The sequence below is a fragment of the Vicugna pacos genome, chromosome 25 (genome assembly GCF_048564905.1).
Source record: "Vicugna pacos chromosome 25, VicPac4, whole genome shotgun sequence".
NCBI classification, from domain to species: Eukaryota; Metazoa; Chordata; class Mammalia; order Artiodactyla; family Camelidae; genus Vicugna; species Vicugna pacos.
In genome coordinates this window covers 30,030,733-30,102,821 of record NC_133011.1, presented here as the reverse complement: position 1 = coordinate 30,102,821, position 72,089 = coordinate 30,030,733, and the positions used below count along the sequence as shown (strand labels likewise).

The 72,089-nt window shown below is 41.6% G+C and overlaps 3 long non-coding RNA genes across 4 annotated transcripts; 2 read left to right on the top strand and 1 right to left on the bottom strand.

Annotated features, from left to right (window-relative positions):
- Nucleotides 1–36,467: 36,467 nt before the first annotated feature.
- Nucleotides 36,468–50,820, top strand: LOC140689151 (uncharacterized). 2 transcript variants are annotated; one of them, XR_012064026.1, is made up of 4 exons: nucleotides 36,468–36,805; nucleotides 39,445–39,545; nucleotides 39,673–39,821; nucleotides 50,465–50,820. It is a non-coding gene; the product is annotated as an uncharacterized lncRNA (long non-coding RNA). The 2 variants fall into 2 exon arrangements; XR_012064025.1 differs by lacking the exon at nucleotides 39,445–39,545.
- Nucleotides 38,418–52,387, bottom strand: LOC116285395 (uncharacterized). The gene is made up of 3 exons (XR_012064027.1): nucleotides 52,264–52,387; nucleotides 49,565–49,628; nucleotides 38,418–38,498 (listed from the first exon to the last, which is right to left on the bottom strand). It is a non-coding gene; the product is annotated as an uncharacterized lncRNA (long non-coding RNA).
- LOC140689152 (uncharacterized) lies at nucleotides 52,238–60,944 on the top strand. Its single transcript, XR_012064028.1, has 2 exons — nucleotides 52,238–52,529; nucleotides 60,700–60,944. It is a non-coding gene; the product is annotated as an uncharacterized lncRNA (long non-coding RNA).
- Nucleotides 60,945–72,089: the final 11,145 nt, after the last annotated feature.

Sequence of the window (72,089 nt, the reverse complement as noted above, 5' to 3'; positions counted from 1 at the left end):
ATGAGATGAAATCACTGGGTGCTGTGACTCTGCCATGAATGATAAAGGCCAAAGGGAAGGTAAAGAGGCTCAGCTGGGTCCAACAAAGACCACCTGAGCAGCAATGTGAAGAGTGAGCTGGAGCCGAGAGACGTAGGAGCAGAGGAGGCAGTCAAGAAGGGACGGCAAGGGTTTAAGAAGAAAGGATGTGTGCCAGCAAAGAGCTGAGGCATGAAGCTGCTTCTGTACAAAAACCTGAGGATTCCACGACTCTCCCCAGATAAATGCCTTGGGCACCTAGGTTGAATTTTGTAAACAATATTCATAGCTCCTTCCCTCCCTGCCTATTCTGCAGCAAATACAAAGAGGCATGGACAGAGCAGACAAGGCTGAAGTAAGATGACTTTGGATTCTGAGCTGAAAGGATTTGGAAGGTGAAGACCTGAAGATAACAAAGCCTTCCAGGTTTGCAAAGGCTGTGCGTCCTGGGGTTGGCTTCTGGCAAGGGAATTGACTTCCTGTGGCTGATTCTAATTCAGCTGGGTAGCTGTCAGAACCAGTGCGTAATTTCTGCTCTGAGAGAAAAGTTTCTGGTGGGATGACTTTCTTGTGAAGCCACTGGCATCAGTGATTGAGCAGCCATCAAAGCTGGGGCATCAGCACCAGGCAGCTAGGGATCTGACTCTTGCTTCTGTCCTCACTCACTGTGTCATCTCAGGCATGCCATCTAAACTGTTTACATCAATCCATTGTTGTGACTGAAAGGACAAATGTGTAAGAATTGTAAAGCCCTTAATCCAACACCTGGCGTGTAGCACACAATAAATATTGGTAGATTAATTGACCAACAAATACAGTTCCTGATATTTTATAAGATGTTGTCTACATCTTTTAGTAGCTCCAATACTCATAGTTGATCCTCTGATCCACTGGATCCACAATAATACTGAGTGAAATCAGGCAAGGATCATCATCCCCACCTGTACAAATATGAAGGCAGGCTCAGAGAGCCTTCACATAGCTCCCAAAGGTTGCACAGAAAATACAAAGTAAAACCTTTGGACTAGGTTAAAAGTGCTTTATAATGTATTACCTATCCTTCATTCCTTCTTTTCTTCCACAAATATTTATTGCATTTCCATGATGAGCTAGTTCCTGTGGTGAATATAGTATCCCAGGTCCTAAGGATGGAGGCTTAAATGGTCCAAAACCTTGCCCTCTGTGCTTACCTTCCCCTACTTTTAGGACAAGGAAATTTATTTATTTAGCTCTCCCAGTGGAAACTCTCAGAGACCCTGGCACAAAGTAAGTTCTCATTAAGTGGCCATCGAATGGGATCAGTTTTGAATGGATAAACCTCATACAGTATACCTCTTGACACTTGTCCTAAGAGTCATGGAAATAGAGCAGAAAGAAAGACCTCTACTCTGCTGAGCCAGAGATGTGCAGTAATGCACGAGCTTTCAAGTCCAATGGCCCAGTTGTGAATCTCAGCTCTGTATGGCTTTGGGCAGCTCCTTTCGCCTCTCGGAACTTATGTCTTTATCTGGAAAATGCAGCCAATAATACTCGCCTTCAGGACTCATGTAAGGACTAAAGAAGATGGCCTATTGAAAGCACCTGGCAGAACGAGCTGGTACATAGGACATTCTCAGTCAGTGGTGGCAATTTTTTCTGATGCAAAGCTTCAGGGAGAGGTAGCATTGACTGGAGTTTTCCAAGCATGGTAGGTATGTAGCAAGCCCATCACTAACCAGAATTACGGCTAGAAAATCCCACTAGGTTTGGCCACACTCCGCTTGGACACAGGGCTCTTTCTCAGTTAGAGAGACCCTCTGCGGCTCTTCCCTTCCCCACGGCCATGGGAGGCAGGACCAAGCCTTGACTTGGCAGGACTAGTGAGTTTCACTCTGGGGCTGAGTCATGCTGACTCAAACCCAGGGTGACTTGTGCCAGGTCACTAAGGTGCAGAGTCTGGCTCTTTATCCCCTTCGCTTCAAAGGCCTCTGGATGCAAAATTGCACCTATAGGACAGAAACATAAACACACTCCCTAAGCCTCTGTTTGCTCTCAAAGTGACCGATGGGTCCAGCCCCACCACCTCCATGCTCCCACCTTCCACACCATGGCTCAAAGACCGGACGTGCATGTGACTGAACTCTTTCTTCAGTGTTTGTTAATTTGAAGAGGGGCTTTGAGCTTGCGACCAACCCAGGATTCTTTTAGAATTTTTGTGGCATTTTTAGCAGGAACTTGGACAAAGTATTCTCTGCACAGTTTTGACAAGCATGGAAATACTAATGCAACAACTGAACCTAGAGAAACCCAATGAATAAAATCTAATGAATAAAAAATGAAAGTAACTTCCATGATCCAATAGGAAGAAAAAGACTGAGTAAAATCATGACACACTGAGATATTGGAACATACGCATTCCCTAAACCAATGTTAGATTTTGTGACATCAGAACACATCTAAGACATAAGATGTGAAAACACAGATTAGAAAACTTTGCATACAGCATGATTTCAGTTATTAAACACACATGATGTATACCTAACAGTCTACTTCCATATGGAATTACAATACTTATTTTTACTTAAACTTTATGTATATCCACATTTATATGATAAATGCTTATAATAATGTCTATTAAAAATGTTTTTAAAATGTAACAGGCAGCTTAAGCAACTTTCAATCAACTCTGCCTTTGAAAGAGTTATTAAGACAAATAAATTCAATAAGCACTTATCCCTCATAAAGTTCTAGTTATCTCTGCAGACATGAAATGGTTAAAGATTGGCAAACAAATGGTGAGTCCAGGACGTCTTAGTTGCCAAATATTTGGAGAACTGTGTTAAACGGAAGGGAAAAAAAAGCAGGATTGTGAGTTAAGACATCAAAGCGCTAATACTAACTCTGCCGCTAAGTGACTGTTGAGTTTGACTAGATTATTCCCTCTCTCTATTTTTAGTTTTCCCGCTTGTAAACTGATGGGAAATAGTTCCTTCACTCTTTCATTTACTCAAGAAGTATTTTTTTTGACAGTCTACTATGTATCAGGTATTCCTGTAGGCACTGGGGGCAGAGCAGTGGACAAAGGACAAGTAACTTCTGCAGAAGACAAAACACAGACTACTAATGAAATAAACATGTGAAATAAAATCGGGTACTTTGAAGAAATATAAGGCAAGGGGAAGAGAAAGAGAGCAACTGGAAGGTCTTTAAGGAGGTGCTTTGTAAGAAGATAACTGAGTGAAACATAGGAGCAAGCCATGCTGGTATCCAGAGGGGAAGGGTGTCTATGCAGAGGGAACAGCATGTGCAAGAGCCCTGAGGCAGGAGTGTGGCTGAATCCAGGTGAAGGGTGACAGAAATGAAGCCCGTTCTTTTCCACTTTAGTTAAACCAAATAGAGTGCACCAGAGTGCCTGTCGGCAAGCTCAAAATGCTTCCAGTGTACTTGAGATTCAAAGTCCAAGGCCTTCACACAGAGAGTGCATTTACAGAAACTTCAACAGCCCCATCGTGGGGCTTTGAAGGCCCGCTGTGCAACTATTAGCTGATCCCACTTAACAAACAGTGACGCAGTCACCAGGCATGTTTGTGCTCAAGCAGGTGATGATTTTCTCTCCGCTGACTCCAGTCAAGGACTTTCCGCTTCCAGATTTCAGGCTCCAGGTGACGTTGGGCACAGGGGGTCAGGTGGTGAGTGGAACAGGTCACGCGCCAGGCAGGTGACATGATCTGTACTCAGCTCGAATTTCAAAGAGCCCACTTTTCCACCCATGTGTCAAACGCAGTTCGTCTGAATGCTGCAAGCAGAATGAGCTGATTCATCAATTCCCAAACCCTTGGGAAAGGAACCTATTGTTTAGACTTTTTAATATGTTTTGCTAACCCCTACAGAGGTAGCTATAACTCAGGAAGATAAACTGGGATGAAGGTAAGGGCAAAACACAGAAAAAAAGCCATTACTGTCATCCGTAATTAGAAGCCCTGTCGTTTACTGTGCGCTAATAGTTGCATTTCCAAGCAGACGTTATTAATTAGTGAAATAACAAGACAATGTGCATTCATCCTGATTTAGAAGAGTTCAGGCTACAACAGACCAAACACGAGTAACCCCACCTTACTATTTTTTGTCTTTTTACTGGATGGGAAAACTGAGGCAGAGAAAATGAACAGATCATGAAAAGAAGTGAGTTTATCCAAAGCTCCGTAGAAATCAGATTGTCATGAAATGTAACAACAGTGCATTGGGACAACTTGTAGAGATGGGTTAGAGCAGAAGGATGTGGAGGCAGGGAGAGTCAGTTAACCTGTCAGGAGTACCATCAGCTGTGACATGGGATCAAATCACTCTGAGTCTACTTCCCTGTCTGTGAAATGGGACTGTCATTCCTTGCATGACATGATTGTCCTGCAGAATAAATGAGAAACATTATGTCCCGACAAAGTAGGTATGGTTTGTAACATGAATGGATGCTGTCCAGATTCCAGAAGAAGTGTCATTTAAGGAGGAGGAAGAAGTTCTGCATTGACCTTGAGTGTTTGGGGCTAAATGTTTTCGGAAAAAAGGGAAGCTGGAGCCACACAGTCGGAAAGAAATCCAGCTCATCTTAAGGAGCAATGTCAGAAGTCTCGTTGGATGTCTAGTCTGAGGCATGAAGAATGATCCCAGCAGGTCCACTTTCCAGAAAAAAATGATGCAGCCAGGAGAGTTTGGAACAGAGTGAGATGTGCATCCAGTTATCCAATGACTTGGTTCAGGAATGAGTTTGATGTTTGATTTGTGAGAGCTTTTGTTGGCCGACTTTTATGCGATGCTGGCTCTGTGACCCAGAGAAGTCCTTATGACTAAGATGTTCGTTTCTGTACAATTAGAACTTGCAGCATATATATGAAAAGCGACACTCACAAGCACTTTGTTTATGCACATTAAGAAAACATCTATACAGGACAAGCATGAAAAGCGCAGGTGAGCCAGAGCGGTTTTCCCGTGAGGTTTTTTTTTTTTTTAACAGAGGTCGATTAGTATGAAACAAAACAGAAAATAATTATTACACCATAATATAAATCTGAGACACAATGTAGACTTTTTGCTTTTAAAACTAAAGAAACAGAAGCTGAGAATTGCTTTTCCCAGATCACAAAGCATTTACGGTATTTAGTCAACACTCTGAGCCAGATCTTCCAAGACCTTACACAACATGGCACTTCATGGATGCACCATCCTATGTCTTGGAGGGTAAGAGGACTGTCATTTCTGAATCTTAAGTCCTGGCCACCCCAGAGTCTCATCCTTGAGAGAAGGAAGTGAAAGGCAATGTGGTTAAGCAAAAGCAACATGGTGTTCGGGATTCAGGGACCTGATTTTTTAAGCCGTTCATCTGTACTTTTTGGTTGTGACCCCCGATACATCAGTCAGATCCACAGAGCATCAGTTTCCTCATCTGTTAAATATGGACAATGGAGGCCACTTGCCAGGTCTGTCTGAGCATCAAATGTAAACAGAAGATTACATACGGAAGGTGCGGATAAAGAGGACACCAGCCAAAAAAGTTCCTATTCTTTTATTCCCTCTTCTTCATGATGCCATTATTATTATTATTATTACTATTATTGTTGTCATTGTTGTTGTTTTCACCCGTATTGTCATTCAGAGGCAAAAAATAGCCTCGCATTTCATCTAGTTCTTCAACACACACACCTGATTTGATTCCCTTTACCGGTTCTAGGAGGATGAAGACAGTCTTTGTACCGACATTATCTTTCCTAAAGCAGCGTTCGTCTTTCTGAACGTCCCAGATGAAGGCAGGAAGCAGGAAAGTGAGAAGCTCTGCATCCTGCCTATTTACCAGTCACTAGAAGTAATGTAAGGACTCCACGCTTCCCCCACCTGCTGCTGGCTAGGGACAGTAATGTCCTATGCTATTGCCTTGAATTACTCGTGATAAGGAGGGAGTGTTTGTTAAATATTATCCAGCTAGTAAGACCCATATTTGTATAGGACACCTGTTATCCAAAGGTCTCACTTTACCCTACAAATATTTCATCGTCTGAGAGACACATCCCAGTGCCATCAATCACCAAATCTCCACCACACCCTCAGTGGCCAGATCACAGCCAGACTCTGGTTGCCTTTCTCGGGCCATTATCCCACCCCTTGGAGCACCTTGTGTTACGGTCTGAAAGGAGATTTTATTTTTCTGTTGAAATCCAGGGGGAAATGAGGGAGGAAGCACTGGGCTGGGATCGGGAGACAGGTGGCTCCATGATGATGGTGTCAGCGGTTATTACAAGGTAACATTCTTGATCACCCACTACCTGGCCTGCAGTCCTGATGTCTTCACTAATTTAGTCCTAACCAAAATACTGGTTACGCAGTGTTTGACGTAGCTAGCAAAAGAACCAACCAAGAATGGTATAAATAAAAGAAGATAGCATTATCTCACCCAAAGCACTTCTGGCAGTCCGATACACCCAGGATTGGCCCCACGACCTTGAGACTCTGCCATCTTCAGCCTTCAGCCTTTGATTTCATATTTTTCTCTCAATGAGCATGGGGTGACTGTTGTATTTCCAAGCATCACATCTTCACACAACAATGAGCAAAATTAGAAAAATGGTGTAAAAGTCACGTTTTCAGGGTTTTTTTAAGAATGAGAAAAGTTTCCCAGAGGCTCCCCAGAAGACTTTCTCCAGGTCTCACTGATCTGTGCCCATTACTGAGTCACTCACAGGTAAGAGTGACCTGGCTTATATCTGCCAGCACACACGCATGTGTACACACACACACACATACACTCACACCACACCCCATGGCCAGGGCTGAGTAGCAAAAGAATGACAATGAGCTCATCATAATTAGGGTCCCACTAGCAAGAAAAAAGGAAAGACTGTCAGGTAAGTAGCTATAAGTAGCTCTATTTTATAAATGAAGTAGAGGCTCAGAGTAGTTATTTTAACTGCAGGGTATATTAACCACTGTGACAAAGGGCTTTAAAATATCAGTGGCCTAATTTAATAATATTTTATTTCTCACTCACATCAGAGTCCAATGACAGCTGTCAGGAGAGGACAGGATGCTGCTCCCTGTAGTCATTCAGGGACAGAGGCAACCTTCCTCCAGTGAGACCACCTTCCTCTGTGTCCTTGGAATCCTCTCATCCTGTTGGGGATCGATGATGAGCAGGAGGATTGTCCAAGGAAAGTTATTATGGGCCAGGTCTGAAAGTGACGCTTATCACTCAGCTCACATCCCACCAGTGATAGCTCGGTCACCTGGCCACACCTAACTGCAAGGTGGCTAGCGGTGTACTTCGGAAGGAAAGGTCGCTCTCTCCTGTGGTCACAGGGCAGGTGGCTCAGCTACAGGACCAGTCGAGTAGGCCTGAATGCAGGGGTGGAACCACACTGCCTCTTACCCTGCTGATGCTCTTAGCTGTGTGGCCTTTTTTTTGGTTTATTTTTTAATTTGAAGTATAGTCAGTTTACAGTGTTGTGTCAATTTCTGGTGTACAGCATAATGTTTCAGTCATACATACACATACATATATTTCTTTTCGTATTCTTTTTCATTATGGGTTTCTACAAGATATTGAATAAAGTTCCCTGGTCTGTACAGTAGATACTTGTTGTTTATCTATTTTATATATAGTAGTCAGTATCTGGAATAGTTACCAACTCATTTAACTTTCCCCTGAGAGTGTGACTAACCATCTATAGTTGGATCCCTGCCCCCCGTAATGGTACCTAAACCACCTTTGTGAAACTTACCCCAGATCTTGGCTCAAGCCTCAATTTCTTGGACCTCTCAGTGACACCAGATTCCACTGGCTCCGTCTTGTAGAAACACCGTCTTCCCTCAGTTCACAGACATTGTTCTTTCTTTGTTTCTTTTCCATTGGCTCATTTGCTGTCAATACTGGCACCTACTTCTATTCCTCTCACATCCCAGTCCACGTGCCTCTGCTTTCCTCATCGTGGGGAAACTATTCGCAACAAGAGCTCCAGTTCTGACCTCTGTGTTATCTTCTACAAAATTTACGCCGTTGCTCGAGTGGAGAAGAGATAATAACCTAGAAGTCTAACGCTACCATCCGTATTCTTATCCGTTAAGTTCTAGTGCCTGTGGCAATGCCACTAACTCTGGCATATTCCTTCCATAGTCTCTTACAGCTGTATTTGTTCCTTGCTCATTCCTTCCACAGAACAGGTTCTCAAGAATCTGATGATGGAAACAACCTCCTTCCCTGGCTATAACTAGTCAGCCCCCTTTAAATTAAACGTATTAACTACTCTTAGCTAAACAGTTTATATTCCAATTGGTTCCATTATCTGTCCTCACCTTGTCCGTTATTATCATCTTGCAAAAACGTTACTCTTTGTATTAACCACGGCTGACGTCTCCTTGTGTCCACAAGGGTTGGATTTGTCATTCTCTCCATGATTTAAACTTTGTTAGGAGTAAACTTTGTTTGGTGGGACTTTTAAAGCATCCTGCATGTCAAGATCTGATAAAAGGTGTTCCAGATCAATGGAGCACCATCTGCCAAGATTATTCTCATTGCTTCAGCAATTGCTTTCTGCTTTGCTGTCTCACGAGAGGCACCCAATCAATCTTCATGGGAAATAACATGATAGGTAAAAAGAATGCAGGTTTTAGATTTATTCATTTATCCAACTACTATTCCTCAATAAATTAAGCACTTAGTAGGTGATAGTTTTCATCACACTACCTTCCTGGAGGGATGTCATGCGGATTAAATGAGGTAAAAGTCAAGTCTTTCGCGTTGTTTCTGGCACATAGTGAATCATACATATATACATCCCAATCTCCATTTCCTCTTGAATAAACGAATGCGTGAATGCATCTGCAAACTCATTTCTTCTATGGCATTCTTAAGCTGTGTCTCTCCTCCTGGTACTTTGCACTGGCCATTTCCCACAATCTTGCCTCTTGGCCCATGGGTTGAAAATGATGCCCAGTGAGTTTTGCTTTGTGTGGATTACACCAATTCTTGGTTTTCATCCTGGCTACCAGTTCTGCTTCATGCTTTTCATTCAACATCGATTAAACACATTTTTGTGAAGTCCCTGCCATGTGCTTGGCGCTGGACTAGGCTCTGTGCATAAAGTAGTGGCCAAGATAGATATGGCACCTATACTTTAAGTAGGAAAGAAGCAATAACAATTTAGTGGGGAAATGGATAAGCTTAGGAAGTACAGGGTGGTATGGGAGAACACCGTGAGAGCAAAGCACAACATATGCAGAGCACAGTATTCCTCTTGTCCCGTTGGTCTGGGCTAGTAACCTCTTCCTCGTGTCTTGTTAAATCCTACTCATTTTAGGGTGCTGTTGGTTGCGGTTATAAGGAAAAATAAAAACTAAAAATGACTTAAGTAGCAAAGGGCAGGTTTTTCGTTTTTGTTTATGCTTTTTTCTTGGTTCATACGGCTGACAAGTTCAGAGACAACTAATTTGAGGAGACTCTACATGTAGTGACTCAAGATAAGACCAAGAGTTGCTTTCTCTCCATTTCTCAGCCCCAGATGGTCAGCACTGGTTCCCTATTGGCAAGCTCCTCCCCTCGTGGTACCAAAGTGATTGCCGTTTTCTGCCCAGGATTCATGCTTCCTAGTTCACAAAAAGCAAGGAGGAATGCCGTGAATGAAAATCCTAATAGGACCCCCTGAAGTCCCATAGCTGTTCTGCGGGCAGCTAGAAGAGTCCCCACTTACGTATTTCCATACGTAGAATTCAGCATTGGTCCGCATGTCCCAGCCCTAGACCTAGGAGTGAGGTCAATTCTCCTAAAATACATGATCTGCTCGAGGGAGGAGAAACATGATAGGCATTCTGTGCACTCTTCAGATTGATGGTTATTGCCAAACTACTACGCAAATTGGATTCCAATCTAAACTCCAGCCAGCAGCAAAGAAGTTTTGCCAGTTCGCCACATCTTCACCAAATTCAAGGTTTTCTTAAAATTACTTAGGTTAATTCTTCAAAAAATGTAAAATGGAATCTAATCGTTGATGGGCCATTCTTGCCTCCTTTTTCATAAGTTCACAGGTTAAAAAAAATGCCTTCTCTATAAAGAGGTCATTTTTCTTCCCTGTATTTATTTTTTATACCAACTTTTTATCAACAACATGTTCTGCTAATAATTTTTACAAGCCTGTGTCGTTCCATTTTGATGTTGGTCCATTTGTTATGCAGATGCTTTGAATTTCAAGATACCCAAAGTTAATCAATCTTTTCTTTTGGCTTTTTTGTGCCTTGTTTAAAAAAAAAAACAAATAACCCTTCTCTAGCCAAGTACTGTAAAAATAATCTTCAGCATTTTCTTTTACAAATTTTAAAGTTTTGTTGTTCATCTTTATGTACTTAATTCACCCAGAATTTTTTTTTGTGGGTAACATGAGGTAAGCACCTTACTTATTTATGTACTTACTTATTGCAGTTTGAATGATCAGTTTTTCTAGTACTATATATTGGCTGGTCCATTCATTCCTGTAAGTACTAGTCTGTATTTACAAATGAGTCTAATCTTGGCCTCTGGATTCTCTCCATTAATATTATGTCATGCTTTCTAACTTCCTTTCTTCTCCCTTTTTCTTCTTCCCTGACTCCTTTCAGATTGATAGGGTTGTCTTAACTCCTACTCCTTTTCATGCTCCATCGATTTAGAAGTTCTTACTTCTATGCTGTTCTTTAGCAATCATCCTCACCATCATCACACTCAACTTTGATTTAGCAATGTAGAAGTTTGCAATACATTTTCCTGTCCCACCTAAACTACAAGCATTTTAGCCCACTTAAAATTTGCCACCCTTTTCCCTTATCCATGGTATTGATAACTAGTATTTTAATTCTATCCTGCTTGCAACACCTCGATCAGTAATCATCTTGCTTTCCACAGTCGAGCCTATTTAGATTCATCTACATGATTCTCAACTCATTCGCCCAGGACACAATCATGTCCCTGGTTTCCAGCACCCATTGCTACTGCCAGACTAGTTGCTGGATCTTCATAGATCACAGACATCTGTTTTTCCTCCCTGCATGCTTTTAAAATCATTTCTCTATGTTTGGTGTTCTGCATTTCTGTTCTGTATACCTAATTGAGGTTTGTGTTTTTGTTAGCCTCAAAATTTAGTGTGCTTCTTTATTCATGTTTTTCTTTTAGTTAGGATACCTTTAAGCCATGATTTTTTTAAAATATCACTTTCCCCCTCTTCTCTCTATTTTCTTCATTTGTTTGTTTATTTTTGGACAACTTTCTAGATACATGTTGGACAAACTTATTCTATACTCCATATCTCTTAACTCTTATTTTGTCTTTATTTCTGTTGAACCACATTTCGTGTAGTTTCTTCTGATCTCTACTCACTAATTCTTTCATCCTCTGTGTCTAATTTGCTGTTTAACTCTTCCATTGAGTTCCCTCCTCACCGCTACACATCGTTCATCTTGGAAAATTCTCTTTGCATGTGAATGTATGTGTGTGTGCTCTTCATAAACTGTATCTGCCCTTTTGTTCACAGTGCAATTTTTCTTTCATTTTTGTCATAATTCATCGTTACGTATCTTTAATATATTCAATTTTTAAAAACTTTTTATAGCCCCTCTTAGATTACGTTATTATATTGAATTCTTGGTGGGCTATCCCCCCAGTGGCTGTATTTGCTGTCTTGCCCTTCTGGTACGTCTTTCCCCCAGTGGTTTGTAACTGGTGTTTGTTTGCTTATCTTCCATGGACATTGATTCTTCCTCTGCTGGAGTCACACAGGCCAAGCGGTGAACTTTATGTCATCTTCCAGAGTGACATCAGCTTACTCGCGGATCGATAACTAATTTTTATATCAGTAACTCTGGGATTCCTGTGCCACGTGGAAACTATAAACTCAGACCCCATAACCTCAAGGGGTCTAGACTTCAGTTTTGATTTCTCATCAGAGACCTTTCTTATCCACCCAGAGCCCTGTTAACAGATGCCAAAACCCTTACAGGACCCCATAGCTGCAAGATGTGAGTCTCACCTCAGGGCACTGTACTCAGGCCCTAACTTTGAGCTTCCTAATCACATAGAGGGCACTCAAACCTTACTCATCAGCAAGAGCCCATACTGCATCCATCACCCATTCACAAGGGTCCACAGCGCCAGCTTGCTCTTGCCCACCAGGACAAATTTGAGTTTCTTCTTAATTCGTAGTATGTAAAGATTTCTCTTTCTTTTGAGGTTTTGCCTATGTACCTTTAAAACATGCTTATTTTAAACATATTTATATGTATTTGGTATGAGGCTGTACTGCTTCACTTTGTTTTTCATGCTATTAAAAGTTAAACCTCAAAATCCATCTCTTATTTAATCTAGCTAGCTATGTCACCCAGGAGACCGAGTTCCTTACGGGTTTGGATTTTAGCTCTTTTACTAATTTGGTAAGTAAGTTCTAACAATCCCACGGTTAAGATTACTCGTAAATTATAAATGTTCTGAGCTCCAGTTTCCCTCATCTAAAAATAGTGATACCAATCTCCCCTCTTAGAAGTGTTATGCAGATGGAATAAAATAGCTCATAAGAAAACGACCCAGCACAATGTCTGATGTGTAACAGAAACAAACAACAAACAAAAGCAGAGGGAAAGTGTCCTCAATAAATGCTAATTAGTAACCCCAGGAAATTTGATAAATGGGTATATGAATAGATGAAAGAACCTTAGCAATTCACAGATGAGGGGCGATGCATCCCACATTCCAGAAAGCAGGGTTCTCTCAGTAAGGAAACAACAGGATTTTATTCAATAATCAAAGGCACATGGGCCTGCCCAGGTATCCAGCCCTAGAGAATGTCCAAGTCAAGCTGCCTGTCCTTGGGACTCAAGTAGCATTTCCTAGCTTCCCTGCGCACCTTTGTGGAGTGACAGCTCTCTGACACCCTCCTGCGTGTCAGGTGAGCTGTAATTACAAAGGTGCTAACTCCCCACCTCCTTCGGGAAGTTTGTTACTCCCATGTAATTTACCTCCCTACTTGCACATAATCACAAAGTCACATTTTCTAATATTGGAAGAGAGAGAGCAATTTGGGTTAACAGGTAGGGTAGTTGAGGTGCAAAAGCAGGTTAATACCATATTAAGAACAAAGATGTGAATGAGGCAGCTCTTCTGGGGAGATCTAAAAAACCACTTCCCATCGCAAATGCGTGGTGCTCAGGCTCTAATCGAAGTGTTACCAGCTCATCAAATATTTCCACTCCGTGGGCCTCACCCAGGTGAAATTCCTCAACCATGCTTTAAAGTTGTCTCTTCTTGAGAGTGGAGGGGAAAGTCAGCGTCGTGTCTCGTAAAGCGTGTCTTGTTTGGGAAACGGAAATGAGGCTCGGTGACCAGGGGGTGGGGGGAGTCAAGCCTGTGACTCTGTCCTTTTGGCTTTTCCCACAGTGACCCAGCCTCCGTTCTATGGGACCTCTGTCCAAAGACATGAGAAATGGCTGCAAGCGAGGTGAGGGAACTGGCAACAGGTAGCCTTGAGAAGAGATTGGAAAAAGACGTGATAAATACCCTCTCCGATCCGTACGGCGTTTGAGAGGAGGTAGCCTTTATCTGTGATGCTCCCCAAACTCAAGGTGTGTGCCCTCCGTTATTAAGTCATCACTTATTGGACCTGCTCTGTACCTGGCTCTGTGCTGGTCATGGAAACACTAGCGGAAATTTAGTCCAAGTGAGTGTTATATGCCAGTATGCAAGGTATGGAAGGTCTTTTATTTTTATTATCTCACCTAACTTTTGCTGTACTGCAAGTAATTTTCAAAGTATTATCTCATGCCCTTGAGAACTATGTTCTTGTTGCTTCCCAGTTGCTGAACAGCAGGGTTTCACTCAACATAGAAAGCACTGTGATTTAATTGAAATAAACAGGCTTTGTAGCTACATAAGCCCAGGTTTGCTTCCTACCTCTGTCGATTATTAGCTGTGTTACCGTGATCAATTTAATTCGAATTCCCTTAGATCCAATCTGTTTACACATAAAACGGGCTACTAATAACCACATAGTCTACTCAAAGGATTAAAATGAGATGTATTTACATCAAGCATATGAACAGCTAACATTTATTGAACACTGTTCTTGTGGCAGGCATGTGATAAACAATTTATAAACATCTTATTTAGTCCTCACAACCACCCTTCAGAAATACAAAGAGTTTCAATTTTTTAAATAAAGAAACTGAGGTTCATAAAGATTAATACTTTTTTTTCTCCCAGGGTCATGGGCAAAAAGGGTCGTTTCCCAAGTCCATCTGTCTTTCTCTACGACCCAAGTTCTTAACCACTCTCCTTCAGAGGGTTAGGGAAACACTTGTCTGAGGGTTTCACCCTTAATTCCCCACTTACTTTGTTTGCCACCTTCTCTGCCCTACACAGATACACACACACATACATACACACACAGAGTCACTGAAATTATTCCATCTAAAAATTCATGGGGATAAGTAAGCCTCAGGTCTTAAAAATGTGACTATTTTATGGAGGATTAAACGGTACACCAGACTTTTTTTTTTTTTCTAATTAGATGGGTTTTCTCATGAGAGCACAGCACAGTGGAGAGAAGAGACTTCAGAGTCTGCCTGGCTTTGGCTTGAAATGACTCTGTCTTATTCATTCACTACGTGACCTTGAGTGACTTATTTAATGTCTCTGGGTCTCCTTTTCCCCTTCTCAAGGGGGAGGTGGATTTCCTCCTCACAGGACTGTGGAGAGGATGAAACAAGCTTCTACAGCTGGGGGTGCCTGTCCTCTGGGTGGCAGACACATAGTAGGGTCTTCAACAAATATGAGTAGCTTTCCCAGAAGAAAGTGAGGTACAGGAACTGAAGCGAAGAGGGTTTGGTAAGTGCTGCGGTGAAGAGAACTGAAGTAAACAGGCAAGAGACCAACAAACCCTCAATCACAGACCCATGTTTGGGCTAACCACACCCAAATTCACAGCAGCACACACACACGAGTGAAACACACGAAAGGAATGAAAACATCACTTGACCTTCAGGGGATGGAGATATTTCTAGAAATTCAGAGTAGCGGGCTTTCTAGGCTCCACAACGCGGACGGGTCTTCTTCACGGGGCTCTGGACACACCTGCCAGGGCCCCTCCCGGCTCTGTGGGATGAGGACGCCCCAGGACGCCCATTTCCTCTTGTGGAGCCTGGGAATCCCAGCCATTGCCCCGGGGGAGGGGGCTGGCTGCCTCAGCCAGAGTGATCTGATTCGGGATGAGCCGTGATATCGAGTTCCAGTAAAACCCACAGAATGTTCTGAGCTTGTGACTAAGCCTGAGCTAAATAAACAGCCCTCAGCATCCACCTCAAAGAGGATGGCTGTGTGCGGTATGGCCTAGTAAGCTCTTGACTCAAAAAAAAATCAAAGAGCTGAGAGGCTAGACTTGGCCATTTTCAACATGATTTGAACAATTACGTGGTCAGCCCCTACTTCATGCTGGTCATTGTGTTGGGAGCTCTGTCCGAGGGGAATGTTACTGACTGTTCTCTGAAGCCCAGAGCCGTCTTGGGACCACCATGGGGTGGGTTATGTAAGGGTGGGGCTGAGCAGATGGTGTCTGCCTGCTGATCCCTGGAGTCACCCAGAACAGCTTCTCTTTTATCTATTTTATTTTATTGGCCTTCCTCATAAAATTTTATTGAAGTGATAAAAATGTAAAAAAAAAAAGTCCCCCTTTTTTTTTTTTTAAAAAAGTGTGGAAATGGAATCTAGGGCCAGGATATTAAGCTAAAGGGCTGATGGGCATATCAGAGAGAGCTGATATTTATTGTGTCTCAGATATTGTTTTCAATTAATTTTCACGTCACCCTAGAAGTGTGCACTATTATTAGCCCCGTTTTAGAGGGGATGGAACTGAGGTTCAGAGAATTTGAGTGAACTTACTCAAGTCATGTAGCCAATAAGTAGTTCAGTAGATATTTCATCCCAGGAGCACTGACATAAGAGTGTGTGCTCTTAACTGTCACCTTATGTTGACATTGCCCCCTCCCCCCTCCCAAAATCTCCCTTTGTGACCCCTTGGTCCTCTGCCCGGCTTTGCACCTCCATCCCTACACTGCCACATTTAGCCTCTGCGCAGACATTCCCTCCTCAGGGGCATCCTCCCTGACCAACCCATCTAAAACAGCGCCCCCTCTGGTCAGTCTGGTTCTTCTTTTCACTGCTCCATTTTCTTTCTTAGCCTTTATCCCAAACTGATTAACATTGCATGTGTATTTATGCATGGTCTTTGGTCTCCGGCCTCTAAGAATGTCAGCAACTTGAGGTGAGGGGCTTTGGAAGCTTCCAGATCCTTGGATTAGAAAAAGTCCTGTGGAAATACATATGGAAATGGGTACAGGAATTGAAGAAGAAAACATCTGGATTGTGAGGGCAAAATGATATAGGGTGATAAACCTAGAATATAGGTAGGCTCAAACAGCTTCAATGTGAACCACAGATTTGCTATGAACTAGCTGTGTGACCATAAGCAAGTTTCAGTTTCCTCACTTGTAATCAGGACTCACAATGCCATTGTGAGGATTAAATGAGACAGTGTACATGAATAAATGGCTCTTTATTGTCTACCGAATTCATTTTTTTTCTTAGAGTGGGTCCTGGAAACATAGCTAAGCATATAGTAAGCACTCAATACACACATGATGGAATGCCGGATCACAGGTAATAATTAGAGAGGCCATGGTGTGTTATGGAAAAAGCAAGGAAAAAAAAGTAAGGAGCACCTAGACCCAGTTCTGTCATGTAACTAGTTGCGTGCCCTTCGACAAGTTGCCTTGCCTCTTGGGTGCATATTTTCTCCTGAGTGAAACAAGGAGGTTGGACAAGATGATGTATAAGTTACCTTTCATCTCTGAAATCTATGAAATTGAAAACATCCCACAGTTGATCTGGTTTCCCTTGGATTTCTGGTAGCAAATCATGCCACCCTGATTGCTGTCAGGAAGCTAAAATGAACTATTATGTTTTCTATTTGTTTCCTGGGTTCCAGTCCAAATAAAAATTCTTCGTCCTACTCACATCAGAGAATAACGGTTGGTGGCTTGGCCAAAGGACACTGATATTTTTACAATGGGCAATTAATTCACTCTCTTATCTGGGTCCCCGAGGGTCGTTCTGGGTTGGTGAGCCTCTTGATTAGCTTGAAGGAAATCCATCACCCCTTGTACTTGCCCTCAATGAGTGGGAAAGGAATGAGATGTATCAGGGCTGTCTTGGAGACTTCTGTTCCAAGTCCACCTTGGAGAGTTCAGTGGTTTTGTTCCTGTTCCATGGGAGGGGTCATTGTTCCTTCTGACACGTTGATTTATTGGAAGAGACTGCTGCCAAGAATCTTGCTGGCTTCAAAAATCATATTGGTGACCTGATGTGAATGTTCTGTGTTCTTAACCATCGCTTCCTTGGCCATTATTTCAAAGTAACTGACATTTTACCTTTGTCCTGTATTCAAAAAACTACACACAAGTAATGATTTCTAAAAATTCCACAGCGTAATCACTATTTTGTGAATTTGTGTCCTATGGCCAATGGACCAGCAAACACTTCTCACTCATAAAATATGGATTACCTGAAAACTCATTTTAAGTCTCACCTTTTTGACACTAAAAGCAACAACAGCAACAACTCTATATAGCACTTCTCGGTTTTCCCACAAGGACACAGAAAATCTAGGAAAACAGAAAAGGCAGTAGTAACCAGCAACCTACTTGCATAACTACCAATAAATTAAGACCTGAGCTGCTCCCTGGCCCCATGGAAATTCAGCAGGTGTACAGAGGTGGGAAGGTAGGAGGGGAGGTAGGGACTCTGAAGACACCTGCCAAGGAGTCAGCTGGACCTAGGTTAAAAACCCATGGTGCCACCTGACAGCTGTGTGACTTTAGGCAAATGATTTCCTCTTTCTGGGCCTCACTTTCTTCAGGGATAAAGAAGAACATGTCCCTCATAAACTCGTTCTAAGAATCAAATGTAGTAATACATGTAAAGTGCTGGGCAGGATCCTTGGAACAAAATAGTAGCTACAATTTTGTGTGATTATGAACAAGTCATTTCACCTCGTTGTGCCTCAGTTTCTTTATGTATTAAATAAAGTGGTTCAACTAGATGAATTCCAGTTCCTTTTCCTTCAAGTGCCCTAAATGATTTATGACTGTATTCCATGGAATAGGGAGATGGGATTGTTAAGGATTTATAGAGTGACAGTCACTGAGATACACTAAGGTGTCTGGCAGGACCTTATGCGTGAGTAGAAGGTTGTAGTTATCCCATCTCATTGGTAATAAGGATAATATTTTTAAAATCTATCTTTTATTGAACCCCTACTAAAATATATATTATCTCATTAATTCCCCATGAAAACCCTATCAAGCAGGTAATGTTAGCTCATTTTACATATGTAAGGAGATTAAAGCTCAAATGGGGTAACTGACTTGTTTAACGCCACCCAGATCGTCCATGGTCAATCAAACTGTGTTCCATCTGACCTGCTCTCTCATGCCCCTTGCAGCATCCTGTGTTGGCCCCATTCATTAAAGTGGCTATTTAATCTCTATACGACCTTTGTTTTCCTTAGCCCATGTCGACTTCTCCTTCTACATTCATATGTCTACCTAATAACGATAGAATGTGTATTTAAATAAGTATCCCCTCTGCCGCGTTGTGTGCTCTTGCAAGTATGTGATCTGCTATTATCTGCTTAAATCTATGTCTTTATGGCATAATTCAGCATTTTAATATTCTCTTCGAAAAGTGTTTTGAGTCACTTCCCTACGAAGGTGCTGTATTAAATTACATTCATTATTCTTGCTAAATGCAGACAAGTCATGGTTCAGGTGAACAAGAACGTAAGTCCATTACCCTCAGCACATTCCATCACATTCATTATTCTCGGTGACATTTATCAAACATAGCATTTAGACATTTTAAAGAAAGGCGGAAAAATCACTTTAAATTCCAAAGCATTTAACTAACATGAAGCCAAATTCTGCAGGTGAAAAAGTCACTTCCTTGCTGCGAGTTACACATGTTGCCTGGACTCTTTGGGAACACCGTGCGAAGATGCAGAGCAGCATGCTAAGAATCAGAGTGTGGAAACTATTAAATCTACCTGCTGTGTCTTATGCTGCATCATGATTACAAGCATGCTTATGTTTTTCTTAATAATATATGACTTCCTGTGCACCAAGGATGTAGAGGTCATGCTGACATTCTCCTAGGTCCCTTTGTCACCACCATGTGGTGTTATTTTTTCATCCTTGTGCAGACACTCTGTCTTCTAAGAGACATGCTCTCTGTCTATGCTGCCTTTCAATGTCATCTTGGCCGGCATTTACCAACCTCATTTCCTTTATTCATGGAGACACCACAGCTTTACTGCCTATTTCAACTGTAGTCACTTTAGGTGCTGGGGTGCGGGGGGGAGTCGACATTGTCTGAGGCTGGGGTCCTCAGAAGCAGATCCCAAGATGATGATTCAGATGCAGGTGATTTATGAAAGTAGTACTTCCAGGAGAATCTGGTTTAAAAAAGAATGGAGGCAGCAGACCAAGAGGGAGCCCTCAGGTGAAGTCGTGTGGAAGGGAGCTTCGTCCATCCCGTGGGGGGGGTCTCTGGAATGGGGGGGTCCACCTCAGGGCCCAGAAAGCTGGCTATTTCTACACCCTCACCCCTCAGCCATTGGCCAAGGACCACTGGGTAAAGGGAGGGAGGTTATACACTCCCACTGTCTGCACGTGAGGGCAAGGCTGCTCCTGTAGCCTGAGGGCTGCCCTCCAGAAGGAAGGTCAAGCCCAGTGAAGAGGGGTGCAGGTGGAGTGCAGGTGGGGCAGAGTCTGAGCAAGCAGTTAAAGGCAGCAGCTAAGGGAATGAGGGCAAAGTACCAACAGTGTCCACTAGAGGCAGTCACACAGACCATCCAAACCCTAACACAATTCCATGACATTTGATTGGTTTCCCAGGACTGCCTCAATGAAGTGCCACAAACTCAGTGGCTTAAACAACAGAAATGTCTTGTCTCACAGTTCTGGAGGCCAGAATCTTAAAATCCAGCGTTGGTTTCTTCCTAGGGCTCCGCCCCAGGGTTCCCTCCCTGGCTTGCTTGTGGCTGTCTTCTCGCGTCTCCTTGTCTTCCCTCTGAATGTCTCTATGTCCAAATTTCCCCTTTTTATAAGGACATCAGTCATGCTTGATTAGGGGCCCACCCTCCTCCGCTGTGACCTCGTCTTAGCTTATTATATCTGCAATGACCCTTGCACACACAGATCACGTTTTGAGATGCTAGGTGTTCAGATTTCAACATATGGATTTTGAGAGGACCTCAATCAACCTTGCACCTGCTCTCTCTTCCTGGGATGTCCTTCCCCCGTGTACACACCTGACAAAAGCCCAGACCAAGGCGGAAAGAGGGAAGCAGGACTGGACTCTCCCAATGAGACTCAGCCTCCCGGGCTTCTGTGCCACCTTTGCACCTTCCATTATCATTCTTCTCACAATGGCCAGCAGTCACTTCTTATCACCCCCCTCATTAAATTGTAAAATGAAAGATGATCATACGTTACATTCATCTTTTTATCCACAGTTCTGAGCGCAATGGCTTGTCCTTGAGTAGAGTCAAGGAATATTTGTGAAGTGAATAAAAGAATGTAGACACAGATTAAATCATATGCTAGGTACTGCTTTCCACCCCATGCAAGGGACGTTACTGACACGGAGAAGTAGAAATTAAGAATCCTTTGGAGGCTCTATTCTTGAGGGTTTTTTTTTTTTAGAATCTGAGAAAAATGCATATTTCACAAATTTGCTTTCTTCCAGTGCTCCCAATCCTATCGTCCTGATGTGTTGGACCCTTGATTTAATTACCAGAAACCCCCACACATTAGCTGGGCTTCCAGAACTCCCACATGGGAAGCTCACAGTGTCTTCTGGCGGCCACTGTGGATGCCTAAGGGCATCTCCATCGTGTGTTCACACCAGCTGTGATGGTCGAGGCTCCTGATGCAGGAGACCCTGGTTGCTAGTGAGACAAGCTCCCTCTGAGCTAATGAACAGCTTCTACATGGCTGAAGCTGCTGAACTTCAACAACTACCCTGTAAATTAACTCTCCTTTTCACCCAATTAGGATATTCCCCTTCAAATTGTGATAAGAAGACATTGACTCGTCCCCAGTTTTTCATTTTTCTGAAGGACTCAAACACCAACATCTGAATGACTGTAATCAAGAAAGTAGAGTGTAGCCAAAACAAAGCAAACAAAACAAAACAAAAACATTCATTTTAGACAGAAACTTGTGACTTCAAAACCAGGCAATGCTAATTAATAGCTCTTTGACCTTGAGTGAGTTATTGAAAATCTTGTTACTTCATCTGTGAATTAGGGGTAATAACAACTGACCTTACAGTATTTGGTAATGATTAAAAATTACGCAACCCACATTATGGGTCTAGCTCTGTGTTTCCCTAAAGAGTACCACTGACGTTCGGGGTGGGGAAAATCCCCTTTTGTGCAAGTCTGTTGCATACATTGTAAAACAGTAACAGTAAACATCTCTGGAAACTGAGTTCTAAACAGCAAATGACAGCCCGGGTCACTGGGTCACTGAGGCAACCGAAAACACCCCCAGTTACCCCTTCGACACACACACACAGATTGCAAAAAGTCCCATCACGATAAGAGGTAAAACTTATCAAGTGCTACCACATGCCAGGGAGTGTTCTAAGAACTTTATTTGATTGATCAGATTTAATCCTCATAAAAACTTTATAACGCACTGGAAGACTAAATAGAATGCTAGGTTATATAACTGGTGAGTTGAGGGTCTGGGTTTGCAGGTCTGTGAGTTTAAGCCTCTGCACCATCCTGACTGGGAGCACGGTAGGTACCCAATAAACATTCTCTTCCTTTTTTCCTCCCAATTTGGTTTCATTTCTAGGGTCTTCGGCTAACTCCTCAGTTAGCTGCAATGAAATTTTGTCCACACATCTCTCTCAGGAACCCCAGATACACAGACATCATTGGCTCAAGCTCAGTTTTGACAAGACTGAAGATGCCTTTTCTTTTTGTCTAGTGACAGATATCTCAGGGCCAAACCTGTCTTGTTGTAACATGGCACAGTCCACTGAAGGTTTTCACTGGTGATAAATGAATAAAATATTCGCTCACACATTTTTTCCTCTTACTGATTCTTCTTCTGCCTTTCCCCCGGGGCCTTCCTGTGCTTTGGGTAGCACTCTCACTTGACTGATTTTTGTTATTGCTGCATTGGGCTATGGAGATAAGGGTTCTGCACCCAGTTTCAGTGGGGCAGGGCCTCCAAACATCCAAGCAATTCTCCAACACCAAGTGGGTACCCTACAATTCAGCTCAATTCTGACACTATGTGCCTAAAGATAGTGGCAAGTTCCACAGGTGAAGGGCTCAGTTCTGCAAGGCTGCCTCCACACCCCAGCTACAGATGCCAATCTCAAGCCCAGGTTGGTAACTGTGCGTCTGACCCACAGGCTATAACGCCGAGGTTCGCACATCCCCCTCTTAGGGTTCCACTGAGTTGCTAGAGCAGCTCACAGAACTCAAGAGCAACGTTTTTCTTATTGTATCACTGGTTTATTATAAAGAGATATAACTGAAGAATAGCCAGGTGGAAGAGATGCATAGAGCAAGGTATAGGAGAAGGACAAATCTTCCACGCCTTCTCCAGGTGTGCCATTCTCCCCAGATCTCCAGGTGTTCAACAACCTGGAAGCTTCCTGAGCCACATCCTTTGATGTTTCTATGGAGGCTTCATTACATATGCATGGTTGATCAAATCATTGACCACTGGTGATTGATTCAACCTCCAGTCTCTCTCCTTCCTGGAAGTAGGGGGACACAGAGAGTCAGACTGGGGATGTGAACAAGGACTGGAACTTCCATCCCTCTAATCTTATGGTTGGTTCTCCTGGCAACCAGCTCCCATCCTTAGATTATTTAGGGGCATTCCAAAAGCCACCTCAGTAACATAGAAAACATCTTTAGTACTTTCATCACTTAGGACATTCCAAAGGTTTCAGGAGCTCTGAACTGGAATGAGTTTGAAGACTAAATAAATATTTCTTATTATAAGTCACAATATCACAGTAGGCTTTCCAAACATAGTCAGTCATGTATACTTGTAAACAGCAGCCAGGAGTTCCTGGCCCACCTGATGTAATGTGGAAACAGCCCCATCAACTCTAACATTGTGAGGCCAACATGCTTTTTGCCACTTAGTGCAATTGTAGGGAGTGGGAGCTGCAGAGGGGTTCAAGGCAGTGGGTGTGAGGGATAGACAGCCTCACTGAGGCAAGGTGCTGGGGTAGGAAGACTCCTGCACTTGAGAAAGAACTTGTTCTGCCATCAGTTCACCTCACGAACTCAGGCTCCTTCCTAAAACAAGAAAGCATATTAAAATAAATGCTCCTATAGCTACTCTAATTTAAGATTCTGATAAATTCCAAAAAGCAGACTCAAAGTCAATGAAAAGGCTGCAAGGAAAGAGCAGGAAACAGAAGTGGGCAAACTCAAGGAAAGCTCCATTCTGGGTGGCATGCTTTGAGCCCCCACCATGTGCCCAGTGGGTGCTGGGAGCACAGAGGTAAGTGACATCACCCACCCCAGAGGGGCTCATAGTTAACCTGTTGGTTATTGGTTTAAATTAATAATAAGATGGAAAAGATTATGGATTATTTAAGTTTTGTCTAATTTTGTCCAGGAGACTTGACCTAAGGAGACAGTGTTGGAATCATTGCAAGGTTGGCGAGGGACTCAAGGTGCCTTAGGGTTGCCCGCAACATTCCTTCAGACTCCAGTGCGATGCTGTCTCTAAGATGACAGCGTCGTAGCGCAGATCTGTGGGGGTACTGATAGTCTTCCCGATCTGATTCACATCCAGGAGCTCCACTTTTCAGTGTTGTGACCTTGGATGTCTGTTTGCTCCTCTCTCAACCTTACCTCCTTCCTCTTTGAAGTGATGATATTATTTACCTCCAGGTGATCACGGGAAATGGGGCGTGAGAGGATGGCCATGTCCCAGGTTCCAGGCGAGTCCCTGGAACACACCCCAACAAGTGAGGGTCCTTGGGTTCGCACAGGAGAGAATTCACAAGCATGCCATAGTTGGGTAAAAGTAGATTTATTCAAAGAGATGCACACGCCATAGACCTGGTGTAGACCATCTCAGAAGGCCAGTGAGGCCATGAGGCGTGGAAGTAGCTGTTTAGTTCAAAGTAAAAGTAGATGCACACTCCATAGACAGACTCTGGGCCATCTCAAAAGACAAGAGAAAGGCCACGAGGTGTGGGGTTTTTAGTTTTTATAGTAACTTCATATGCTAACAAATGGGAGGATTATGCCAACTACTTTGGGGAATGGGCTGAGGTTCCCAGGAAGTGGGCCACTGCCCACTTTGTGACCTTTTATAGTCAGCCTTGAAACACTCATGGCACCTGTGGCTATGCCATTTAGTATGTTAATATATTATAGTAAGTGTATAATGAAGCTCGAAGTCTACTGGAAATTGACTCTTCCTCCATCTTGGTGCTAATTGCTGTGTCATTCTTTTAATGGTTGTGCCCTGCCCCCTTCCCTCTTGTCTCATAGGGTGTGTGTGTTTATATACATACATCATATATATATATATATTACATAAAAATATATTACATATGTACATATATGTTACACATGTATATACATACACAGATATATATAAAGTGTTTTTCATATAATATAATTTGCATATAATTACTGCTATTTGAAGAGTTCTCAGAAATCGACTCATCTACACCCAGAACACAGGTGCAGAAACTGAGGTCCAGAGGTGCAGTCACTTGTCCAATGTCATATTTGCCCACAGTTCACGTTGAAGTCTAGTTTCCAAAATTTTCACACCCAAGTAGAAATCAAACCATGGACCAACAAGATACCTCAGACCATGCTAGTTCTTTTCACATTAAACTTTGAGGATATGCATTATTATCTCCATTTTACAAATGAGAACACTGAGTCTTAGGAAGGCTGTAAGGGACCTGCCTACCCAAGGTCGCACAAGTAAGAAATGATGGTGACAGAGCAGACCCCACACTGCCAGCCTCCAAGCTGGTGCCCTGTTCCACTGTGCTATGTGGACACAAACAACCAATTATTTATAAAAGTTGGATTGTTTGATTTCCAGAGAAGGCACATCCTCAGTTTGAAAGGACATATAGACTAATTTCACCTGTTCAAGTAAGTTTCTCAAAAGCCTTCAGAGAAGGGAGTCTCTGGCTTGAGCTGAACCCATATTTCTGTTAATTGCCCTTGTTACAGTTTCAGAATTACAGAACTAAAGTTTACCCCTGCAGGATTAAAATATCCATAAAAAAAAATCAGGAAAAGTGACAGGGGGAATCCTTATTTACTTAGCCTTACAGAGAGATAACTTTGTTCCTGATAAATCCCTCAGAAACATGAAAGGCCACTGTGATTGCATTTATCTGTGAGAAAGCAGATAATTTTCTGAGAGGAGAAGCTGGATTGTCAAGAATTTTGCAGGGACCAAAAAGCAGAAGAGGACAAGAGAGCCAACTTCAATTTCTGTGAATAAAGAGACAAGAGATTTTTAACATCTTGCTGAATGGGGTGGCTCTGGAAAGGTAGGGGGGACTTGAACCTGTCAGCCAGGATTTACTGGACACAGAAGTAAATGAGTCCTTAAAAGTTGGAAATGAATGGGCTCAGACACCATCTCTTTCTGGAGTGGACACCCAGACACATCTTGCCTTTCCTGGCAGTAAGGATAGGACAGCTCACAATCAGTAAGGCATGCATTTTGAATCATTTGCCAGGAGTGAAAATGGATTTATTCATTTATTCAATCATTCCATGTATTATTAGGGCAAATGCATTTTTCAGCACCAAGCATAGTTTCCCCGTCCGAGCTGGCCAACCTCATGACCGTTTGCAAATTTGTGCTCAGTTACAAAGTGATCAGCAGCAGCTGCAGAGCTGAGCCAAGCTGTATGGCCTTAGGCAAGACAGTTCTCCAATGTAGCTTCGTTTTCCTTGTCTGCAATATCAAGGTTGGACTAGATGACCTCAGACCTCTTTCAGCTCTGACATTTAAGGATTTGAAAAATGGTCCCCAAGGGAGAATAAAAGGCATGTCCATAGCCCATTAGGTACTGTGGTCTGAGTCAGTGACACATCCATGGCTTCTATCCATTAATCCATCAGTCAGTTCCTCACTCTCACAGATCCATGGCAACTATGTATCGAGCATCTCCTCTGTGCACGTGTCGGACATCAGGGAACGCCCAGGATACTCAGCGAGACAGACTGTGTGTGATGTTGCCAAACTGGTGTGCTGCCTTATCCTCTAGCAATGAAAATGGCTGGGGGCCAAAAAGGATAGAGACCTCCTTCCATCTGGATAAAATACAAACACGCTTTTCAGTTGAGAACGAAAGAAGCCAAGAAGAGACTGGACCTCACATAGAGCTAGGAATGCGGCACGTCTCAGCTCTGTCACTTACGGAGTGAATATCAACATGTTTTTCATCTCACTAAGCCTGCTTCCCCATCTTCTCTATGAGGGTGGTGAGAGCACTGCTTAAAAAGTAACAATGATACTTCCAAAAGTGTTTGGGAGGACTCGGTGAGATAGTCCATGAGAAGATACTTGTTAGACTGTAAGAAAGTCTGGAAGTCCTTCTGGTTTATGCCCACTCCCTTTTTACCCCAATCCTTAGCACAGAATGCAGGAATGAGTATATACTTAGAAACCCTTACTTGATATTCCTTCCTTATAATTCGAATGCTCATTTCCAACCCAAAATAGTGAAATCACTGGATCCATTCTCTCACCTTAGAGATTTCAGAATCTCCCTACCACTAAATTTAGGCCTTCCTTTTACAGCTTCCCAGAGTCTAAGGGAGGATCAGCTTACATTTATGACTATGAATACTTCCTGCCCGTTTGGGAGAGGGCAGAAGCTGATAGAGCAAGTCCGCAGCAGTTGATTTCCTTCCCAACTTTAAGTTCATGGTGCTCTATCCTCCCTCCTCTTCTGTGTTATCTTGAAAAGTAATATTTCATTGTGCTCATTTAATAGCTGCCACAGAGGGAGGCAATCGAGGTGAAACTGGCATGATGGGTGTTAAGGAACTCTGAACCAGAAGTTGGACTTGGGGAACCAGGTTTAAGACTCAGCTCCAGCCACTAATAAACTGTGAGAACTTAGCTAAGCCATTCAGTGTCTCTGAACCTCAGTTTCTTCATCCAGTTTCATAAGACGGTTGTAAGATCAGAAAAAAAAGAGATGGTAGGTATAAAAATATTCTTAAAATGCTCAAGTCCTGTATAAACACTAGCTGTCTGGGTAATTGATATCAACACGGATAGTAAAAGGGTTAATATTTACTGAGCTGTAGCCAGCAAAAGCACCAAAATGAATTTTCTTTATTCCTTCCTCATGACAAATTATGGAATAATATGGCAGAGTGTGGCCATTTTTGATGATGCCACAGAAACAGAGTCCATGAAAATCTGAATGGCATGGCCATCTCCCCCAGTCTGGTGGTTTTAAAGGCAGCAGAGCCTCAGTTTCTTTGCTTTTCCTATCGGGGGAGGCAAGTGCTCTCTGCAGAAGGTATTGAAAGTTGAGCATTTCAACACTTCCATGGGAGCCATGGAAGCACTGACTTTGTCTACTTGCTGATTTAAGAATCAGCTTCAACAGGAAGCAACTCAAGCTAAGTCTGAGTCATCATCATTCTCTGCAGTTTTTGAGGGTGGCTCAGCCCTGGAGGGCATACCTCACAGATATCATGGGTTCAGTCTCAGAACACTGAAACAAAGTGAATACTGTGATGGAGTCACATGAAGTTTTTGGCTTCCTAGTGCATACAAAAGTTATTTTTATACCATACTATAGTCTATTAAATGTGCGATAGCATGATGTCTAAAAAACAATGTACATATCTTAATTTTAAAATTTTTTTTGCTGCTAAAATTTCTAATCATCATCTGAGCCTTCAGTGAGTCATAATCTTTTTGCAATAGTAACATCAAAGATCGGTGATCACAGATCATCATAACAAATATAATAACAATGAAGTTTTGAAATATTGAGATAAATTCCAAAATGTGACACAGAAGCATAAAGTGAACAGATGCTGCTGGGAAAATGGCACCAATAGATGTGCTGGGTGCCGGGTTGCCACAAACCTTCCATTTATAAAAAATTCAGTATCTGTAAAGCTCAATAAAACAAGGTATGCCTGTATTCTGACTGCAGACACGCACTCCCTCATTTGTCTGTGCCTCTTTTGTGAACCTTACATTAAATCAAGATGTTACTGCATTGGTTAGTCACATATCAGTCTCATGCCATTAGATTCTAAGCTTCTCAAGGGTAGAGACCCATCCAGCAAGTCTTTGACACATAGTAAATAATTAACATGATTAGTGTGAACGCATGAATTAATGTCAGTGAGTAGGTACATGTGTGGTTGGATAGATAGGCAAATACATCCTGGCTGCTTGGAACACAGAGCAAAGTAAGTGCATGACTTCTGTCCTTACATTGGTCCCTAAATCCCACCGCCACTACCACCACCACCGTGTTCAGCCGTTTATTTTATCTTCTCTTCAGTGTCTCTACAAGTTTTCAAGTTCAACCCCGATTCTAGCCCTGAGCATTGAGGTCTATCAGTTGACGTCTTTGTATTTGGCCTCACAAGGGCAGTCATTCTTGAGACTGGCTGTTGTGGTCACCAGTGATCACGTCCTTCACCTCATCTCACAAACTCTGGGGACGCTGGAGTTCTCTGGAGGCACTAATGCTGATCAGATGTTTCCCCAGACAGTCTCCTCGTTTGCACCCTGTCTATCTGCCGTAGATTGCAGAGAAATCTCAGCCCCGCTACTTAGAGCTGAGGGCACTCTAGTACACAGATCAGCAAGTCGTGGCCTGTGGGCCACATCTGGCCTGCTGCTTGTATTTGTAAATAAGATTTTATTGGACCATAACCCTGCTCGTTTGTTTACAGATTGTCCATAGTTTCTTTGGCACTTCAACTGCAGAGCTGTCACAGAGACCAAATGACCACCAAGTCCAATGTATTTACTATCTGGCCCTTGCAGAAAAAGTTAACCTCTCTCTTTTGTAAATTAACCCAGATGTAAAAGTGAATTGAGCAATTCTGATGGAGTTGGCTTGACACTGGATTTAGGAGCGAGTGGGCCACCATGCTTCTATTTACAAGCACTCCAAGTTCTGACACCACCAAGAGACAATGACTTTGTTGGTATGGGCTGATTGTCTGGTAGAACTCAGATAATTCTAAGTTCTAAAAAGGAAGGAGGGAAGGAAGGAAGGAAGGAAAGAAGGAGTGAAAGAAGAAAGGAAAGAAAACAGGCAGGAAAGGAGGAAGGGAATAGGAAGAGAAAGCAGCAGTAGACGATCCTGACACTGAAAGATCGACCTAGGGCTGGTAAGAACAGCCCTTTAGAGCAAAAAGAATATGGACAAACTAACCTGTATTCCCTACCTAGTTAATACTTGCTACCTGAGTGACTCTGCATAAGTCATTCACCTCAGCCTCAGTTTACTCATCTGTAAAATGGTCAGAATATTTACCTATGCATAGTATTTGAGATAAATGTATGTGAAGCAAAAGAAGAGAGAACATTTTTGCCTTGGAACCTGGGCAGAGGTCTTCCTAAGATTCTTTCCATGGGCATCCTAACTTTTCCATGCCCCACACTCATAAGCAACGTTATCCCATGAGTGCTTCCTATTTGATGACATTTTGATATCAGAACGACACCAGTCACTGCAAATTGGGTGCCAGTTTGTGTTGTCACCAGCCCTGGAAATGTGTAGATTAAAAGTGGCAGAGACTAAGTCATTGACATGGCAGGCACAAATCACGGCGGGAGCACATCACAGGCTGGGAACCTAATTGAACCGAATGCCATTCACACAAAGGGAAATCTGGGAATCCTGCCAGCCTCTTCCCAGAATAGTAATTTTTCATTTAAATTCACCCCATTTTCCCCCACTCCAGGCGGACCTCCTTCTCCATCATCATCTTAACTGCCTAACTCTTCCTCCCCCCTCATCCCTGTTGTAGAAGCAACTGGATTCTTCCTAGGCCTCCCCAGAGATGTTATTTGTAGATGCCTACAAATCAATGAGCATTGTGTATCTGCTCCAGGGCCTGAAGACTCATGGGGTAGGAACACCAAGAGTCTCACCGAAGCTGCCAGGGTGTTATCAGGGCCCTACACTGAAAGAAGAATGGAGAAGATTTGTATCCAACGTGGCTCCAGTAGTGCCGAGACAGGCTGGCTGTTCCAGGTCCAGGTATGAAATGATTCCTGCAGAAGGTGAAGGAGGCTCAGTCTTGCCCCTGCTGATCCGATGGAGCGAGTACAATGGCATTTCATGACTTTCATCATTTTACACTCAGAACATCGTCTGCAGGGATCTGAAAGTGTCTACATTGGAGGTTCATCTTAAACTTAAAAGCCTAAAATACCATTTGAGTTAAAAAGAAAATACAACTTAAACTTTGGGCAAAGATGAATTTAACTTAGGTTTGACTGTTAAAATAACATATACTGCGATGCACAATGTTAGAAATTTGCCAACAACCTTACGATGTACTTCAATTCATGAATTAGTTCAATTCACTCAGCAAAAATATTTCTAATGCCTGTTCGGAGCCATAACTATATAAAAATAGCATTTGTATAAGGCATTAAAGTTTATAGAGTACTTTATCTCATTGACTCTTAACAAAAATTCTCTGATGGAGAAAAGAAAGCCACCCTTATTTTACAAGTTAAGGAACAAATTCTTTAAGAGCAAGGCCATTGATTCAAGGTCATCAGGCTCAAAAGTGATGGAGCTGTGACAGGAATTTGTTGTCTTTTGACCCCAGATATCTGAAGTCACGTCTGTCTGCTCCACACGATCTTAGCTAATTTCACTGAAATACATCTTAGTTCTAGACTCACCAGGCTGTATTTTTCCCACATTCTGATGTTTATTGATTTCTCAAGTCGAATTTACTTATGTATCAGTTAAGGTCTATCACCTAAAGTTGCCTCCAGAGAGCAACTCGTTAGATTAGGGATCATCAAATATTTTATGTAAAAGGCCAGATAGTAAATGCATTAGGCCTTGTGGGCCATATGGTGTTTGTCACAAATACTCAACTCTACCATTGTATTGGGAAAGCAGCTGTAGACAATACATAAACAAATGTATGGCAGTATTCCAATAAAGCTTTACTTCCAGAAACTGGCAGTGGGCCAGATTTCGTCCAAGGGCAATAGTTAGCTGACCCCTGCTTTAGATCTATATTGCTTCTCAGTAAGCTCTCAACTAGTTAAAAAAAACACTAGGATTTTTATTAACTGTTGAGCATCTTATGGAAAACACTGAAGTTTTCTAACCTTCATGTCAAAGGAAGCACATATCAATTAGAGGGAAAAAGAAGCTGCACAATGAAAATCCAAAAGATGACATGATAAGTGGCCACCAACACAGCAGAACAGTAGCTCAGCTCATCCAGAGGACAGTGTAGAAAAAAGACCCCACAAATGCTTTTCTGTGAAGAGTAAATCTAGTAAAGGAGTAAAGCAAAGACAGGAATGATCATTTTTAAGTGCTTATCATGATCTAGACACTGGGCCATTGTCCATGGCTCCCTTCACTCTACAACTGCCAAGTTGAGTAGTTGTGACAGAGATCAAATGGCCACAAAGTCTAATATATTTACTATTTGGTCCTTTACAAAAGTTGTTTACCCAATTTTTATATTTGGTTATATTTCATATATATTTTATATAGTTTATAATTCTCAAAACCATGATTTTACACCTTTTATAGATGGAGAAAGAGAGCCTTGAGTTACTGAGCATCTTGCCCAAGTTCAAACAACTGGTAAGTGGTGAAATTCGAACTCAAACTCACTCTTGTCTAATTCCAAAGTGCACATTCTTTTGAGTTACCATGGGGCCCACTTAAGAAAGAGCTAACATCCCTCAATGATAGGAACACGAGCTCTGATGCATTCCCAGCCCTGAGCACAAAATAGACACTGAAAACACGTTTATTATAAGGATATCATTGAATTGACGAACACTTTGTTCAACTTACACTGGCAATGAAAGATTGATCTGAATATTTAAACTCTTCAGAATAGCTCATTCTGATCCCTTGTCTCTTCTGTTGTTGACCAGCTCAATTTAAAAAGCTTTATGGGCTTTATGATGGAAAAATACATCACTAACCCATGTGACTAACAAGCCAGAAACAGACGTCATGAAACAGTGAGTCAGCTGTGGGCTAAATCAGAAGGCGAAGCAGGTTCCAGGACAACCAAGATATTTCTCAGAGCTAATAAACAATAATGATGCATGGTTTTATGTCTTCGGGTGAGGGTGCAGAGAAATATCAGTGCTTGGCAACATACGTCTCTACAGCACAGCAACTCTATTTTTCCTGTTACATGGAAAACACAGAGTTCAGAGGGCACCAGATGGTAGACTCTTTTTTGAAGCAATTGTTCTTGTTGATGACTTTCCATCATTGTATTTCTTTCCTACAGTCATGTGGGAACCTTGATCCGAATAATAATTCTTTGAGAAAAGATGACATGTTAATACTATAGCAAACAAAAGACAGTAAAACCAAACTCTTTGGGATTTTAATCCAAGTCTGGAATGGAAATAAAATTTATCTTTATTCTTATTTAGTATAGAATGTTTGGGAAATTCTACCATTTAGTATCTTATACCATCATTTCCCAAACTGTACTCTTTGGACAGGTGGCATCTGGAGAGAATGCAATGAGTGACCCATGGGGAGGACTTGGAAAGAGAGTATAGAATGTTCTCAATGGCCAACTACTTTAGGAAGTTGTACCAGTTATCTTTTATTGTGTAACAAACTACTCCAATGCTTATCAACTTAAGGCCAGTTTCTAGGGGTGAGGCGATTGGCCTCTGCTTAGCAGGATGCCTCTGTTTCAGGGTCTCATGAGGTGTCTGTGGGACTGTCGGTCATGGCTGCCATCATCGCAAGGCTCAAATGAGGTGGAGGACAAATTTATGTCCAAGTTCACTTGCATCACTGCTGGTAGCCTCAGAAGCTGCACTTCTAAGCGTGCTCATGTGACTGTTTGTAGGAATCAAATCCTTCCCACATGGGTTTCACCAGAGGCTTCCCAAGTGTATTCATGCCATGACAACCAATGAGAGCCTGTGGAGCAAGAGAGTACCAGAGGGTGCCCCCCACAGAAGCTGTGAGCATTTTATAAGCTAATCTCAAAAGTGACATCTCGTCAGTAAAAGCACAGCCATTAAAGACAAATCAAAGTCTAGCTTATACTCCACGGAAGAAGATTGTGAATACCAGGAAGTGAAAATCATTGAGGACCATTTTAGGAACTGCCTAGCCCAGGAGTTCTCGGTTAAACAACATTTAAAGATTTCTTGAGTACGGAACTTTTCAGAGCTTTTAGTATACAAATTTTTTTGAAACTTTCCAAAATGTCATTGAGCAGGGGTCAGGAAACTTTCTCTTACAGAGCCAGATAGTGAATATTGCAAGCTTGTGTGTCTGAAGATCTCTGTCCCCACTATTCAATTCTGCTGCACAAAAGCAGCCACAGACCATACATACACAAATTGGCATGGATGTGTTCCTTTATTATAAAAACACAGTATTTTGCTAACTCCTGGATTAGAGGTTGTGACTTTAGCTGATGATACTTAACAACAACTTTTTGTTATGGAATCCCCATCCCAGAGAACAGAGTGAAATGCTACCATGTATGTATCTGTGATTTTTTTTAAGTATAATTGACTTACAATATTATATTAGTTCCAGGTATACATAGGAATCTACCATTTTGTCAGTAAATGCAAAGATGTCAGCAAGAAGATTAAGCACCTTTGCTAAACTATCCACTGTTTCTTCCTTGTTTAGATTCACAGGACACTTTAGGGTTTCTCAGGGGTCTTGAAAGTCTAGATGACTAATTCCATCAGTGCAGAATCTCTGTCTGTCTTAGTCTCCTACTGCCATATTTGCCATGCCTAGAACCATGTCCATAGACACTCTAGTTTTGAATGAATGGGTGAGTAATTGAATGAACCCCAACATTCTATGTACGTTCCTTCTCCTTTTTTGTTATCTATGGTGTACAAATATCCACATTCCAATACATAAAGTGTCCTGACCTATAGCTGACCTCCTCCCCACAAAATCTCCCTTCTTTCTTGCCCTCAGTCTACACCAGATCCTGTAGATCATAATCATCATAATGATGGCCCCATGAATTCAGCTTGGGTGGGTCTACCCACTCTCGTCCTTCGCTTTGCTACTTGAAAACTTGAGGAGGGCAGGATGGCAGGAAGAAAGGAAGAGAGGGGAGAGAGGGGGGAAAGGGGAAAGGAAGAATGCCAACATATTTCACAAGCTCATAAGTTGTCATGACTGAGTTAAGCACTTCTGCTCACAGTATGCCATTCAGTTCTTTTTACACAACATTATATGGGTATTACTGGCTCTATTTTGCAAATGAGGAAAGAATCTTATTGTTCTGTGTAAGTAATTGCTGTAAATAATTGTTCTGTATTGTGAATTCTGTGATTTGCCAAAGATGACACAGCTCATTGGGGGCAGAGATGAAAGAGAAACCTGGTCTACATGGACCCTAAATCTCATTCCTTAAACCAGACAACCCAGTTTGTTTGGAACAGTCTCAGTATCCACCCATTGTCCTGGAACAATTATAAAAATCATTTTTGTGCTCTCAAAAGTGTCCCATTTTAGGAAGCATATGATCTAATCATCTGCTTTAACCCTGTCTCCCTGGAGAAAGCTCTGGCTCCTGCCATGGACATAAATTAAATCAGAAGCTCCCTGGCTAAGATTTTACATTAAAGCCAGGGGCATTCCAATGAGGTGACCACCAATGGCCCAAAACAGTCCGTGGAGCTCTTACTGTGCCACTGACTGTTATATTGTACATGCTGTAGGAAGGGGAGCTGTAGCATGAACACCACCAAAAAGGCACATATGCAGGTGCATATAGACAGAGATGGGCACACACCTGTGCATTTATTTGCAAGCCAACTTTCAAAGTATTTTTCTTTCATTCGCCTCATGGAAAGAATTTGGAATGCAACCATTGCTCCACTTGGATTCTTGTACAATAAGTTTCTGCCTTTCTCCCTTAGAGTCATCGCTACTCCTTCTGTTGTGGGTTAATTCTGCCTGCTTGGAAGTTCACCTAACAGATTCTTAATTTGGACTTGGCTTAGAAAGTTCTTCTTTTCTTGGTATTTAGTGCACACTTAACATTCAGTCCTTCAATCTTAGGCACTGTCAGTCATTCTTTGGTGATATTTAATCCTTTTATATCTAACCTGGATGGTTAGTTTTCAGTCTTGCTCTCTCTTCTAATCAGGACAACTAATATTCTTACGGTGCATCGCAGTTTGCTAAGAGTGTCACGCACATTACTGTGTTGGATTCTTACATCAACCCTATGTGGTTGCTCAATCGATTCACATTTTAGAGATGAGAAAACTGAGATTCAGAAAGGTTAAACAACTCACGCAAAGTCACACAGTGAGTAAAAGCTGGCAGAGTTGAGACAACTTGCAGAAAGAGATCAGACATGATTTATCTCCATAGCCTTCAGAATGTCTTCCTTTTAGTAGGCACATAAGATATTTATGTTAATGACTGGCTGAATTAATGAGCAAGTATATAGAATTTAATCCTCCTAATCAACTATGGTCTCTGTCCTAACTAGGACAGGATTTGAAACCACATCCTATGAGAAATGATAGAAGGATATGTTTAAATCGGGGGGGGAGGGGTGGGGGATGTTTAGGGTAAAGACGGCAGTTGAAAAGAATTAGGAGCTGCCAGGTGGAAGAATGATTGGATTTGGGCCCTGCGTCAATGGGGATGCAACTGAAATTATTATAGGAAGGTCATAATGACTTCAGTTCATTAGAACACACATGTTCTGGTTAATAGAATTGTCTAGACTTTAGAAGCATCTCAGGAGGAAGTGAGGTTTCCATCCCAGGGCGGGGGCTCTGTCCACAGGAGCTTGGCACACTTGGGCTAGAATACAGTAAAGTGATCCAAGCACTGCACACGGCACTTGAAGTGGCTGAACACTTCTTCAGTCTCCTTTGGCTGCTGGAGTCTCAGATTCTCTATTTAGATGCATTTTGATGCCTCTGTTCTTTTGATTGTCTCCCCAGTGTGCCTATAGGCTGTTTGAGCTGACATGCTGCTGAGTGTTCTGCAGTGCTGACACAAGTGTCCGTGAATTCTACATCTTTGTTCTGTCTCCCAGCAACCATTCTTGTTTTGATGTCAAAGTATCCGAGCCTTAGCCACACATATAGTAACAACAGGTGTGAGCCATTTAAAAATGGCTGCATCATAGTACCAAACAACAAATGGGGTTGATGTCACTGGAACAGGCTGCTTAGAGACTACTCATTACCAGAGGGCTTGGCCCCTTTCTCAGGTTCTGAGTCAAGGGATCACACACTCAAGAAACAGTTTCATTTCCAGGCCAGTGAAGAAGGAGTTCCAGCTAACTCCTGATACATCTTTGTTCAGGCTGATCTCAACACTCAAATCATCTCATTGACTACTGAAGACAGCTAGCAAATGAGCAATGGGAGAAGAGGGGCTTACAGCTTTTTAGCTCTCACTGGATAGGAGGTAAGAAACAAAACTGAGTAAACCTGGTGGGGAATGAAGAGATTACAAATAATGAATCGTAAATTTTATACATGAGGAAACCGAGGCAGAGACAGCATAATTGACTGGTCCACAGTAACACAGGGTGAACCCTGGAACTTTGGCTCCTGATTCCTACACTCTCCAGCCTCCCAATCCCCTGAGTAGACCTGCAAAGTACAAGTGTACATTGAAGCCAGAACCTAAGAACTGTATTGTTTATAGTAGTGGAAAGTACCCCAAAATATTAAACTTGGGAGGAGACCGATATGTCCTAATATGAGATACGGTTGAATTACTCTGCTTTCCTAAATCTCATTTCCTTTCTCTATAAAGGCAGAACTTGCCAGTGATTCATTCAGTCCACATTCATGACAAGCACAGAGAAGAGATACGTCTCAGTGGTGAAGAGCGGAGATTCTGAAATCCGACTGCTCTGTCTACACCACAGGTTCCCTTGCAGGTCCCTCTCAATCCTGCTAAGCCTCAATTTGCTCTTTGAGTGCTCACCATGCACTGTGCCCTGTTCTAAACCCTTTGCATGTAGTATCTCATTAAAACCTTACAGCCAAGCTCTGAGACAGCACTGGATTCTCCTCATTTTCCACACGAGGAAACAGACACCCCAAACTTAGGTATTGTGCTGAAAATTAAACTCTTCACCTCAAAGTGTGGATCTTGAATCAGGTAATTCAGGTAGAGCCCTCAACACAGAGTATGTTTTCAGTAAATATCTATCTCCTCCTCCTAAGATTTCTTCTTCCTCTACCACCACAGGGAAGACCGTGACTCTTCTACAGTATTTCTTGTTCTCTATAAGGTGCTATGTCCCTTTTTCATCCTTAGGAGTTCCCAGCTAGCAGGGGAGTGAGGTAATTGCATGCAGTGAAAAATACAGCGTGATATGGGACCTCAAACTGTTTTTGTCTGCAGATTTCCTTAGAGTGGTCAAGACCTGTGGCTGGCTTACCCAGCCTTCACCTTATTGGCTGCCAGAAAGCATCAACAGTGACAACCACAATATCCTGCACAGTCCTGCTACCTGTTGTTTCTCAAAGTCATCAGCTCATAAGGAACACCCTTAAGTCAGAAGTTATCAGGCTGTTGCTATTACCATCAGCATGTATTGGAAAGTTACTGTAAGTTGGTGACAGGCTAGGTCCGCTTCAGTATTACCTCGTGTGCTCCTTAAGATTTTTGGAGGCAGTTAGTCTTGTCCTGGTTAAACAGATGAGAACATGGAGACTTAGAAATTCCAAGTGTACTATGCTGGAAGCAAATCCAGAATTTGACCCAAAATTTGTTTCTAAAACCTCAAAACCACTTATCTCAAAAATATTAAATATTATTGCTAATTTATGTAAAAAATGTTACTCAGTAAAGAATTGATTATATAAGATATTATGAGCCTATTAAAGGGAATGAAGTAAATTTATACTAATCTAGTAAATAACTCAGATAAATTAAGTGAAAAAAAATGGAGAAAAGCCATAGTAAGTGATTTTAAAAGAATAGCACAGCTACATTTATACACATATATACGCTGCAGTTTTCTCGAACGTTCTATGTGAAACTGTTACCTGTGGTTACTTTTAAGAAGTGGTGCATGAGTATTCAGGGTAGATGAAGAGGGAGTCACTTTTCACCACATACTTGCTTGTGTAGTTTGAATATGCTTAAAAAAAAGAAGACGTATTATCATACAATAAAAATAAAATTGTATTTTAGAAAATAAGTTTTAAATACATTTTATTTGACTAAATAACAAATACATATTTGACTTAGTCACGGTGAAGACCACCAATGCAGGAGAATCTGCCACAGATCACTTAGAAGCCTATAAAGATATAAGGGGATGGAGATAAGGCTTACTAAACACCCACAAAAGCCAGGCAGTGTGCTACTGCATCCTTCACTCAGAGAGGTGGGTAGAATGATATGCATTTTATAGATGAAGCTACTGAAGTCCTGAAAGTTTAAGAAATATGCCCAAGGGCACACACCAGGAACTTCAAGTTTGAGCATTAACTCTAGGTCTGCTGCATCCTCGAATACATACCCTTCCCACTCCAACACAGTAATAATTCCAGAAGCACTTTGAAACCCCCCCCTTTTTTTTTTCTGCCCTTGGAGATGCCATGGGAAGAAACCGTTTGCAAGGCCCTTTGGTGGCAAAGAATAAATGAAACGTAGATATACAAAAAAGACATCTTTATTAATAACAATAAGGAGTTTAAATTGTTTTAGAGGCAGTGAGGTGCTTGAAAGTCCTCAGAATTATTTATTTTAGGGAAAGATTCATTCCACTGTGTTTCTGGGCAGAGAGCCGGTAAGATCATAAGATTATAAATGCCATGGCTACTCTGAGGTCATCATGAAAAAATAATAGACCTTGATGATAAGAGAACAAGGTAGTCATCAATTCCATCCCCTTTGCCAAAAAAAAAAAAAGACAATATTTAAAGTCCAGTAATCACTTGTATTCAATTTAGACTCAGTTCTTCTGTGGAACCAGATCTGCAAATACTCTATCTATTAACGTGACCTAAATTTTTATGTTTTTGAATGAATTTTAAAGAATTGGAATTTCCCATAACTATACTTTTGTGATTTCATAAAAGGATCTTCTACAAAGTGGAACCCATCCTTTTGCACGTAACTGATACAGCCGAGGGGGCTGAATGATGGAACATGTAGAGCACGGTTGGGGAGTTAGAGAGAAGTGAGTTAAAATTCTGGTTCTGCCTGTGAACCCTTGTGCCTAAGCAAAACCACAGAGGGCTGGGTTGGGTCCAGAGATTTCTGAGGATGATGAATGGGACTAAGTTTAATGTTACTTCCATTACTAGACAAGTAAACAGACTTTGTGGATGGCAAAGGATGAGGATACAGATGAATGGACACAATTCCTTGCGCTTCTCCTGTTCTCCATGCAAGTGAAACTGAAGTTGAGTGGTCCCGCAAGAAGTGGGGATGAGAAAGCCATGGCGTCAGAGGAGTAAGAAAAGGGAGAGCTTACTGTTATTTACATCACTAAGTTGGAAGAGGGGCAGATCAACATTCATAGCTTAGTCTTGTGGCACCTTATTCACACACTTCCTATTTCTTTTTTCTTAAATTGAAGTATAGTCAGTTTATAACGTTGTGTTAATTTCTGGTGTATAGCACAATACTTTAGTCATATAAGAACATACGTATATTCGTTTTCATATTCTTTTTTGCCATAAGTTACTACAAGATACTGAATATAGTTCCCTGTGCTATACAGTATAAACTTGTTGTTTATCTCTTTTATGTATATTAGTTAGTATCTGCAAATCTCAAACTCTCCGTTTAATCCCTTCCCACCACTTTCCCCCATCCTTGGTAACCGTAAGTTTGTTTTCTATGTCTGTGAGTCTGTTTCTGTTTTGTAAATAAGTTCGTTTGTCTTTTTTTTTTTTTTTAGATTCCACATATAAGTGATATCATATGGTATTTTTCTTTCTCTTTCTGGCTTACTTCACTTAGAATGACATTTTCCAGGTCCATCCATGTTGCTGCAAATGGCATCATTTTATTATTTTTTATGGCTGAGTAGTATTCCATTGTATAAATATACCACAACTTCTCTATCTAGTCATCTGTCGATAAGCATTGCTAATTCTCTCTCTGCTTCCTAGGACTCCAGCAGGCTGCCCATGACCTACAGTATCTAGGGCAACTTACTTAAGCTCTCTGAGCCTTAGTTTCTTCACTTGTAGTATAAGAGTAAAAACACCTCTCTCACTGGCTTTGTATGAAGCTTAGGATGGATGAGATCACCTATGTAAGGCAACCTGGCACAAAGTGAGTGCTAAGAAGTATCACTTCCCTTCCCGCCCTGCCTTGATTCCCATCAGGGACACGTATGCTCATTCTTACACTCTCACCTTTCAAGGCACTTATGTCCACATGAATAATTCTACTTTCAACTTTGTCACACTGCAGGGAGGGAAATTCATTCACCCCTGAATGCTTCTCACAGGGCTCCCGCCTGGACGTGTAAGAGCCCCCACCTGGATTTTGTGCAGCATCTCAAGACTCTCATATTTATATAGTGTTTCCTCATCCGCAAGCAACATTCTTCCCTGGAATCTTCTTTTGATCTTGGAATGGATGCAAAACAACTCTTATTACACCCATTTAACAAAGTCTGAAGTTGAGGCATCAGAGGCAGGAGCAGCCTTGTCTCTGTCTCAGGGGCTCTTGAATGGTTTACCTCAGCTTCTTAGGCAATTCACCCAACCCCTCAGTCCCTGGACTGGAAATCCTGGCAACCACCTGGGACAAATTATATTACACTTGGCTGCCTTTTTCTTCATATGCCAACAAATGGTTTTGTCACTTACACTTTACAATGAAATAATTTACCAACCCTTGCTTAATTAACAGCAAACTGAAAAAAGACAGAGAAAATGTGAGGATCTGATAGGAAGAATCAAAATCATATTCTGTGTTTTATACAAGAGAACTCTTGATCTCAGACTAAGTGTCACCACTATCAACTGACAGGCCAGGATTGGAATACACAACCCAGCATTTTTTTTAATAGGAATACACTTCCTGGGGATTTCACTGAGCATTTCCAGTACCAAGTACTCACTGCCTCATGAGGTTCCCCCAATTCTGGTAATTCTTCCTTATTTTAAGTTAAACTGCCCCTGTGTCAATGTATGCTTTGGACCATTAATTAACATTGAACTTGTATGTAAATCTCTAGAAACAGAACCATTTTGCCTGAAAGTACTCTGTTATCTGTCTGATATGAGGGTGTTGCCTGCTGAAACTTACACCTGCTTTCCAATCATTTAGGGGTGATAGGCTTCCAACCTAATTGGACCTGGGGCTGGAACTTAGGACTCATGATTTCCAATCCAGGACACATTAATATCAGCAAAAACTCACCAAGTTTTTGTCATGTATCATGTACCATATTAGGATTAGGGGATGAGACTTGAAAGAAGACAGATCTGGCTAAAGTGACCATATCATTTATTGTCCAAAATGACCTATTTTAGAGAGTAAAGGGGGACAATAATAAAAATCAGAACAACAGGCAAACACCGGGACTGTCCAGATCAATCAAGGTACATAGTCAACCAGACACAGCTCCCGTCCTAGCAGAGTGTTCTTTCTAGTCTAGGAAGGCAGGGAAAAAAGCAAGTAAAAAGTAAAAGTGTGTGATGTGTCTTAGGATAGAAGAGGGTTATGCGTTGGCAAGTGGCGGAAGGAAAGAGGGCTACTTTGGAAGGAATGATCCCTTAGTGGGACGGCTTCTCTCACTGAAGAAGTGATACTTGAGTGGAGATCCTTGATTAAAAAGAAAGCAATCATAGATGTGAAGGCATGTAGAAAAAGCAACAAAGGCCTTCCAGTGGGCAAGGGCTTATTCTGCTGGAAACACAGAGAGGGGACAATTATTGTAGAAGGTGTAGACGGGGCAACAGGCAAGAGCCAGAATACATAGGGAGGAGTAGGAGAGAATTCTCTGGGGTGTTTTAGAAGTTTTACAATAGTCAACTCAAATATCCATAACATAGAGACTATTCTTTTTAAAATCTATAAGAACAGGCACACTGAAACGTCTCAGCTAAATTTTAAAATCTCAGAGACCCTCTAATGGGATATCTTTTTGTGCAGAGCTCAGAACTTAGAGCTTCCTTCCCTGTTTCTGGGCGTACAGCTAAACTTCATGGTATTATATCATTATTTAGAAAGTGTTTTTTTTTTAACTTGGAATTCCTCCTTCTTGGAATGCAGCCCTGTACACATCTGCTTGCATAAAACGGCACAAATGAGCACACATATACTGCATTTAGTTAAATACTAGACAGGACTCTCCGGGCTTGGAGCACACTTTCAACACAGTGTGGTGCAGGTGGTCCAATAAAACGTTTCATGAAACACCAGAGCATCACCTTTTTTATTTTAGTGCTTGTAAATTTTGGATCCTTTGACACTGGTATTTATAATAAGGAATATGGGCAGTCGCTAGATATTGTTAGTGATTCATATTAGGGTAGCAAAGATCCAAAGATCTTCAGAGACTCTTAGTCAGTTTAGCGAGAGGCTGCGTGGTGCTTTGTAAGACACGCCCTCTCTTACCATAACGTTTACATCTATGTGCCTGCGTGAGTGGAGGCTTAAGTTGAGACTGCGAAACCCGAACAAGAAACAAAAACCAAAAGTAAATGGAGTGCTGATGCTGGTATGAAATAATTATCATCCCCGACCTGCAGATCCACGTGTTTATCTCATCAAAACTGCCTCAAGATTTTTTTTTACATCTATTGATAGTAAAATGAACATAGCACATTAGATCTTCTGAAATAATGGCATGCCAGTTGCTTTAATGGGTTTAAAAATTGGGTTTTCACATACAATTTTCTTTGAGAACAGGATTCATTGCTTAAAGTATTTAAAAACAAGGGAGCCTTCACTTCCTTTTTCCCCAACACTTATTTGAATATTTGGGGGAAATTTTTATCTTGGTTAACCTCAGCTGGCTTACCAACAAAACAGGGTTAACAAGAGCTTACTGCCTCAAAGACAAAGAATTGAACCAAATACCTGTGGACACTCATGTTTAAAAATGAACGATTCTAAGCTCATACAGTGCTGAGAAAGGAACCGTAGGACCTAGTATGTGGCAGTTGACATTCAATGACCAGAACTATGTCATCGTGTGAGGCCAACATAAATACAACACATATAAGCCAGAGGGTCCTTTCAGAAAAATTCAGCTGTCAACATCAAGAGACAAGTAAGTGCTATGATTCTGAGCTTCATTGAAAGAGTCACATTCAATCCATGGCTTCCTTGAAAACTGACTTTATTACCATGGCTCCAAGTTCTACAGGGAAAAAAAAAACCCACAAAGTATGCATGAGCCAGATGAACAGTCTGTGCTGATGACAGAAAAATAGAAGGGCATTGAGGTGCAGGGCAAGCCTGACAAATGTCTTCTGTGCACCTCCTGGAAACACCGGTACGAGCTAGGTGCTAGAATCTGGATCTTTGATTGGTGGCCTCCAGAGAGGTGGAATAGTGGCCAGTCTCCTCCAGGCCAAGAGATGGAGCAAGAGTTGGTTTGGATTCAGGAGTCAATAAGGAAGAGGGCAATTTTGTGATACAGCTTCTGGGGCAGGGGAGGAATGTGCAGGGAAGGGGAAGAGATTTATTACCTTTTTCTACATTTGCCCTGACTAGAGACCAGAAAAAAAGACCAGAAATGTTTTCCATCTGCCTGGAAAACACTAGGAATTCACAGAATTGAGTGTTTTTTCCCCTGGAATTCCAACATTGATCATGAGATTTCAAGCACCTCATCCAAGCTCTGTGCCTCAGTTTCTCCCTTTGGTAACAAAGGGAATTAAAATGTCAACAGTACGCTATCTGATATATTTTAGTATGAAAGTGAATCTTGGGAACTTGAGTTTAATAATTCTATGATTTGGGGGAATTCCTGAAATTTTGAATACCACTCTTACATAATTTCTTCCATAAAATGAAATGAAGAATAAATGAAAAATTGAAATCCATGACTCGTAGACAGTGGGCAAGCATTGCAACATATCCAAAACTGAGAAGAGGAAAAACAAAGCTTAGGAGGAGTCTGAAGTATAGCTAGACCCCAGTAAGTGCTCCTCAGATGCTCAGCTTTCATGGATGAGCAAACAGTTTTGTTTGCTTGTTTTTTCAACTAAGAGGCTATTCTAAGTATTCCAGGATGAATAAAATCACTTAAAACACAACTACTATACTACCTAGCGTCATTTCATAAAGTAAAAATCATAAAGTGATTCTTTATGATAGGAAAAATAAAAAACAAAAAATTGAAAACCATAATCTCAGAGCAAAAGACAATCATTCTCAAGGCAGTACAGTTGGTTGACTAACACAAATATATGAAAATACAGAAAAATCCCAGTATGCATTGATAGGTGACAGTATTAAAGAGTATGTAATTTTTTGATTCTTATATAAAATTGAACTTCTATATCCAACATGTTCATATAAAGTAGAACTAGAATGTGCAACTTAATCAGGAACACCGTGATTAGAAATTTATTTTCACATGATAAGAATGAGAACAGTACCATGAATGCTATTCGTTCAGTTAAGCTAGAATTCTGTCTGAGACCTTCGCTCAGCTTCAGACCTGTGACATGGGCCTTGATCAAGAACAACCCTGCTTTACAGACCATGATGTTCCTGGCTCACACCCCTGTGATTCAATCTGAGACTTTACAACATTAGAAATGAAGCCCTGATGAGATATTATTACTAATCCAATGTTTCACAATGAGGCAGCGAAGTCATAAAGGAGATTCAGTCAGTCATTCAGAGCAGCACCATTGCTAAGCGGTATCTGATTCAAAATCGGCAATTTCTGGGTCCCTGATGAATGGAATCAATCATATCTAGTAATAGCTAACATTCTGATTATTTATTTTGTGTAAGATGTCATGTGAAATATTTGACATTCATTATGTTACCAGATCCTCGCGGTGACCCTAAGAGATGTGTTCACCATTATTCCCAATTTACAAGAGAAGAAATAAAATCTCAGTGGTGAAATCACATGCCCAAGGCCCAGCAAAGGCTGCCTGGCCGAACAGGGATGCGGGCAAGCACTCTGGCTCCAGCCCTGCCCTCTTTACCTCAGTGTTTTCCTCCCTGGAGGGCATTTGCCAACTCTGGACACAGGCTAAGGACCAGACTTGGCCTGAGTCAACAGCCTCCTGCGGGGAGAGGAGACACCTGCGGAGGTCTGACAGCTGCGCTGACAGGTACGGCAAACTGGAAGCTGGAGGAGCCCCAGGAGCCCGAGCTGAGTGCTGGGGAGGCAAGGAAGCTGAGACTGGACTTGCCATGCTGAGTGCACAAGCTCCCAGTTAAAAAAGAGTCTGCAGCAAGCAAAAGACTCCTGTGGGTATTTTTCTCAAGACATATTTTTAATGCTTTCTGGGGTAGGAAGCTAAAAAGAGAAACATCTGGGGGACAGTGGCAATTCCTCTGAAAGAAAGTGGAGATAAAATGGAATCATTTTTTAAAACACTTGGTTAATCCAGAAGAAGGCTGGAAAAGAAGAGTAAAGGGCAAAGCAATAAGGCAAGTAGAAAGCAAATAGTAAATTGGAAACACAAGTCCAACTTTATTAGTAATGAAATTGAGTGTAAACTGATGATTCACTTCAATTCAAGGACAAAAACTGTCAACCTAGATTTAAGAAAAAAAAATCTAGTGATATGTTGTTTATGAAACACGCTTAAAACTAAAAGGAAGTTAGAAGTTGGAAGTAGGAAGACAGGAAAAGCTAGACCACGTGAACAGCAAAAGAAAGCTGACGTGGCCACATTTATTTCAGACAAAACAGGGTTGACTTTAAGGCAAGAAATATCATTAGAGGTTTTTTTTTTTTTTTAAAGAGAGATCTTTGTAATGATAAAAGTTTCAGTTCAACAAGAAGACATAACAATCCTAAATTTGTATACACGCAACAACATAGTGGCAAAATATACAGAGATCTATGGCGGTGGACAGGAACCAGAGTGGAAAAGAGGCAATAACACTATAAAAATATTTGCAGAAATAGACCTGTCTGGCCCCACAGCCCGCATTCGGCTTACAATGCCAACACTGTACTTACTTCTCACCCTCAGCCTCTCAGGAGCTGTTATTATTGGCAGTATCAGTGGCACCGTGTTCACGTGGGCCACTGCATCATTCACCGTATGATGCTGTGAAATGCGAAACTGGAGAGACGGAAGTTGCCCCAAGCGAGAGAGCGTGCACGCCAAGTCCTTCAGGTTTTATCTCTTTGACTTGGATCAATAGTACCTGGCTTAGAACTCTTTGCAGTTGAGGTGATAACCAATAACGGCCTGTGTTTGCTTTGCAGAAGGGTAAGTCTCGTGTGAGCCTAACGTTTGGCACAGTTTGATTAGCATGTGCACACACATCACACCTTCCATCCCCGGGCAAGGAGCTGATTAACAGTCATGAATGAAAAAGACCGAAAGGACCATAACTGTTTATGGTTTTGTGCAGACCGTTTTTGTTCCTTCTGAACTTCGCCCCTTTAAAAGGTTCTTAATCGTGCCTAGAGATTTGCTATCTCCCCTCGATGTGAGGGTAATTCAAGACATAGGCAGTGTCAAGGCCAATCCTTGGCAAAATTATGAGGAAGGCACTGCTGCGCTGCCCACGGAGAGGAAGGAAGCAGTTTACTCCCTTGGAGGCACCCCCTTTACCCGCAGCCCTTCCCAGATGATTGCAGGTCTCCTAGCATCTGCTCTTCCATCCATCAAAACCAGCCTTCAGTTCCTTTAGTTCTGTTTCTCTTCACGTGATTGTAACCAAAGGTAATTTAGAGTGTATGCCCCTAAATTAATTCCTACTAAATGGAAAACCCAAAGTAAAACAAATAAAGTATGAATAAAGCCGATTTAAATAAAGCATGTCCTTGAAGCAGACACAAAGGACACCCAACTGGAAGGTAGGGCATTGGATTCAGATCACAAAGCCAGATCTTTGGACACCTGTAGGGAGGTCCAAGGCAGATTTCTGCTTCTTGTTTCCAGAGTCCTGTCACTTTTCCAGTCTGTACCCTCATCCCTGGATCTTACTTCCTGCTGTTCATTCATTTGTTTAACTGAATGTGCCAGCTGCTACGCCAGGGCCTGGGGTCAATCACTGAATCAGAGCATCTCATCCCTCAAGCTCGCTGTGTAGTGGGCAGACAGACAACTAAACAGCCAATCACAATAATGCAATATTCATAAGGGGTGCAGAAGGCGTCGAGGAGGGAGCCGCTCCCATCCTGGAGTGTTTGGGAGAAGGCTTCAAGGCGGAGATTACACCTGAAAGAGAAATGAAGGTGCATGACTTAGCCAGAGGAGAAGGCATTCCGGGAGAAAGACCTATTCAGGTACTAGGGACTGTGTAGATAAAAAGAACAGAAGCAAAGTATAAGCATATTGTTTTGAGAAAAGTATAAGCCATTTGGAGTTGCTTGAGGCTGAATGGCAGAAATGAAGCTGAGACAGAAGGCAGAAGAACCAGACCACCATTATCATCACCTTCTTCAACATCAGTCTCAGGATCATCATCATCATCAAAGGAACTAACAAAAGTGAAAGCTTACTGTGCACCGCACACTGTCCTAAACATTTTCCAAGTTACAAGTCACTTATAACAAGTTCTGTAAGGTGGTATATGCCCCACCAAGCAGCTTAAAGTTTGACTTGTAAGAAAGATGGGAAGCTGTGGGAAAATTAAGTGAAAAGGTTGGCTTTTAGATGAATCACACCGGTGCATGTGGTAAGAATGAAAAGAGGGAGAAACTGAAAACTGAGACACCAATGCAGAGGCAGCTCATATATTGAGGCAACAGAGTAAGAAGTTCGTATTTGGGACAAGAATAGTTGGGATACAGAGGAAGGGAGAGATTCAAGAAAAATTTAGAAAGCAAAAATTTTTATTTGATGATTGGATTTGGGCCAGCAGTTGGGAGAAGAAGACAAGAACGACTTTATCGTCTATCAGGATAATCGCTTAGAATTTCTGTAGAATGGTGGTGTTGCTCGGTGGGAAAGAAAATACCAGGGGGTAAGATGCTGTGTTCTGGTTTGGATGCACTGTATTGGAATGACCAAAGGACGTTTGGAGCATTGGAAGTTTTCCTGTCTCATGGTCTCAGTGATAAGGTGATCTGCTGAGAAGAGGTTAATAAGGTGTTTGGAGAGATTGATAAAGGTTTGAAGGAGTCAGTGAGGGAAATGGAAAAGAGCTGGCCAAAGGACTGACGGCTCAGCAGGATTGGTGGGGTGGGGGCTCACTTCCCCAAGTGCAAGAGCTGAGACAACAGATTGCAACTTGGTTCCAGGACTGATACTTTGCTGGGTGGGAAGGCAGAAGAATGGAATATCTTCTGCTTTTATTCTTTTCATTCTACTTTTGTTAGGTATTGAGCACCTTTATTTAGCTGGGCATCTTTAAAGGATAAAGAGATGCAAACTTGGTCACGTAGAGGTACTAGGGCTGAGTGTGGTATAATGAAACTGGCTAATCTTCCTAGGGTCCAAATGCTAACTCCACCACATATCGTCAGCTGCTTGACCCCGGGGTAAGTTGTTACAGAATCACTTTGAACACCTGTTACATCATTTACAGAATTTTAAGCATTAAATCAGGTTATATCCATACAGCCCCTAGTTCATCATAGGCATCAGAAAATGCGTGTTCTCTTATTTATCAACACTTCATGAGGGGATATCTCTTGTAAAACTATACCCAAACCTACGAAATCACTTCTTCATAGTTGAATTTCATCATGGCAGAACAATTCACAAAGCCCTGTCCTCCATCAACTTGATTTAGCCATGGAGAATTAGGATGATCCTTTGAAAAATAATTCCTGCCCCAACCTCCCATCTTTTCAGGGTCTTAATTCGGGATGAGTAAGCATCTGCATTACTTGATATCATTCTCCATTTTCCAAAACAACACAGACTGAATCAAGTCTACAGCTGCCTACTAAAGTCTCCCATCCAAGTCTCTGCTTTAAAGTGGGGGCACCTACAATTATTAGAGACTATTTAAATCATATTTCTAATAAGTCATAGGGCAGGTAAGTCACTCTAAAACAAAGCTTTTATTGAGTAAGTCTCCATGACTAGTTACATCAAATAATTCAGTAGAAGTCTCCTTACTCACCTTTAGCATCCATCATTGTCCATCCCTCAGCCATTGTTAGTGGGAGAACACGGCTGATATTTTCCTGGAATAAACCAAACTGTTTACTTCCAATCTGTGCCATAGTAATTATCCAAAGTTCCTTCTCCGCCACCATTTATACCAAGACAGACTATCTTGAGGCTTCCACTCAACTGTGGTCAGTCCTCCACAAGAGTCAAGTCCAGTTCTTCAAATGCTCTCAGTGCTTCATTGACTAAGGAAAAGGACATTCTTGTGATATCTTCCTTTCCCAGACATTCAAGTCACTGCTACCTGCAGTGGTTGTTGGCTGTTCTGTTCTCCTTTGCTTTTTAGTGCCTGGGTTGAGGGCCCAATACCCACTCGGCTCTCAGAAGAAAGTTTATTGTATTGAATCCTGACCTGCTTCAGGGGAAAGAGGTTTTCACTGTTGCCGGGGGACGTCCCCTTAAAAAATAGGAAGTGAGCTGAGTTTATCTTGGTGCACTAGAGCCAAGGAAGAATTAAGTGAGATCATTGCAAATATACAATATAATGGATATAAAGTGGCTTTCAAACTCCACATAATATACGTATATTGACAGTGATTGTAAAGGTGGAACTATGCATAGGACAAGAGTGGAACTGGGTGGCCTTCTTTAGAATACAAATGTGTATTGAGTGTTTATTATGTAGAGCATTGGGGATGTATCAGTCAATCAACCAGGCACAGTCTCAGTTTTTGGAGGATCTTATAATTTAGGGTTTTCTTTAAGTCATCTTTCCACTGTCCTTTGATCCTGGACTTTTCTATGACATCTGTATTGGGGGTAGGGGAAGGGAAGAGTTGACATAATGAAGAGGTAGGTGGCCTTTAATTTTGCCCCATTTGTGAATCCTTACATTTTTTTTCTCTCCTAGGATGGTGCCTGGTGGACTTATTGTCTTTAATGCAGAAACAACATGGAATGTTCCTTCCGGCCTGTTGCAGCAGAAGTAGGGCAATAAATGAGGGTGATCAGGACATGTAGGAGGCGCTAGGCAAAGGAGAGATGGGGACACAAAGCAGAGGGGCTGAGAAGGAAACAGGAGTGGTAACTAGAGTGTGTGGTGGCAAGAAGAGCCCCCAAGAAGAACCTTAGCAAATCATTCAGTTTATAAGATGGGTAAACTAAGGTCCAGAGACAGACAGTAACTCAACCAGAACTGCACATCACACATACCAAGTGGCCCACCTCTTTTTACCTGACGATTAAACAATTATACTTCTTTTTTTATACACTTTGCCTTAAATGGCTCTCTAACCATCCTGTATGGCATGATGATTAAGAACCAGGGTGTTGGCTCCAGACCATCTGAGTTCAAATCCCAGCTCTGCCACTTACTACTACTTTAGCCTACTTGTATCTCAATTTCTTCATCTCTAAATAGAGATAATCTTGCTACCTCTCTGTGACTCTAAGGGGATTAAATTAGTGAAAACATAAAAACCTTAGAACAGTACTTTAGAATATAGTAAGCACTACGCAAGAGTTTATAGTATAAATATGTGTAAGTGTATAGTTTTAGTCAAGCCATCCCTCAAATATTAGTTAAATTAAGCGAATCAGCTTAGAAAACAGAATTTATTTCTTCCTCATTTACTGCTTGACTTTTCTCTTCTATCTGTTTTAAATGTTCAATATGTCAAAGTGATGTGTTTATTAAATATTCTTTAGGAAGTGGGCTAGGCTTATATACACAAATGCGTTCAACAAATAGATGTTTACCCAGAATGGAAAAGCACCATCCTCCAGGACACTCGCATCACTGCCTCTCAGGACATAACTAGCAGCTCAAAAAAGTATCTCCCCAAACAGGTGCTAACTCAAGCCAAGAAACGCCTATAAAGTTAGGATGAAGGCTGGGGTTCCGAACTCTCTGGAAAACGATACAAGTGCTCACCTTACCCACTTCCTCACCGCTTCTGGGACAAGCTGAGTTTTACCCAGAAGTGAAAAATTCATTGCAGAATGGAGAGAACCACCAGGAATCTCTAAGCCAAGAAAAGTATCTCTTTTTATCCTCAGCCATTCAAATGTAGGGCGATGGGTCCTCTTTCCTTCCTCTGCTGGAGGCCCCCCCTCTGCTACTTAGAAGGAAAGAGGTGGGGAACAGGGACTATCTCAGTTTCTAGACGGCTGTCCTGCTGCCCTCCTCCAAACCCCCCACCACCACCTTCTCTTGCACTCCCAGGTCGCTCTTGGCTGTGAAATTCAGTAACCATGAGATGAAGGGAGAGTTCCTGATTGAGAAAAGGTCAAGTGGTAACAATAAGAGCTGACATTTATTGAATACTGACTCCACGCCAGGCACTGTTCTCAGCCATTCACGTGCATAAACTTTTGTCATTTTTACTGCAACCCGCAATAGGGGCTGCTACAATTCTCCCCATTTTGCAGAGGGGGAAATTGAGACCAAGAAAAGCACAGTGGAAAACAGTAGAGCTAGAATTCAAACCCAGGCCAATGGACTCTGGAGTCAAAAATGGGGTCTGGGGCCTGGGGTCTGGTTCCAGTCCCTGACCTGTAACCAGTGTGTGAAGGGATGAGTACAGAAGTTGAGAGTAAGGACTCGGAAATTTTATAGTAATTTGCTATTCATTGAGCATCCAAGAAGGTGACCAGCAGATCCATCTGAGTGAACAGGGCATAAAGCAGTTCTGGTGGTGTTGAACTCACCTGATAAAGTACCTGTGATGTAGACTGCATACTAGTTGTGCCCAGTAGGACCACACAGAGACCCATGAGCAACTGGAAATGTAAAAGCAAGTCCTTCTCCACTGCTCTAAAGCATTATGCTCTATGGCCCCTTAAACCTCAATGCTTGCTGAGAAAATAATAAACCTGTGAGGTAAGAATGCAGAGTGAAAGGAGCACCGAGTCAGGAACCAGGAGATACTCAGCAATGGGCATGATCAGTAGATAAGTGGTATCGCGTGTTAAAAGTAAGTGTCAGGGGAAAACCAAAAGCAGAGCAGAATAAGAGGATCGGGGTTGGGGGAGGGGTCCGCGGTATTAAACGGAGAGGTCATTAGGACAGTCTGTGACTATTTTCCCCGAGCAGATAAGCCCCTTTGTAAATGTTTAACTTTGCCTTGGCTTCTCCCTGCCCCTCCCTCTCATATGTTCTGGCCCTCCTACTTTCTTTCTGAATCTGTTAACACAGAATCAGTAGAGTAATCAAAGCATAACAACGCAGTTCATTCTGTGCCAACCAGGAAAGTCCAGGCCATTATGCCATGGACTCCAAAGCTAAATTATGGCTTTGGAATAGATAATCTGTAGGATCTCTTCCCATTTTGAAATCCAATGACTTTGGCTAAAAGAACTGTTGTATACTGCTCTTAGGGAACTAAACTTTTATATCAAAAAGGCTCATTTATATGATTCATTAATTTATCCATTCATTTATTTAACATATACTATTGATGACCCACTATGAGTCTGGCATTGTCCTAGGCATCGATGTTACAAGGATGCATGTGCAAACTCTGCCTCGAGACTTTCAGAGTGCAGCATGAAAGCTGGACATATAAACAAACAAAAAGAATGACAACACAGGTCTTCAGTGTGACAGCTCATATCCGAACAGAGTGCTATGAGAAAAGAGATGAGGGAGATGTAATTCTTCTGGGTAGCAAGAAAGGAGTATCAGAGCAAGACTGAGAGGTGGTGGCGTGTACTCCAGGTTTTGGAGAGTGATGGGAGTTGGTCTTCTTGAGTATGGAGGAGGCAGGAAAACAGATGTGGAGACATCCAATTAGGTGACACATTTAGGAAACAGAAAAATAGCTTGGTCTCATTGTAAGGTAGAATACAAATGTAGGTCACAAAAGGTGAGAGAGAACAGGGGAAGCCAGATATAAGAGATGAAGTTAAAAACATTTTTTTTGTGTGGTGGTTGTATGAATATATGTTTTTCCTTAGGTGTGATTTCACACACACAAATACACACACACACACAACCAGAGTCATGATTTACCTTCTTCGGTCTTCTATGCCTTCCTTCATTTATAACAAGATGTGGAGTCTCTGGGTCATTAAACTGTAAACTCCATGAATGATTCACCATTCGAGTCCCAGTGCCTACCGTAGTACCTGGCACCTATAGGAACTCAAATTCGGTTAAATGGATGACTGAACCAATAAATGAATGAATCAGCTATCAGTAGTATCCTTTTTAGCTCTGTCTGCCATTTCTGGAAACTTTAAGTGTTCCCACAGCTTTGGATGAATGATTTGTCTGCATGCCCTGACAGAGGAGTTGAGCATACATATAAAATACACTTACACATATTTAAATAAACCAGTCTACAGAATGTCAGGACATTCAAGAGTCATTGGTAGGAGCCAGAGTAGGAGAGAAAGGATCAACCAGAGAAAAGCTTAACTTTCAAGTTATCTTTGGTGATTGAAAGCCAGCTGTCTGTTTCTCGTCACTTCTTCCCACTTCCCCTTCTATGAATTAGAACCAACTACAATTTTCCTAATACATCACTTGTGCTGGGGTCACACGCTTGGGTTTAATCTCTCAGTCACACTTAGACAAGGAGTGGGTTCCAGAGTGAAGCACAACAATCCGCTTCTTGGCATGAGTTGCTTATGATGTTTCCAAAAGTACTCATTGTTCATGAAGGCTTTCTAGAAGCTCCTCCACACCCCCAGGATGACTTCATTCCTTTGCATGGAAATTTTATTGTAGAACTTTTCTAACATAAAAAAGAATATTCGAATGAACCCCTCCATAACAAGACAGTCGGTTTCAACAATAATCCTAATTTTGCCGATACCAGTTCTTACCTATGAGTGCCTCCTCTGATTCTGTTTATTTCTTTGCTTGCTGGATTGGTTTAAAGCAATTCCCAGATGCCATGTCATTTCATGTGTAAATGCTTTGGTATGAATTTCTGAATGATAAGGTCATGTTTTGTTTGTATGGTTTCCCTAACACCATGATAGTAACGCATCTAATAAAACTAACAGCAATCACTTAATTTCGTCTTACCCACAGTCCATATTCATATTTCCCTAATTGTCTAGAAGATGTCTGTTTACAATTGGTTTATGTGCATCAGGGCCAAACAAGATCCATGCATTGCATTTTTTGTTGTCTTAATATGGCAATTTTAGGCTATTTACTTGAAATATTTACTTTTTCTTTTCTTATCTCAAGCCTGAAAGGCCGAAATCCTCAGGAAAAGAGTGAATAAAGCTGCCATAGAACAGCCTGCTGCAACAGCACCATTTTTTTCATAAAGATTTCCACTCAGTGCATGTTAGTGGCAATCCATAATATGCAAATGCAGAAGGGAGTCAATATGTCTTAAACACAGAGGCCTTCACGTTCTTCCTTCTAGGAATACAAATCAAGGGAGATACACTCAGGTGAATACTCAAAAGGGATCCTCCTGCTCTGGACTCATTTTCACTTTCCCTGATAATTATTGTCGTGATAGTGCCACATAATATTTTATACCGTACTTCAGCGTTGACACAGTGCTTTCAGACCTAGTCAACTTAGAACAACCGAGAGTCCACTCTTTACGAGAAATACTTCATACTTGTGCAGTTCTCCAAATGAGCCTTCCCTGGTGCTTTCAAGAAGGGCAATTTCAGGCTGACCTAAATCTGGATTATTTAATAATGATTTGGCTTTCAAGCCAAAAAAAAAAATCAGGTAAATCTGGTATGTTTTGATTACTCGCAGCTAACAGTCGAGTATCATCTATGTGCAGGGATCTGTTACAGCTAACACAAGTTAATTCACTCTTCTCAGCGGCCAATGATATTTTTCCATTTCATGCTAACAAAGGCAAAGAAGTTATTATCCTTTTACATGTGCCATGTTGTGAAAAAGATTAGGAAGTACTTTTCTATACATTGGTGACTCTCAGTATAAGTCTCCCACCTCTGAGCTCCAGATACACAGATCCAGTTACCTACCGGGTGCCTCCACGTGCATGCTAATGGGCAGCTCAAACTTAATCTGTCCAAACCAGAACCCTTGACTTCTATCTCCTATTGAAATATACTTCCCTCCCATCTTAGGAACAGCAATACTGTCTATCCATTTGTTCAGGCCAAAACCCTTGGAATCATCCTTGACCGTTTCTTTCTCTCGCATCCCACTTCTAGTCCATCCATGCTAGAAAAACGTATTCTTAATCCAACCTTTTTTCACCAGTTCCACTGCTGGTGACCCAGTCAAGTGACTGCGGTCCATTCCCTAGACTGCAGCATCAACATCATAACTCGTATTTCTGCTTCCATTTTCTGCCTCTCTACACCTCATTATTCCAGCAGCTGAGTGGTGCATTGAATATCCGATTCAGATCAGGCCCTCCTTTTACTGCTCAAAACCCTCAAGAGGCTTCTATCACTGATGGAATTAATAAAACATCTGTACTGTGGCCTGCAAGGTTCTACATCAGTTCACCTCAAATCTGACTGTGTTCTTAAGAAGCACAAAACATGAAACCCATCTAAGACTTACTGAATTGATCAGAACCCTGGGCCACACCTCCAGCCTCATTCACTCCTACTCTGCCCTCTTTGGTGCTATACTGGTCTTATGACTTTTCTCAAACACATCAAGCACAGGCTGCCCGATTCACTTTTAGTTTCACGGCTCTCCACCTTGAATAGCTTCTCCTACTCATTTGTACTCTTGCTCCCTTAGCTTACTGAGTATCTGCTCAACTGCGTCCTCCTCAAAGGAATACCATTTAGCCATCTTGTTTATTTAATTTATACGTTTATTGCTGTCTCCTTCCCCTAGACTCTAAGCTCCATGAGAGCAGAAAAATGTGTCTATCTTGTCCACCACTGTTTTTCCCAGCCCCTTAGCACGTAATAGGTATTCAATACATTTTTGCTAAGTGGAACAAATATACACATGTAGTTAGACCTAGGGCCCCAAGGATCTAGTCTTCAAAGGCACAGGGATGCAGACACAGGGTAAAAGAAGAGAGGTAAGTACCTAAAACCTATATATATATATATATATATATATATATATATATATATATATATATATATATATATATATAAATTAGAACGTGATCTCAGGCAAGGCAGAGGCCCAGTTGTTAGGACTGAAGATGTAAGGTGAGGTAGGACCGGGAGCAAGAGAAACTCAGTCTGCATCACTACAGGGACTCCTGTGAAGCCATTTTAAGCCCTTTGAATAAAAACAACTTTGATGCTTGATCCTGAGACTGAGCAGAACTTTCAGATGGAAGACAAGAGGCCCCACCAGAGATAGGAAGCCCGGTAGGAGTGGCAGACTTTCGGGCTTTTGCTAGACAGAGCGTGAAATGCCATGTACATCTTTGACTTTTCTTCAAATGCAGGGCTCTATGACTCACTCTCGTAGTATTCTCTTTATTTCGTAAATAAATATTTTGCTGGAAGATTTCAGTAGAATGATGTGTAAGAATAACAGGAAGCATTCAGCTCTGTTAATTGCACATCTTAAGGCAGCATAAGGACATTTGTCACTCCAGTGCACTTGTCTCTGCTGCCCACCCGAGGTATTTCAGGAAGTCCAGTTAATCTTATGGGAAATTAAGCAGCAGTAAGATTCTGCAGTCATTCTCGTCTAGACTCTGATATTGATCATGGAACAGACAAATTGGAGGAATGAGGTAAAGTGGCCTTCTTGTGTCTTAGACATAAGTGCAAATACTCAGTGGAGAGTGACCTTTAACAAATGCAAATCTACTTTATAAAGCATCACATCTGTGACTCTTTAAAGTGTGTGCTAATGGTCAGCTAGATGGCCGCCTCTCAGCTTCCTCTGATCCATTTAGGAAAACTCCTGAGAGCCCACTAAACGCCTTTATATGTTTCACACTGATGTTTGCTTTTCAAATGTTTGTCAGGCATTTGTATTGGTCCTATTAGAGTCTAAAGGATTCAAGCAGAAAAAATGATCCACAATAAATGGACCAAAATAGAGGCTCCTAAAGACTATGTACACTACACCCAACATATTAGAGCCCCAGGAAATTTGAGTCCCAGAAAAATTAAAGTAGCAGATTGATTAAGCACCTGGACTTTGAATCTTACCTTCGTCATGTACTTGTTGTACATCATTGACCCTTTAATGTAAATTCTATACGTTGAAAATAATGTCATGTCTACCTTACAGGTGTTATATAAACATCGGGCATATACAGGCATTCAACAAATAATAGTTATTTTATTAGAAATACTTACCAATGCCTGGCTCTAAATAACTCTAGTATGTTCTATATCAAGACCGCAGAACAATAATTACTGAAATACAGGAATCATTACTTATTTTATTGCCAATGGTCACCATTAGATAGAAGTCCCCCTTACTTGACTAAGGTTTTAAGATTTACAATAAATCACAGATACGTAGTTTTAGAGTTGAAGTTCCTAGGAAGCTTATACATCCTCAATCTAACCACCCACAGAATGTCAACACTATTTCTTTAGCAAACTTGGCCAATGATAATCCTGTAATTACATGCAAAACCATAATGAGAGACCAAGAGACACCCAGACAAGTTATTACATGTTGAGGAACCGAGTGTAGACTTTTATTCCCTCAGAACAGACGAAAAGTACCTCCTTATCACTTCTGTGGACAAGCTGGAGGCTCACCATCAGAAGCCACTCAGGATGTAGATTCTCCACAAGCATTTGAGATCAGATTTCTCTCTCTCCATAGTCCTCTTTATTCTTGAAAAAAGTCCCTCATTTCCTAAAGCCAATCTTTATGATTTCTAGACTAATTCTACTCTTGCCCCACTCCACCTACCATACTGGATGCTCACATTTGCACTTGCTTAAATTCATTGACATCTCTTAAGCAGAATTGCCAATGGCATCCTCAGAAGTGATCGGAAGATGAGGAAAATGGCAATCTCTTAATGTATTTCCATTAATGTAATTCATGTCATCATCGTAAATGTGGGACTTTAATTTTCTAATTCACCTCTTTGGTTTCTTCCAGAATTTGGATTTGTTAAGGACAATTCTGAATTGTATGATCTTTATATTTCATATGCCTCCCTCCTACATGACAGACAAAACTGTCAAATAGTTCTTAGTCCTCACTTTCCACTTCAGACATTTCTCCCCTGTGATATGGGGCCATTATTAATATTCTTCAAGTATGGCCACTCAACTCGTTCTACAATTCATCTGCCAATAATGTCATCCTGGGCAACATTTGTCAAAACGTCATCCATGGGGACATCAAGAGAGACTTTATCAGATTTTTTTCCAAAGCATTATTCAAGTGAAAATGTATTTGGATTGTGTTTTTGGCTGAATTATTATGCAACAGTCCTATGTTCTCAGAATTTTATACTCATAAATCTTGGAGCCTTAGGAAAGTATTTTTATAGATTGCAACACAGAATTCTCAAGCAAATCCTATCCCAAGTGATAAGGTAGACTAGATCAAAAGTTCTTAACTCATGGGAATCATGCATGCACTTCAAAAATTATAATTCTCATAGAATCATAGGCAATGTATTAAATCACGTGCATATGCACATTTCTCTTGAAATAGAGTCAGCTCAGAAGAGTCTTCTACTGAAAAATTACCATTGAATGAGATTAACTCTAATTAAAGACGCCCCACATTTAAGCCTATCCTGTTCCCGTTAGCGTATTTTCCGTTTGTGCTATGCAGCAAAGCCCTTGCTGTACCACTTTTGTTCTCCATTCCCTTCTGATGGCCCAAGACAGCCAAATGCACTGTGCTTACACCTACAAGGATTACTGTGTTTTGAAACAGTGGCACATTTTCATACAGACACCTTCAAAGATTGCATGTAACATAAATAAAACATTCTTGAGGCAATCACAACTTCTTCCTGTAAGTTAGTCTTCTGATATCTAGTGTTTATGAGAAGACGGCATTTTAAAAAATTGAGCATGAATCATGAGGACAGGAATAAAGATAGGTAGAGGGTTTGTTTTTAGAAAATAGGGGAAGTTGTAAGTGAACTGGTTCTGGCTCAGGGGTGCAGGAAGCAAGACTCCCCGAGTAGGTCCCTGGGGTGATTCTACAAAGCACTCGGGTGCTCAGGAAGGAAATGTCATTGTCTGGGAGACGGGGAGAGTAGCTGTGGATGACCAGCTATCAGTAGCATGCACAACCTGAGTCAATGTCGGGGGCTGGAGGACATAAAATAGCGCTTGTTTCTGTAGGACTTCTATGGTAATTTTTATTGTACACAATTTCATTTTAAACGTTGAGTTTAGACTCCAACCTACAGGAAAGACAGGAAAGCCCTGCTGCTATAGGGGAAGAGTACTACTTGGAAGGAGTATGGGAAGGAGGAAGACTGCTGGATGGGAAAGACTTGCCTCAAGAATTAGAGACAAAGATGGAGACTCTACTCAGGGTCTCTGAGGTCAAAGAAGGAAGTGGCTTCAAAGGCGACGTTATGCAAGGATTTCACATCCCTGTCATTTTCCTTTCGGTATGCCATTTTGTGTACTGAGATGCACAGAGTGAAAATCCTGTTTATTCAGTAGAGGTACATCAGGTCTGTATTTTAGGCAGGAAAAGATGATGAAAGAGTGTGGGTAATTCTGCTGGCTGTGCCATGCAAATATTAGACTGGGTATAAATGAGCCAGGAGGCATGACTGGCTGTTTCTCTGGTGAGCTCAGTTTGCAAGGGCTTTTCATATGGATTTCTCATGAGGATTTCACTGCACTGCATGTAATTCTAGTGTTTCAGTACTATGTATGCATATATTTTTTCCAAACATTATGGCTCCTGGTAATAACCAATGGCTTTGCCCAGTGCCCAACAAAGAAAATGACCCTGTGGCAACACAGAGTGAAAACTGGGCAGGTGGTGGCCACTGAGAGTTAATATGTCCATGTCTAAAATGGTCCGATCTACTTACTAAGTGGTTTTCAGGGTAATTTTGACTATATACCCAAGTTCATCGGAAACACTGACTTTAGACCCTGTAGTAGGCAGAACAATGTCCTTTCACCCCCAAAGATGCCTGATTCCCAGGACTGTGAGATGTAGAGAGTGTCCTGGATTATTTGTGTAGACTAAATGTAGTCACATGGAGCCCCCAAAGCGGTGAAACTTTCAACTTTCTGTAGCCAAAGAGAGACGTGACTTCTGAACAATGGCCAGGGTGAGGCAACACTGCTGGCTTTGAAGATGGAGGAAGAGGGCAGTGAATCAAAGAATGTGGCTAGAAGGACAAGGAAATAGATTCTCCCCGAGAGCCTCAAGGAAGGAACCAGAACTGCCTACTGATACTTTTTATTTTAACCGAACAAGACTTGAACTTCTGACCTCCGGAATTGGGTGATAATAAATTTGTGTTGTTTTAAGCCACAAAGTTTGTGGTACTTTTTTATGGCAACAATAGGGAACTAATACAGATGCTAATGTGGATGTAAGATATAAGCTCTTTATTTCTAGGCTGCAATCTCAAGAGAACAGTCTGAAAAGAAGACACTACTTATGCCTGGAATAAAGATTAACCAAAAATACCATGTACCAAGGGTAGAGAATCTAAGAGCCTTCTTGTTTGTGATGTCCCAAACACCACTGCATCACAAATTTCCTAGACATGGGTTCAAGTCCTTAGCTTCATCACATTACCCTGCTGGGGTTTTGTTTGTTTGTTTGTTTGCTATTGGATTTCTCTATTCCATTCTCTGCAAAAAGGGAATGATAATCATTTCCTAAAAAGCATCATTACATCCCTATATGGGAAAGGAGATAATATATTCTCTTTTCACATGGTTCAACCAGCAATTTCCCAAATCCCCTCGCATTACGCTCATACCTGTGTGGCCTCCTACGTGCTGTCCCCTCTGCAGCATGCATTCTCTGTTTGCCTTCTCCTACAAAAATGCGCAACTGTCATTTTATCTAGGAAGACTTTTCTGACCACTTAGATTTAAATGTTCTTTTTAGTACTCCTATGTCATTGCATTCCAAGGTAGCAATTGCTATGAAATGGTTGACATGGTGTCCACATGTTCTTATATATTAGAGGGGAAATCCACACTAGCTATAAGAAATAAAAATAAAAACTTAGTAGCTTAGGCTTATTTCTTACTCACTGCATGGGTCTACAGAGATCGGCAGCTCTCCTGAGTAGCTCTCCTTTAAGCAATGACTCAGTGATTCCAGCTCCTAGTAACTTCTGATGCCACCATTCTCAATTTATGACTTCCACCGTTACCATCAAAAGACATGGAGAATGAGTGATTGGTCAGAAAGTTTAATGGTTAGTTTCCAAATAACGTCCACCATTTCTGTTCACATGCCATTGTTCAAAAAGTAGTCATATGGGGGTGTGTGTTTGTGGGTGGGTGGGTGTGTATATATGTATACACACCCACCCACCCCCACACACACACACCGGAGTGGAATTCCTGGATCACACGGTAGTTCTACTTTCAGTTTTTTGAGGACCCTCCATACTGTTTTCCACAGTGGCTGCCCCAGTATACAGTCCCATCAACAGTGTACAAGGGTTCCCCTTTCTTCGTACCCTCACCAGCATGTGTTATCTGTGTTCTTTCTGTTGATAACCATTCTGACAGGTGTGAGGTGATACCTCATTGTGGGTTTGATTGGCATTTCCCTGATGATTAGAGATGTTGAGCGTTTTTTCATGTGATTGTTGGCCATCTGGGTGTCTTCTTTGGAAAAATATCTATCCAAGCCTTCTGCCCATTTTTAATCAGGTTGTTTGGGGTTTTTTTGTTTGTTTGTTTGATATTGAGTTATATGATCTGTTTCTATAGTTTGGATATAAACCCCTTATTGGACATATCATTTGCAAATATTTTCTCTCATTTAGTAAGTTGTCTTCTCATTTTGTTGATAAAAAGAAAAAAAACCTACTTTCCTGAATTCCATAGAAATCCTTTCTTTCTTTCTGTTTTTCCATTTACAAACTAAACATTCACTTCTTAAAAATGTGGTTTAGTTTTGCCCTTTTGTTTGCTTGTTTTTAACTTTATATATATATATATGTATATATTATATATACATATAAGCACATAGACTATTTTAAAAGTAGTCACGTGACTACAATTTAACTGCAAGGGGGGATGGGAAATATAATCTCCTTGCGTCTTCTGAAATGAAAGCAGGAGAGGTGAGAATTTAGCCAATCTCTGCCAAAATTGACTTGAGTAGAAATAGGTTCATATCCCTTTCTCTTAGTTTCCATCTTCAAGTAAGTTCTCATTTACAGACTTCGCTCATTGCTGGCTAGCTTCTATGTACAAACTCCATACAGCTCTAACAGCCAATCTGATGGAAAATTTTGCCCTGCTTTAATTCTTCATCTCTATCTCCTCTTAAAGAAATGACCAAACATTGCATAAAGATTATCTGCATTATCATTCTACATATGATATCTATTTTTCATTTGATCCAGTGTTTAAATGCTTCTTAAAGTTACGCCATAATTAGCTGGGGATGTGTAATTACAAAAGGAGATTTTCCCATCTAACATAGAATCCAGGATATATTCAGGGAGTTGCCCCTTAGTGTATAAACAGACTTTAGCACTGCCTCACACTTCAGGCAGATAGCTGAGCGGAGTGGAGACATTTTCTTGATGAAAAGAGGAAAATTGTGACTTTCTGATTTGGGAAAAGATAACTGAGGATTCCACGCTGAGTCCAGAATGAAATCCTGCTATAGAACTACCTCACTTCTTCTTTTTACTGAGATGTAGAAGTTCAAAGAGACTCCTCTTGATTTCACTAGGCCCTAAGAGGAAATTGAGTGGTTAGGCAGGAAGAATCCAAAGGACAGCCGGCGGAATGGGTAATTCTGTAGCCAGAGAAAGTCTCTTAGAGCTGTTAACAGCTAAAAAACAAGGGTCATAACACTCCTTGGGAACTTTTTGTGTCAAGGAACTGTTTGGTGACTATAGAGATTTAAAATTATGTGGACCCCTGAAATTCTAGGGTTTTATGCATTAAAAGCCAGAGATTTAGTAAGTTATTTATTCCAAGTAATTTATTCTCCTTTCAAGTGGAAGCTCTAAAAGTCTATATTCTCTCTCTCTCTCTCTGTTCCTATGATGTAAGAATCACAAATGCTTTGAATGATGACTGTTCCACCAAGCTTGGGACTCTTAGTGAGAAGGCACAGAACCTCTAGTCCAACTATTACAGGCTTGTATTTAAGCTGGAAAAACAATAACAAATTAGTGTTTTAAACTACTGAGATTTCTGCAGTATTTGTTACCACAGCAAACCCTGGCCCATCCTGGCTACATATCTATCCTAAAGAAAAGCAACTTTAGGTTAAATAGTACCCCATGGCAAATATGGCTTAGTTAGCATCACACGTCTAAGATCTCTTTGATTAACAAATATTCAAAGCCCATTCAGTTGGCTCATATAAAAGGGTCGGGTTCACACACAGCTGGACCCGGAAGCTAAAGTGGGGTCACAGGAAATCATATTCTTCCTTTTCCTGGTAGCTCTTCTGTCCCCTACAATGGCTTTATTCTCAGACAGGCACTTCTAATATGGGAGCAATATGGCTTCAGGCTCTTATTTCACCAGATTAGCAAGTTGAATGGAAACAGGAAATCTCCTTCCTGACAGCTTCAGGGAAAGTTGCAGTTGTTTCTCTCACTGCCCTGTTGGGATGCATGCTTATCTCTAAGGCAGGGGAAACCAGGGGGATAGAATTCTGTCATCAGGAAGTCTGGATCAGGTCCCCACTCCGAGAACCAGGATTAGTTTCATCCCACCCAAACTGCATGGACAGAGGTTGGAAAAACATGACTCCCAGAGGAAAACCGGAACTCCATAACCAGGAGGATGAACAGATGCTTGGGAGAAAATGTAAAAACGGTGACCAAAATGTATGATGCTTCAATAAGGGCACTGAACTCGATTTTCTATAAGGTCTCTTAATAGTCTGCATCTTTGCTTTCCATTTCTTCAAATTGTATTGTACATTAACTTTTAGAAACATGGCGATTGGTCACTTTGTGATTGGCTGTTCTTAATGGTAGCTACAGTTTAATGTTTTGGTATAATAAAATGGAAAAGCACTCCACTCTCTTTTTTTTAATCATTAATATTAGTCTTGTCTATATAGGCGTCTCTCCGCACCTAGTGGCATTATATCCTGGCTGCAAGGAGAGTAGCCGGGTGGATGCAAGCCGGCTGTGGGCACCGGCTTCATGAACTCCAAGCGGTAAGGCGACCACAAGCCACACAGGGGCAACAAAGTTGGTCCCTTCTTTCTGTCGTGGGGTATTGTAAGCATAGATGTATGTAAACTCTTCATACCCTTCAGGGAGAAGGTGTTATATAAATCCAAGTGATTATTCATACCATTATCCAACACAAATTGAACCTCCATCCCTTGGAGACTGTTGCATTGCTAATTTCACTGACAGAAGTTGATAAAGTTGACATCTGGTTTTAATGGCACTGGCTAATAAGCTGTCAGAAGGTTTCACAATCTTATCAAGTAATATATTACATTGCAAATATGAAAAATTACTCTTGGAATTAACATAATCTACTTTGGACACGCCACTGAATTTATCTGATAGGACAGGCCAAGTTTTGTTCTTTTCTTCTTCACCCTGGGGAGACTTAGATATTCGCTGGATGTGAGGCTGAATTATAGAGTCTTGTACATTTGTGTGCGTGTGTGTGTGATGTCTGCATGTGTACTTCTGATGATGAATATTCAGTCTACGTTAGAGTAACTGGCATCTTGGCTTGATGTTTTGAACTTTTGAAAATACACACAAACCTGCAGCACCTGGTTTGGCTCCGATCTCTGTATAGCTTTTGACGTGTGGAGTAGTCACTCCAATCATTATTACAGAAAGAGGGTAGCACTAAGGGAAAAAAAAAAAAAGCCTGAAGATGAAATCACAGTAATTGCTTCTATTTATTGAGAGTCTCCTCTGGATTAGTGCTTTTCATAATTATTAATTTTATCCTTGCTACACCCCTTTATGATAATTTTATCGATTTAAACTCTTACCCTTTTGGGTGACAGAAAACCCAGCTCAGACTGGCTCAAACAAGAATGATTTATTAACTTGCCTGCAAGTTAGAATTTGGGAGCCTCAGACATGGCTCCACCGAGGCCTCAAATGATACCCTGGAATCTTTTTCTCCATCGGCATCTTCCAGGTAGACTCTCTTCTCAGAATCTCTGTGGTCACTCTCACTAGCTCAAACTCACAAATAGAGCACCGAGTCTAGCAGACAAGAGAATCTATTTCTTTCCTCATCTCAGGAAGGATACCAGCATTAAATGTTCTTGGTTCTGATTGGCCTGACTTAGATCATGTGACCCGCTCTAAGCCAAACATCAAAGCCTGAGGGATGGAATGTTCTAGATTGTACTGATTGGCTTAGGCTTGATCTAGATCACCTGCTTGCACCCTGGAGGGGAGAGAAAGATGGAGATAATTTCATCCAGAGCACAAGAACCAATGGTGGGGTGGGGTGGTGCCATCAAAACAAAACTGTGAGAATGTTACCGTAACCGTGGCGTGGGGACAAAGAATGGATACAAGGCAGAGATGTCAATAAGTACCCATTACAGACTGACATTATCTTCATTTCACCAACGAGGAAACAGGCTCAGAGAAGTTAGGTAACTTATGTGATATCATACACTGAATGAATAGCAGGACCAGAATTTGAAACAAAGCCCCTATTTCTCAAAGCTAATGTTCACTGAGTTCTGAGACACAGTAAAATGATATCCTATATGGGAACCACATATCTAACTGAGCCTGAGTAAGTCAGATCCCAGGTGTCCACTTTCTCTGGGATAGAGAGAGCTAGGAAGCACTGCCATCTGCAATGTGGTTAATCTACTCTGTCTGCCAACCATGAAGCTGGTTCAAAGGGAGAATCAAAGAATTTGTATTGATGGAAAGAGCAGTAGGGTGGGAGGAAACTGGCATCAGATGCTCTACCCAGTTTTCTGCTGTCCTTCCTGTCCTTAGGGAGAGGAATTAGGAGAGTCATGCAGCCTCTCTAAAATGAGAAATAAAGGATAATGGTACAGAATTCCCACACACTGGGGACTGCCAAAAAGAAACTGCTAAAACGTCTTGTAAACAATCATGTACTTACAAGTATAAGCTGCTGTTATGAAAATGAAAAAAGGATTTATATTCCCCCTTTTACCTCACAGTGTAGTGCTGGGCAGAGAAAGGTGTTTCCATCTTTGTGAATTTGATTTCAGTGATGAAATCTCTTTGCATGTTTAAAATCCTCTCTGTCCTGAAACGTCAGGATCTCGACACACATTACAAAAGTGAGTCTTTGTCATTCTCTGCTGGCTCGTCTTCTGCTTGCCTTCAAAATGTGGGAATACCTAGGAGTTCTGGCCAAGATTCTGCCTCTTCTTTCTTTGTACCCTCTTCCTAAGTGATTTCATCAAGTCCTAAGGCTTTCATATGGTCTAGGTACCAGTAAGTCCAAAGTGTGTCTCCAGCCGTGACCTTCCAGAGATCTATAGCTAACCATCAATGTGTCACCTCCATTTAGGCTTCTAAGAAATATTTCAAAATTAACATGTCTAAAACGGAATTTCAGATTTGCATCCTCATTCACTTCTCCCCATCTGCTTCCCTAACCTTTCTCATCTCAGTGAGTTTATTCTCCCACGTAGGATAAATCAGCAAGTCCCACTGACCCATCTACCTCCAAATCACAGCCCGAGTCTATCCTCTTCCCTCCGCCTACAGTACCATCACCCTAGTCTAACCCTCTAGCATTTCCCCCTCTATCCCTGCGATAGTCCTCTGTCAAATCTTTCCAATGCCACACCTTCCCTCGACAGTCTCTTATCTGGACAGCATTTAGAGTAATGCTTTTAACTGTGCATCAGATTCCCACTCCACCCCCGCCCACTTCCTTGCTCTAAGCTATCCGATGGCTTCTCATCATCCTTGGGTGGGTTACTAAATCCTGTATAATCCAACCCGTGCACACTTTCCCAGTTTCATATCTCATAAGTGTTCTCCTAGCTCACCACACGTTAGCTTTTTCCGTCTTCTTTCATTTCCTAGAATTCATGCCTTTGAGCTTCTCCACTAACTGTTCTCTCTGGGAAATCCTCTTGCCCTTGATTTTTCTCAGAGTTGGTTCCTTCAAACTATGAAGATTTCAGCTTAGTTATAAATCCCTCAAAAGAGCTTTTCCTGACCATCCAAGTTGACCTAGCCACCCATTACCTATTTTAATTCCCTGCCTAATACTTATTGCTATGCAATTTTTTCTTGTTCATGTAGCTGTTTGTAGCTTTGTCTGCTCTCACTAAAATGTGAGTCTTATATAATCATCGACTTGAGATTATTTGTGGCTGTCTTGCTCAAGCCTAGAACAATGGCAAGAACTATAGAGGGAATAAAGAAATGGAAAAAAAAGATGAATAAATGAATGAATGAGTGAGTGAATGAAAAAATAATGACGGCTTTTACTTTGAAGCTTAGGCCACCTGTGCAGTGATCTTGCCACAGATGATTGTGAAATAGATGAGATGAGTAACTCTGTGAGGGCAGGAAAAAGCCCTGAACTTCTGGAGCCCTGGAACATAACAAAGGGGACTGAGTATCTGCCTCGTCACAGAGGCAGAAATTTCCTCTGGTGATACCCTGTACCTCTGTTTGGAGTAAAGGTTTGCATGGTTTTAAGGAAAGAGATTGGATTTAAAGTCAGCCAAGCCAGGGCTGGAATGACTGCTCTACTACCCTCTGGTCGTGTGTTCCTGCACGAAGTCACTCAGCCTCTCTAACTTGCTGTTTTCTCAACCATAATGTGGCAATGATAATAATTCATCCCACCAAGTTCTTACAAAAGCCAATAAAACGAAACGGGACACCTGACGTACGGAAGGAATCAGACAAATGTTACTTCTCCTTCTCTCATAACCTCATTTGTCATTGATCATAATAATCCCATTTTTGTGAGAATATTGTATATGCCAAACACTGTGGAGATTGTGGGGAAGGGTCACATAGGTGAAAATCTCTCGGTCCCTGTGTGTTTTTTTCTTTCATTTGCCCTTCCAGATTCACTCTCCCACCTTCCCCACAGGCTCCCTGAGCTGTGTCCTGTGAGGTAAACCTACATGGACTGAGTCAAGGGGTTTTCTTGCCTTCTGGATTTTGGTTGGGTCTGATTAATGGGAAGCGTCAGTGGTCAGTTGGAGAGAGGGAGAGGATGTGGTCAGGGAATTTGTTCCATTGCTGCATCCTTTTGGGGTGGATGGGGGGCTGAGTGCCTCCTTCAGCTGAGAGTCCTAGCCTCTGTTTCTGACCTGTTTCCAGGAACTTCACCTTTCTTTTTCCTGTTTAGGCCCAGGAGAGCTAAAGTCTCCCACGGTAGTAATTACTCCTTTGGGTTTCTGCGCTCCCAGCTAACATGTTTGTAAATGCATATTTAAACTTTCTTTGAGGTACCCAATTTGAGTGTATCACCTCTTCCATATTCAGATCCTGCCTGAAATAGTTTCTGTCCCTAAAGCATTCATACTCTAAGGACTCATCGCACCACAAGTCATTAACAGTAAATGGACCAGAGCAAAAGTTCTTCACTGCCATTGCACTGACCTCCTGATGCATCAGGTCAGCAGAGTAGACTGACTTTACTCATTACCAGCCTTCCACAATAAGCCATCAAAAATACCTGTGGGTTTATGAAACAACATACAGAATTAATAAGTGTTGTAGGTTAAATGTTATTTCTTCTTGATCACTGGTTCTCAGCTGATCAAGTCTCCTGGAGAACTTTCCAGAACACATGTGCCTGCACTAACCCTAAACTAACTGAACTGGCATCTCAGGAGGTGGATCCCAGGCATCTGCAGATTTGCCAAAGCAACCCGTGTGTTTCTATTGTGAAGCCAGCCAGGCTGAGAACAATGGCTTTAAATGTTCCTAGAAAGTCCGGAACAGAGGCTCCCAGCACTAGATAAAATGCCACCATCTAAATAGACAGAGATAAAACGTTTATCTGCATTCTCACTCTGAAATTGCTCCCAGAATCTCAACCCGCCTCCCAGCTCCTCTCACCTTGGCCTCTGCTTCATGTGATTCTGATTTAGCAATCATTCTTCTAGTAACTCCGATTGACTTGGCCACCAAAGCATGAAATGTTTGTCTTATAACTTGTCTGGCGTTTCCTGTGAATGCACTTAATAGTGACCTCTTGGTTTCAGGATAAGGATAAGAAGCAGGCTGCCCTGGCACCTGCCTAGAACTCCCAGTCCACAGCCTGCCAGGCCACAAGTCCCTGTGGCCTCCTCCTGCCAGGGATGTTGGGGCAGGTGGAGTATACACTACACTGCCATAGAAAACAAAATATTTTCGGGGTGGATTTCATCAGGAATACATTTTTCTCATCCCTTAGCATATTGAGAATCTTCAAAAGGCCTCATAATCACTATCATCAAAGTATATTGTAATTACCTGTCCTTACACAGATCAAGGGGCCTTGGTAATGAACTCATTCAAATCTTTTAATGCACGTGGATTTGTATTACAACTCTCCTGACCCCTGGGAGCTAATATGTGAGATAGTTCTTTGTCAGATATAGAGCCTTCTACACATAAATGTGATTATCATTATTGTTTGTAAGACTACAACTTTAGACCAAAACATGATGCTACAAATAAATATGTTTAAGACAAAGTAAACAAAAACAAATAAAATGCATTAAAAATCACTTAACACTAGACTTGGGGATGGAGTTATGTCCACTAATAATAATATCAATGCTAATGAAAAATTTGCAGAACAGAATATGATGAGTTTATGTAGATTTAGGACTGAGCATTCAAAGGTATGCTATAACCAGATATCCGAAGCACATTTTCCTATGAGGTTAAATGAACAGAAAAATTGGTCAGTAGGCTGGTAAGTGAAGAGGGGATGGTTATTGGAAGCAATAGCCACAGTGTTACTAATTTGACTAATACCAAATTGACACAGCTTTGGCTAACATCCTAAGTGGCAAATCCACTCTGACCAATTTCCAATCAGCCAAGCCAGCCAAGGTCTCTCTTCCAAGGTGACTCCATGTACCATAGTGGACTGGCAGACAATTTCTGTCTCCAGCTAAAACAGAGAAGGCTGACTCTTCTCTGTTGTAGGAACTTAATGCCAGTTCTTTGTGAATAACACCTGTGAACCTAAAGAGACAATTTGATGTGATCAGAATCCATAATTAGAAACTGATATATCAGAGACTTTCATATATAATTATTCATCTATTTATTCAGTAAACATTACTCGAGCAGTTCGGAAGCACTGACACCATCATGTAAGATCATGAAAAACAAGGAAAGACTGAGAAATTGTCACAGACCAAAGGAGACTAAGGAAATATGTCAATAAATACAGTGTGGCATCCTGGATTAGATGGGTGGATCCTGGAAGAGGAAAAGGACATTAATGGGTTAAAAAAAGTATGAAGTTCAATTAATTGTAGTTTACCAATGTTGGCAAATATACCACATTAATGTAAAATGTTAACATTTGGGGAATCACCTAAGGGAGCGTATGGAACTCCAGCACAGACTGGAACCCAATCAGGTATTGTAGGGCATCCCAGGAGAGGGAAAGCCTGCCATGAGATATCAGAATCTGACTGACTTCTGGAAGGCATTTGCATGGAAGTGGTACCCTGCAGGGTTACTGAAGCCTGAGCAGGATGAGAGGAACCTACATATAGGGGGATGGCAGTATTGGCTATCAGGCATGCGATGTCAGAGGCAAGGAAGGGTGAGGAAGCAGTGATGTAGAGGGTATCCCAGCACAGTGTCAGAGTCTGAGAGGACTGGGGAGGGTTTCTACACAGTGGAAGAGGGTGGCCCAATGTGGGGCGCCAAAGCCTGGACAGGGTGAAGAAGGAATCCATGCAGGGGGGTGGCAGCAGTGGCATCCAGCCTGGAGGACTGAAGCTCAAGCCAGGGGAGGAAGGCATCCATGCAGAGGGGAGAGAAACAGCAACAGTGGCAGAAAGGACTGTCACAGCCTGGGCAGGTGAGGAAGGTGCTCAGGAAGGACTGGGGTTTGGCTGTGACCGTGGCCCAGTGGAGGGTGTAAGAGCTCAAGCAGGGTGAACAGGTGATCTTTGCAAAGGTGAACGGTGGCAGTTGTGACTAGGGATTGCTCGCTTACAGAGAAAATGATCAAATAAGTAAATACATTAAGGATAATGGATTCAGGATTCTCACTATTAAAAAATGAAGTTAAAAATACACAATGGGAGGAAACCAGAATGAACACCATTGTGCAGAACTGGAATTGGAGGTGCTGATGTAATCCCATGGTCTTTAATGTGTAAATAGATGCTCACAGCGATGAGTAAGATGTAAGTGTGCAGATATGTATATCTAGGGTCTATGCCCATATTCCCTAGTTCTTTCCACAGAAAAGGCCTAAAAGCAGAATCACTCCAATAGCCATGATCACATAAAACAGCCAAATCTTGGTTTCTAAAA